The sequence below is a fragment of the Meles meles genome, chromosome 9 (assembly GCF_922984935.1).
Source record: "Meles meles chromosome 9, mMelMel3.1 paternal haplotype, whole genome shotgun sequence".
NCBI lineage: Eukaryota > Metazoa > Chordata > Mammalia > Carnivora > Mustelidae > Meles > Meles meles.
The window spans coordinates 116,878,356-116,947,104 of NC_060074.1; positions in this window are offsets into that span (position 1 = coordinate 116,878,356).

The following is a 68,749-nucleotide window of genomic DNA, read 5'->3' on the forward strand; positions in this document are numbered from 1 at the left end:
GAGAACAAGGGCGGCCTGAAGCGGACTTGGACACTCTGTGTGAAGTGCACGCCAAGTCCATTAGGCTTCCAAAAGGTAGCCTCGCTCTTCAGGTGAAGCCTCATAAGCGGCAGCGTGTTTGCAGCTCAGGCCAGAACTTAGAACCAAGGCGGACTCTACGCCAAGTTGCAAGCTCTACGTAAAGTGCAGGCCAAGGCCCTGCTGCTTCCAACACGTAGAAACGCTCCGAAGGCCAAGAGGCCTATGCGGCCGTGTGTTCCCATTGCAGGAAGGAAAGAACTTAGAACCAAGGCCGACTAGAAGGCAGTTGGAGCTTCTGAGTTAAGTTGCCCGTCCAGTCCCTTGGGCTGCAAAGCGTGTCATCGCGCTTCAGGTGAAGTCTCCTCAGTGGCAGTGTGTTCCGAAGCGAAGGGAAGACTTGAGAAGAAGGGCGTACTAGAAGCTTGTTGGATACTCCGAGTTAAGGGCACGCAAAGACGCTGCGGCTTCCAAAACGTGAACGTGACCTTCAAAGGGAGGATTCCCAAGGGGCAGTTTGCTCCCGGCTGTGGAAAGATGTTGGAACCTGGGGCACAACCTAGGCAAGTTGCACACTGCGAGATAAGTGCAGGCCCAGACCCTTAGGCTTCCACAACGTAAACTCGACCTGAAGTGAAGTTTCCTATGTGGCAGCGTGTTCCCTGCTGCGGAAAGATGTTAGAACAAGGCCGCACTGGGGGCAAGTTGGACACTCTCAGGGCAGGGCACCGCAGGTCCCCTTTTGCTTCCAAAACGTATCATCGCTCCTCAGGTGACGTCTCCTGGGGGAGGGGGGGCCCGTGATATAACAGGGGAGGAAAGTCCTTAAGAACAGGGGCGGACTAGAAGCCTGTTGGCTACACCGAGTTGAGTTCCAGGGAAGGCCCTTAGGCTTCCCAAACCTACAAACGCAGCGAAGACGAACACTACTAGAGGGCAGTGTTCTCCCAGTTGCGGAAATGTGTTAGAACAAAGGCGGACGCCAAGGCAGATTGGAGACTCTCAGTGAAGTGCTCGCCAATGCGCCTCTGCGTCCAAAACGCCAAGCGCCGCGTACGACGCAACCGCCTTCTGGCCGTGTTCTCGCAGGTGAGGAAAGAAGTGAGAACAAGGGCGGCCTGAAGCCGACTTGGACTCTCTGTGTGAAGTGCACGCCAAGTCCATTAGGCTTCCAAAAGGTAGCCTCGCTCTTCAGGTGAAGCCTCATAAGCGGCAGCGTGTTCGCAGCTCAGGCAAGAACTTAGAACCAAGGCGGACTCTACGCCAAGTTGCAAGCTCTACGTAAAGTGCAGGCTAAGGCCCTGCTGCTTCCAACACGTAGAAACGCTCCGAAGGCCAAGAGGCCAATGCGGCCGTGTGTTCCCATTGCAGGAAGGAAAGAACTTACAACCAAGGCCGACTAGAAGGCAGTTGGAGCTTCTGAGTGAAGTTGCCCGTCCAGTCCCTTGGGCTGCAAAGCATGTCATCGCGCTTCAGGTGAAGTCTCCTCAGTGGCAGTGTGTTCCCAAGAGAAGGGAAGACTTGAGAAGAAGGGCGTACTAGAAACTTGTTGGATACTCCGAGTTAAGGGCACGCAAAGACGCTGCGGCTTCCAAAACGTGAACGCGACCTTCAAAGGGAGGATTCCCAAGGGGCAGTTTGCTCCCGGCTGTGGAAAGATGTTGGAACCTGGGGCGCACCCTAGGCAAGTTGCACACTGCGAGTTAAGTGCAGGCCCAGACCCTTAGGCTTCCACAACGTAAACTCGACCTGAAGTGAAGTTTCCTATGTGGCAGCGTGTTCCCTGCTGCGGAAAGAAGTTAGAGCAAGGCCGCACTGGAGGCAAGTTGGACACTCTCAGGGCGGGCACCCCAGGTCCCCTTTTCATCCAAAACGTATCATCGCTCCTAAGGTGACGTCTCCTGGGGGGGGGGCCGTGAGATCCCAGGGGAGGAAAGACCTTAGAACAGGGGCGGACTAGAAGCCTGTTGGCTACACCGAGTTGAGTTCCAGGGAAGGCCCTTAGGCTTCCCAAACCTACAAACGCAGCGAAGACGAACACTACTAGAGGGCAGTGTTCTCCCAGTTGCGGAAAGGTGTTAGAACAAAGGCGGACGCCAAGGCAGGTTGGAGACTCTGAGTGAAGTGCTCGCCAATGCGCCTCTGCGTCCAAAACGCCAAGCGCCGCGTACGACGCAACCGCCTTCTGGCCGTGTTCTCGCAGGTGAGGAAAGAAGTGAGAACAAGGGCGGCCTGAAGCCGACTTGGACTCTCTGTGCGAAGTGCATGCCAAGTCCATTAGGCTTCCAAAAGGTAGCCTCGCTCTTCAGGTGAAGCCTCATAAGCGGCAGCGTGTTCGCAGCTCAGGCAAGAACTTAGAACCAAGGCGGACTCTACGCCAATTTGCAAGCTCTACGTAAAGTGCAGGCTAAGGCCCTGTTGCTTCCAACACGTAGAAACGCTCCGAAGGCCAAGAGGCCTATGCGGCCGTGTGTTCCCATTGCAGGAAGGAAAGAACTTAGAACCAAGGCCGACTAGAAGGCAGTTGGAGCTTCTGAGTTAAGTTGCCCGTCCAGTCCCTTGGGCTGCAAAGCGTGTCATCGCGCTTCAGGTGAAGTCTCCTCAGGGGCAGTGTGTTCCCAAGCGAAGGGAACACTTGAGAAGAAGGGCGTACTAGAAGCTTGTTGGATACTCCGAGTTAAGGGCACGCAAAGACGCTGCGGCTTCCAAAACGTGAACGCGACCTTCAAAGGGAGGATTCCCAAGGGGCAGTTTGCTCCCGGCTGTGGAAAGAAGTTGGAACCTGGGGCGCAGCCTAGGCAAGTTGCACACTGCGAGTTAAGTGCAGGCCCAGACCCTTAGGCTTCCACAACGTAAACTCGACCTGAAGTGAAGTTTCCTATGTGGCAGCGTGTTCCCTGCTGCGGAAAGAAGTTAGAGCAAGGCCGCACTGGAGGCAAGTTGGACACTCTCAGGGCAGGGCACCCCAGGTCCCCTTTTGCTTCCAAAACGTATCATCGCTCCTAAGGTGACGTTTCCTGCGGTGGGGGGGGCGTGAGATCCCAAGGGAGGAAAGACCTTAGAACAGGGGCGGACTAGAAGCCTGTTGGCTACACCGAGTTGAGTTCCAGGGAAGGCCCTTAGGCTTCCCAAACCTACAAACGCAGCGAAGACGAACACTACTAGAGGGCAGTGTTCTCCCAGTTGCGGAAAGGTGTTAGAACAAAGGCGGACGCCAAGGCTGGTTGGAGACTCTGAGGGAAGTGCTCGCCAATGCGCCTCTGCGTCCAAAACGCCAAGCGCCGCGTACGACGCAACCGCCTTCTGGCCGTGTTCTCGCAGGTGAGGAAAGAAGTGAGAACAAGGGCGGCCTGAAGCCGACTTGGACTCTCTGTGTGAAGTGCACGCCAAGTCCATTAGGCTTCCAAAAGGTAGCCTCGCTCTTCAGGTGAAGCCTCATAAGCGGCAGCGTGTTCGCAGCTCAGGCAAGAACTTAGAACCAAGGCGGACTCTACGCCAAGTTGCAAGCTCTACGTAAAGTGCAGGCTAAGGCCCTGCTGCTTCCAACACGTAGAAACGCTCCGAAGGCCAAGAGGCCTATGCGGCCGTGTGTTCCCATTGCAGGAAGGAAAGAACTTAGAACCAAGGCCGACTAGAAGGCAGTTGGAGCTTCTGAGTTAAGTTGCCCGTCCAGTCCCTTGGGCTGCAAAGCGTGTCATCGCGCTTCAGGTGAAGTCTCCTCAGGGGCAGTGTGTTCCCAAGCGAAGGGAAGACTTGAGAAGAAGGGCGTACTAGAAGCTTGTTGGAAACTCCGAGTTAAGGGCACGCAAAGACGCTGCGGCTTCCAAAACGTGAACGCGACCTTCAAAGGGAGGATTCCCAAGGGGCAGTTTGCTCCTGGCTGTGGAAAGAAGTTGGAACCTGGGGCGCAGCCTAGGCAAGTTGCACACTGCGAGTTAAGTGCAGGCCCAGACCCTTAGGCTTCCACAACGTAAACTCGACCTGAAGTGAAGTTTCCTATGTGGCAGCGTGTTCCCTGCTGCGGAAAGAAGTTAGAGCAAGGCCGCACTGGAGGCAAGTTGGACACTCTCAGGGCAGGGCATCCCAGGTCCCCTTTTGCTTCCAAAACGTATCATCGCTCCTAAGGTGACGTCTCCTGGGGGGGGGGGGCCGTGAGATCCCAGGGGAGGAAAGACCTTAGAACAGGGGCGGACTAGAAGCCTGTTGGCTACACCGAGTTGAGTTCCAGGGAAGGCCCTTAGGCTTCCCAAACCTACAAACGCAGCGAAGACGAACACTACTAGAGGGCAGTGTTCTCCCAGTTGCGGAAAGGTGTTAGAACAAAGGCGGACGCCAAGGCAGGTTGGAGACTCTGAGGGAAGTGCTCGCCAATGCGCCTCTGCGTCCAAAACGCCAAGCGCCGCGTACGACGCAACCGCCTTCTGGCCGTGTTCTCGCAGGTGTGGAAAGAAGTGAGAACAGGGGCGGCCTGAAGCCGACTTGGACTCTCTGTGTGAAGTGCACGCCAAGTCCATTAGGCTTCCAAAAGGTAGCCTCGCTCTTCAGGTGAAGCCTCATAAGCGGCAGCGTGTTCGCAGCTCAGGCAAGAACTTAGAACCAAGGCGGACTCTACGCCAAGTTGCAAGCTCTATGTAAAATGCAGGCTAAGGCCCTGCTGCTTCCAACACGTAGAAACGCTCCGAAGGCCAAGAGGCCTATGCGGCCGTGTGTTCCCATTGCAGGAAGGAAAGAACTTAGAACCAAGGCCGACTACAAGGCAGTTGGAGCTTCTGAGTTAAGTTGCCCGTCCAGTCCCTTGGGCTGCAAAGCGTGTCATCGCGCTTCAGGTGAAGTCTCCTCAGTGGCAGTGTGTTCCCAAGCGAAGGGAAGACTTGAGAAGAAGGGCATACTAGAAGCTTGTTGGATACTCCGAGTTAAGGGCACGCAAAGACGCTGCGGCTTCCAAAACGTGAACGCGACCTTCAAAGGGAGGATTCCCAAGGGGCAGTTTGCTCCCGGCTGTGGAAAGATGTTGGAACCTGGGGCGCACCCTAGGCAAGTTGCACACTGCGAGTTAAGTGCAGGCCCAGACCCTTAGGCTTCCACAACGTAAACTCGACCTGAAGTGAAGTTTCCTATGTGGCAGCGTGTTCCCTGCTGCGGAAAGAAATTAGAGCAAGGCCGCACTGGAGGCAAGTTGGACACTCTCAGGGCGGGCACCCCAGGTCCCCTTTTCATCCAAAACGTATCATCGCTCCTAAGGTGACGTCTCCTGGGGGGGGGGCCGTGAGATCCCAGGGGAGGAAAGACCTTAGAACAGGGGCGGACTAGAAGCCTGTTGGCTACACCGAGTTGAGTTCCAGGGAAGGCCCTTAGGCTTCCCAAACCTACAAACGCAGCGAAGACGAACACTACTAGAGGGCAGTGTTCTCCCAGTTGCGGAAAGGTGTTAGAACAAAGGCGGACGCCAAGGCAGGTTGGAGACTCTGAGTGAAGTGCTCGCCAATGCGCCTCTGCGTCCAAAACGCCAAGCGCCGCGTACGACGCAACCGCCTTCTGGCCGTGTTCTCGCAGGTGAGGAAAGAAGTGAGAACAAGGGCGGCCTGAAGCCGACTTGGACTCTCTGTGCGAAGTGCATGCCAAGTCCATTAGGCTGCCAAAAGGTAGCCTCGCTCTTCAGGTGAAGCCTCATAAGCGGCAGCGTGTTCGCAGCTCAGGCAAGAACTTAGAACCAAGGCGGACTCTACGCCAATTTGCAAGCTCTACGTAAAGTGCAGGCTAAGGCCCTGTTGCTTCCAACACGTAGAAACGCTCCGAAGGCCAAGAGGCCTATGCGGCCGTGTGTTCCCATTGCAGGATGGAAAGAACTTAGAACCAAGGCCGACTAGAAGGCAGTTGGAGCTTCTGAGTTAAGTTGCCCGTCCAGTCCCTTGGGCTGCAAAGCGTGTCATCGCGCTTCAGGTGAAGTCTCCTCAGGGGCAGTGTGTTCCCAAGCGAAGGGAACACTTGAGAAGAAGGGCGTACTAGAAGCTTGTTGGATACTCCGAGTTAAGGGCACGCAAAGACGCTGCGGCTTCCAAAACGTGAACGCGACCTTCAAAGGGAGGATTCCCAAGGGGCAGTTTGCTCCCGGCTGTGGAAAGAAGTTGGAACCTGGGGCGCAGCCTAGGCAAGTTGCACACTGCGAGTTAAGTGCAGGCCCAGACCCTTAGGCTTCCACAACGTAAACTCGACCTGAAGTGAAGTTTCCTATGTGGCAGCGTGTTCCCTGCTGCGGAAAGAAGTTAGAGCAAGGCCGCACTGGAGGCAAGTTGGACACTCTCAGGGCAGGGCATCCCAGGTCCCCTTTTGCTTCCAAAACGTATCATCGCTCCTAAGGTGACGTCTCCTGGGGGGGGGGCCGTGAGATCCCAGGGGAGGAAAGACCTTAGAACAGGGGCGGACTAGAAGCCTGTTGGCTACACCGAGTTGAGTTCCAGGGAAGGCCCTTAGGCTTCCCAAACCTACAAACGCAGCGAAGACGAACACTACTAGAGGGCAGTGTTCTCCCAGTTGCGGAAAGGTGTTAGAACAAAGGCGGACGCCAAGGCAGGTTGGAGACTCTGAGGGAAGTGCTCGCCAATGCGCCTCTGCGTCCAAAACGCCAAGCGCCGCGTACGACGCAACCGCCTTCTGGCCGTGTTCTCGCAGGTGAGGAAAGAAGTGAGAACAAGGGCGGCCTGAAGCCGACTTGGACTCTCTGTGTGAAGAGCACGCCAAGTCCATTAGGCTTCCAAAAGGTAGCCTCGCTCTTCAGGTGAGGCCTCATAAGCGGCAGCGTGTTCGCAGCTCAGGCAAGAACTTAGAACCAAGGCGGCCTCTACGCCAAGTTGCAAGCTCTACGTAAAGTGCAGGCTAAGGCCCTGCTGCTTCCAACACGTAGAAACGCTCCGAAGGCCAAGAGGCCTATGCGGCCGTGTGTTCCCATTGCAGGAAGGAAAGAACTTAGAACCAAGGCCGACTAGGAGGCAGTTGGAGCTTCTGAGTTAAGTTGCCCGTCCAGTTCCTTGGGCTGCAAAGCGTGTCATCGCGCTTCAGGTGAAGTCTCCTCAGTGGCAGTGTGTTCCCAAGCGAAGGGAAGACTTGAGAAGAAGGGCATACTAGAAGCTTGTTGGATACTCCGAGTTAAGGGCACGCAAAGACGCTGCGGCTTCCAAAACGTGAACGCGACCTTCAAAGGGAGGATTCCCAAGGGGCAGTTTGCTCCCGGCTGTGGAAAGAAGTTGGAACCTGGGGCGCACCCTAGGCAAGTTGCACACTGCGAGTTAAGTGCAGGCCCAGACCCTTAGGCTTCCACAACGTAAACTCGACCTGAAGTGAAGTTTCCTATGTGGCAGCGTGTTCCCTGCTGCGGAAAGAAGTTAGAACAAGGCCGCACTGGAGGCAAGTTGGACACTCTCAGGGCAGGGCACCCCAGGTCCCCTTTTGCTTCCAAAACGTATCATCGCTCCTCAGGTGACGTCTCCTGGGGGGGGGGGCTGTGAGATGCCAGGGGAGAAAAGACCTTAGAACAGGGGCGGACTAGAAGCCTGTTGGCTACACCGAGTTGAGTTCCAGGGAAGGCCCTTAGGCTTCCCAAACCAACAAACGCAGCGAAGACGAACACTACTAGAGGGCAGTGTTCTCCCAGTTGCGGAAAGGTGTTAGAACAAAGGCGGACGCCAAGGCAGGTTGGAGACTCTGAGTGAAGTGCTCGCCAATGCGCCTCTGCGTCCAAAACGCCAAGCGTCGCGTACGACGCAACCGCCTTCTGGCCGAGTTCTCGCAGGTGAGGAAAGAAGTGAGAACAAGGGCGGCCTGAAGCCGACTTGGACTCTCTGTGTGAAGTGCACGCCAAGTCCATTAGGCTTCCAAAAGGTAGCCTCGCTCTTCAGGTGAAGCCTCATAAGCGGCAGCGTGTTCGCACCTCAGGCAAGAACTTAGAACCAAGGCGGACTCTACGCCAAGTTGCAAGCTCTACGTAAAGTGCAGGCTAAGGCCCTGCTGCTTCCAACACGTAGAAACGCTCCGAAGGCCAAGAGGCCTATGCGGCCGTGTGTTCCCATTGCAGGAAGGAAAGACCTTAGAACCAAGGCCGACTAGAAGGCAGTTGGAGCTTCTGAGTTAAGTTGCCCGTCCAGTCCCTTGGGCTGCAAAGCGTGTCATCGCGCTTCAGGTGAAGTCTCCTCAGTGGCAGTGTGTTCCCAAGCGAAGGGAAGACTTGAGAAGATGGGCGTACTAGAAGCTTGTTGGATACTCCGAGTTAAGGGCACGCAAAGACGCTGCGGCTTCCAAAACGTGAACGCGACCTTCAAAGGGAGGATTCCCAAGGGGCAGTTTGCTCCCGGCTGTGGAAAGAAGTTGGAACCTGGGGCGCACCCTAGGCAAGTTGCACACTGCGAGATATGTGCAGGCCCAGACCCTTAGGCTTCCACAACGTAAACTCGACCTGAAGTGAAGTTTCCTATGTGGCAGCGTGTTCGCTGCTGCGTAAAGAAGTTAGAGCAAGGCCGCACTGGAGGCAAGTTGGACACTCTCAGGGCAGGGCACCCCAGGTCCCCTTTTGCTTCCAAAACGTATCATCGCTCCTCAGGTGACGTCTCCTGGGGGGTTCCCGTGAGATCCCAGGGGAGGAAAGACCTTAGAACAGGGGCGGACTAGAAGCCTGTTGGCTACACCGAGTTGAGTTCCAGGGAAGGCCCTTAGGCTTCCCAAACCTACAAACGCAGCGAAGACGAACACTACTAGAGGGCAGTGTTCTCCCAGTTGCGGAAAGGTGTTAGAACAAAGGCGGACGCCAAGGCAGGTTGGAGACTCTGAGGGAAGTGCTCGCCAATGCGTCTCTGCGTCCAAAACGCCAGGCGCCGCGTACGACGCAACCGCCTTCTGGCCGTGTTCTCGCAGGTGAGGAAAGAAGTGAGAACAAGGGCGGCCTGAAGCCGACTTGGACTCTCTGTGTGAAGGGCACGCCAAGTCCATTAGGCTTCCAAAAGTTAGCCTCGCTCTTCAGGTGAAGCCTCATAAGCGGCAGCGTGTTCGCAGCTCAGGCAAGAACTTAGAACCAAGGCGGACTCTACGCCAAGTTGCAAGCTCTACGTAAAGTGCAGGCTAAGGCCCTGCTGCTTCCAACACGTAGAAACGCTACGAAGGCCAAGAGGCCTATGCGGCCGTGTGTTCCCATTGCAGGAAGGAAAGAACTTAGAACCAAGGCCGACTACAAGGCAGTTGGAGCTTCTGAGTTAAGTTGCCCGTCCAGTCCCTTGGGCTGCAAAGCGTGTCATCGCGCTTCAGGTGAAGTCTCCTCAGTGGCAGTGTGTTCCCAAGCGAAGGGAAGACTTGAGAAGAAGGGCGTACTAGAAGCTTGTTGGATACTCCGAGTTAAGGGCACGCAAAGACGCTGCGGCTTCCAAAACGTGAACGCGACCTTCAAAGGGAGGATTCCCAAGGGGCAGTTTGCTCCCGGCTGTGGAAAGATGTTGGAACCTGGGGCGCACCCTAGGCAAGTTGCACACTGCGAGTTAAGTGCAGGCCCAGCCCCTTAGGCTTCCACAACGTAAACTCGACCTGAAGTGAAGTTTCCTATGTGGCAGCGTGTTCCCTGCTGCGGAAAGAAATTAGAGCAAGGCCGCACTGGAGGCAAGTTGGACACTCTCAGGGCGGGCACCCCAGGTCCCCTTTTCATCCAAAACGTATCATCGCTCCTAAGGTGACGTCTCCTGGGGGGGGGGCCGTGAGATCCCAGGGGAGGAAAGACCTTAGAACAGGGGCGGACTAGAAGCCTGTTGGCTACACCGAGTTGAGTTCCAGGGAAGGCCCTTAGGCTTCCCAAACCTACAAACGCAGCGAAGACGAACACTACTAGAGGGCAGTGTTCTCCCAGTTGCGGAAAGGTGTTAGAACAAAGGCGGACGCCAAGGCAGGTTGGAGACTCTGAGTGAAGTGCTCGCCAATGCGCCTCTGCGTCCAAAACGCCAAGCGCCGCGTACGACGCAACCGCCTTCTGGCCGTGTTCTCGCAGGTGAGGAAAGAAGTGAGAACAAGGGCGGCCTGAAGCCGACTTGGACTCTCTGTGCGAAGTGCATGCCAAGTCCATTAGGCTTCCAAAAGGTAGCCTCGCTCTTCAGGTGAAGCCTCATAAGCGGCAGCGTGTTCGCAGCTCAGGCAAGAACTTAGAACCAAGGCGGACTCTACGCCAATTTGCAAGCTCTACGTAAAGTGCAGGCTAAGGCCCTGTTGCTTCCAACACGTAGAAACGCTCCGAAGGCCAAGAGGCCTATGCGGCCGTGTGTTCCCATTGCAGGAAGGAAAGAACTTAGAACCAAGGCCGACTAGAAGGCAGTTGGAGCTTCTGAGTTAAGTTGCCCGTCCAGTCCCTTGGGCTGCAAAGCGTGTCATCGCGCTTCAGGTGAAGTCTCCTCAGGGGCAGTGTGTTCCCAAGCGAAGGGAACACTTGAGAAGAAGGGCGTACTAGAAGCTTGTTGGATACTCCGAGTTAAGGGCACGCAAAGACGCTGCGGCTTCCAAAACGTGAACGCGACCTTCAAAGGGAGGATTCCCAAGGGGCAGTTTGCTCCCGGCTGTGGAAAGAAGTTGGAACCTGGGGCGCAGCCTAGGCAAGTTGCACACTGCGAGTTAAGTGCAGGCCCAGACCCTTAGGCTTCCACAACGTAAACTCGACCTGAAGTGAAGTTTCCTATGTGGCAGCGTGTTCCCTGCTGCGGAAAGAAGTTAGAGCAAGGCCGCACTGGAGGCAAGTTGGACACTCTCAGGGCAGGGCACCCCAGGTCCCCTTTTGCTTCCAAAACGTATCATCGCTCCTAAGGTGACGTTTCCTGCGGTGGGGGGGGCGTGAGATCCCAAGGGAGGAAAGACCTTAGAACAGGGGCGGACTAGAAGCCTGTTGGCTACACCGAGTTGAGTTCCAGGGAAGGCCCTTAGGCTTCCCAAACCTACAAACGCAGCGAAGACGAACACTACTAGAGGGCAGTGTTCTCCCAGTTGCGGAAAGGTGTTAGAACAAAGGCGGACGCCAAGGCTGGTTGGAGACTCTGAGGGAAGTGCTCGCCAATGCGCCTCTGCGTCCAAAACGCCAAGCGCCGCGTACGACGCAACCGCCTTCTGGCCGTGTTCTCGCAGGTGAGGAAAGAAGTGAGAACAAGGGCGGCCTGAAGCCGACTTGGACTCTCTGTGTGAAGTGCACGCCAAGTCCATTAGGCTTCCAAAAGGTAGCCTCGCTCTTCAGGTGAAGCCTCATAAGCGGCAGCGTGTTCGCAGCTCAGGCAAGAACTTAGAACCAAGGCGGACTCTACGCCAAGTTGCAAGCTCTACGTAAAGTGCAGGCTAAGGCCCTGCTGCTTCCAACACGTAGAAACGCTCCGAAGGCCAAGAGGCCTATGCGGCCGTGTGTTCCCATTGCAGGAAGGAAAGAACTTAGAACCAAGGCCGACTAGAAGGCAGTTGGAGCTTCTGAGTTAAGTTGCCCGTCCAGTCCCTTGGGCTGCAAAGCGTGTCATCGCGCTTCAGGTGAAGTCTCCTCAGGGGCAGTGTGTTCCCAAGCGAAGGGAAGACTTGAGAAGAAGGGCGTACTAGAAGCTTGTTGGAAACTCCGAGTTAAGGGCACGCAAAGACGCTGCGGCTTCCAAAACGTGAACGCGACCTTCAAAGGGAGGATTCCCAAGGGGCAGTTTGCTCCTGGCTGTGGAAAGAAGTTGGAACCTGGGGCGCAGCCTAGGCAAGTTGCACACTGCGAGTTAAGTGCAGGCCCAGACCCTTAGGCTTCCACAACGTAAACTCGACCTGAAGTGAAGTTTCCTATGTGGCAGCGTGTTCCCTGCTGCGGAAAGAAGTTAGAGCAAGGCCGCACTGGAGGCAAGTTGGACACTCTCAGGGCAGGGCATCCCAGGTCCCCTTTTGCTTCCAAAACGTATCATCGCTCCTAAGGTGACGTCTCCTGGGGGGGGGGGGCCGTGAGATCCCAGGGGAGGAAAGACCTTAGAACAGGGGCGGACTAGAAGCCTGTTGGCTACACCGAGTTGAGTTCCAGGGAAGGCCCTTAGGCTTCCCAAACCTACAAACGCAGCGAAGACGAACACTACTAGAGGGCAGTGTTCTCCCAGTTGCGGAAAGGTGTTAGAACAAAGGCGGACGCCAAGGCAGGTTGGAGACTCTGAGGGAAGTGCTCGCCAATGCGCCTCTGCGTCCAAAACGCCAAGCGCCGCGTACGACGCAACCGCCTTCTGGCCGTGTTCTCGCAGGTGTGGAAAGAAGTGAGAACAGGGGCAGCCTGAAGCCGACTTGGACTCTCTGTGTGAAGTGCACGCCAAGTCCATTAGGCTTCCAAAAGGTAGCCTCGCTCTTCAGGTGAAGCCTCATAAGCGGCAGCGTGTTCGCAGCTCAGGCAAGAACTTAGAACCAAGGCGGACTCTACGCCAAGTTGCAAGCTCTATGTAAAATGCAGGCTAAGGCCCTGCTGCTTCCAACACGTAGAAACGCTCCGAAGGCCAAGAGGCCTATGCGGCCGTGTGTTCCCATTGCAGGAAGGAAAGAACTTAGAACCAAGGCCGACTACAAGGCAGTTGGAGCTTCTGAGTTAAGTTGCCCGTCCAGTCCCTTGGGCTGCAAAGCGTGTCATCGCGCTTCAGGTGAAGTCTCCTCAGTGGCAGTGTGTTCCCAAGCGAAGGGAAGACTTGAGAAGAAGGGCATACTAGAAGCTTGTTGGATACTCCGAGTTAAGGGCACGCAAAGACGCTGCGGCTTCCAAAACGTGAACGCGACCTTCAAAGGGAGGATTCCCAAGGGGCAGTTTGCTCCCGGCTGTGGAAAGATGTTGGAACCTGGGGCGCACCCTAGGCAAGTTGCACACTGCGAGTTAAGTGCAGGCCCAGACCCTTAGGCTTCCACAACGTAAACTCGACCTGAAGTGAAGTTTCCTATGTGGCAGCGTGTTCCCTGCTGCGGAAAGAAATTAGAGCAAGGCCGCACTGGAGGCAAGTTGGACACTCTCAGGGCGGGCACCCCAGGTCCCCTTTTCATCCAAAACGTATCATCGCTCCTAAGGTGACGTCTCCTGGGGGGGGGGCCGTGAGATCCCAGGGGAGGAAAGACCTTAGAACAGGGGCGGACTAGAAGCCTGTTGGCTACACCGAGTTGAGTTCCAGGGAAGGCCCTTAGGCTTCCCAAACCTACAAACGCAGCGAAGACGAACACTACTAGAGGGCAGTGTTCTCCCAGTTGCGGAAAGGTGTTAGAACAAAGGCGGACGCCAAGGCAGGTTGGAGACTCTGAGTGAAGTGCTCGCCAATGCGCCTCTGCGTCCAAAACGCCAAGCGCCGCGTACGACGCAACCGCCTTCTGGCCGTGTTCTCGCAGGTGAGGAAAGAAGTGAGAACAAGGGCGGCCTGAAGCCGACTTGGACTCTCTGTGCGAAGTGCATGCCAAGTCCATTAGGCTGCCAAAAGGTAGCCTCGCTCTTCAGGTGAAGCCTCATAAGCGGCAGCGTGTTCGCAGCTCAGGCAAGAACTTAGAACCAAGGCGGACTCTACGCCAATTTGCAAGCTCTACGTAAAGTGCAGGCTAAGGCCCTGTTGCTTCCAACACGTAGAAACGCTCCGAAGGCCAAGAGGCCTATGCGGCCGTGTGTTCCCATTGCAGGATGGAAAGAACTTAGAACCAAGGCCGACTAGAAGGCAGTTGGAGCTTCTGAGTTAAGTTGCCCGTCCAGTCCCTTGGGCTGCAAAGCGTGTCATCGCGCTTCAGGTGAAGTCTCCTCAGGGGCAGTGTGTTCCCAAGCGAAGGGAACACTTGAGAAGAAGGGCGTACTAGAAGCTTGTTGGATACTCCGAGTTAAGGGCACGCAAAGACGCTGCGGCTTCCAAAACGTGAACGCGACCTTCAAAGGGAGGATTCCCAAGGGGCAGTTTGCTCCCGGCTGTGGAAAGAAGTTGGAACCTGGGGCGCAGCCTAGGCAAGTTGCACACTGCGAGTTAAGTGCAGGCCCAGACCCTTAGGCTTCCACAACGTAAACTCGACCTGAAGTGAAGTTTCCTATGTGGCAGCGTGTTCCCTGCTGCGGAAAGAAGTTAGAGCAAGGCCGCACTGGAGGCAAGTTGGACACTCTCAGGGCAGGGCATCCCAGGTCCCCTTTTGCTTCCAAAACGTATCATCGCTCCTAAGGTGACGTCTCCTGGGGGGGGGGCCGTGAGATCCCAGGGGAGGAAAGACCTTAGAACAGGGGCGGACTAGAAGCCTGTTGGCTACACCGAGTTGAGTTCCAGGGAAGGCCCTTAGGCTTCCCAAACCTACAAACGCAGCGAAGACGAACACTACTAGAGGGCAGTGTTCTCCCAGTTGCGGAAAGGTGTTAGAACAAAGGCGGACGCCAAGGCAGGTTGGAGACTCTGAGGGAAGTGCTCGCCAATGCGCCTCTGCGTCCAAAACGCCAAGCGCCGCGTACGACGCAACCGCCTTCTGGCCGTGTTCTCGCAGGTGAGGAAAGAAGTGAGAACAAGGGCGGCCTGAAGCCGACTTGGACTCTCTGTGTGAAGAGCACGCCAAGTCCATTAGGCTTCCAAAAGGTAGCCTCGCTCTTCAGGTGAGGCCTCATAAGCGGCAGCGTGTTCGCAGCTCAGGCAAGAACTTAGAACCAAGGCGGCCTCTACGCCAAGTTGCAAGCTCTACGTAAAGTGCAGGCTAAGGCCCTGCTGCTTCCAACACGTAGAAACGCTCCGAAGGCCAAGAGGCCTATGCGGCCGTGTGTTCCCATTGCAGGAAGGAAAGAACTTAGAACCAAGGCCGACTAGGAGGCAGTTGGAGCTTCTGAGTTAAGTTGCCCGTCCAGTTCCTTGGGCTGCAAAGCGTGTCATCGCGCTTCAGGTGAAGTCTCCTCAGTGGCAGTGTGTTCCCAAGCGAAGGGAAGACTTGAGAAGAAGGGCATACTAGAAGCTTGTTGGATACTCCGAGTTAAGGGCACGCAAAGACGCTGCGGCTTCCAAAACGTGAACGCGACCTTCAAAGGGAGGATTCCCAAGGGGCAGTTTGCTCCCGGCTGTGGAAAGAAGTTGGAACCTGGGGCGCACCCTAGGCAAGTTGCACACTGCGAGTTAAGTGCAGGCCCAGACCCTTAGGCTTCCACAACGTAAACTCGACCTGAAGTGAAGTTTCCTATGTGGCAGCGTGTTCCCTGCTGCGGAAAGAAGTTAGAACAAGGCCGCACTGGAGGCAAGTTGGACACTCTCAGGGCAGGGCACCCCAGGTCCCCTTTTGCTTCCAAAACGTATCATCGCTCCTCAGGTGACGTCTCCTGGGGGGGGGGGGCTGTGAGATGCCAGGGGAGAAAAGACCTTAGAACAGGGGCGGACTAGAAGCCTGTTGGCTACACCGAGTTGAGTTCCAGGGAAGGCCCTTAGGCTTCCCAAACCAACAAACGCAGCGAAGACGAACACTACTAGAGGGCAGTGTTCTCCCAGTTGCGGAAAGGTGTTAGAACAAAGGCGGACGCCAAGGCAGGTTGGAGACTCTGAGTGAAGTGCTCGCCAATGCGCCTCTGCGTCCAAAACGCCAAGCGTCGCGTACGACGCAACCGCCTTCTGGCCGAGTTCTCGCAGGTGAGGAAAGAAGTGAGAACAAGGGCGGCCTGAAGCCGACTTGGACTCTCTGTGTGAAGTGCACGACAAGTCCATTAGGCTTCCAAAAGGTAGCCTCGCTCTTCAGGTGAAGCCTCATAAGCGGCAGCGTGTTCGCACCTCAGGCAAGAACTTAGAACCAAGGCGGACTCTACGCCAAGTTGCAAGCTCTACGTAAAGTGCAGGCTAAGGCCCTGCTGCTTCCAACACGTAGAAACGCTCCGAAGGCCAAGAGGCCTATGCGGCCGTGTGTTCCCATTGCAGGAAGGAAAGACCTTAGAACCAAGGCCGACTAGAAGGCAGTTGGAGCTTCTGAGTTAAGTTGCCCGTCCAGTCCCTTGGGCTGCAAAGCGTGTCATCGCGCTTCAGGTGAAGTCTCCTCAGTGGCAGTGTGTTCCCAAGCGAAGGGAAGACTTGAGAAGATGGGCGTACTAGAAGCTTGTTGGATACTCCGAGTTAAGGGCACGCAAAGACGCTGCGGCTTCCAAAACGTGAACGCGACCTTCAAAGGGAGGATTCCCAAGGGGCAGTTTGCTCCCGGCTGTGGAAAGAAGTTGGAACCTGGGGCGCACCCTAGGCAAGTTGCACACTGCGAGATATGTGCAGGCCCAGACCCTTAGGCTTCCACAACGTAAACTCGACCTGAAGTGAAGTTTCCTATGTGGCAGCGTGTTCGCTGCTGCGTAAAGAAGTTAGAGCAAGGCCGCACTGGAGGCAAGTTGGACACTCTCAGGGCAGGGCACCCCAGGTCCCCTTTTGCTTCCAAAACGTATCATCGCTCCTAAGGTGACGTCTCCTGGGGGGTTCCCGTGAGATCCCAGGGGAGGAAAGACCTTAGAACAGGGGCGGACTAGAAGCCTGTTGGCTACACCGAGTTGAGTTCCAGGGAAGGCCCTTAGGCTTCCCAAACCTACAAACGCAGCGAAGACGAACACTACTAGAGGGCAGTGTTCTCCAAGTTGCGGAAAGGTGTTAGAACAAAGGCGGACGCCAAGGCAGGTTGGAGACTCTGAGGGAAGTGCTCGCCAATGCGCCTCTGCGTCCAAAACGCCAAGCGCCGCGTACGACGCAACCGCCTTCTGGCCGTGTTCTCGCAGGTGAGGAAAGAAGTGAGAACAAGGGCGGCCTGAAGCCGACTTGGACTCTCTGTGTGAAGTGCACGCCAAGTCCATTAGGCTTCCAAAAGGTAGCCTCGCTCTTCAGGTGAAGCCTCATAAGCGGCAGCGTGTTCGCAGCTCAGGCAAGAACTTAGAACCAAGGCGGACTCTACGCCAAGTTGCAAGCTCTACGTAAAATGCAGGCTAAGGCCCTGCTGCTTCCAACACGTAGAAACGCTCCGAAGGCCAAGAGGCCTTTGCGGCCGTGTGTTCCCATTGCAGGAAGGAAAGAACTTAGAACCAAGGCCGACTAGAAGGCAGTTGGAGCTTCTGAGTTAAGTTGCCCGTCCAGTCCCTTGGGCTGCAAAGCGTGTCATCGCGCTTCAGGTGAAGTCTCCTCAGTGGCAGTGTGTTCCCAAGCGAAGGGAAGACTTGAGAAGAAGGGCGTACTAGAAGCTTGTTGGATACTCCGAGTTAAGGGCACGCAAAGACGCTGCGGCTTCCAAAACGTGAACGCGACCTTCAAAGGGAGGATTCCCAAAGAGCAGTTTGCTCCCGGCTGTGGAAAGAAGTTGGAACCTGGGGCGCACCCTAGGCAAGTTGCACACTGCGAGTTAAGTGCAGGCCCAGACCCTTAGGCTTCCACAACGTAAACTCGACCTGAAGTGAAGTTTCCTATGTGGCAGCGTGTTCCCTGCTGCGGAAAGAAGTTAGAGCAAGGCCGCACTGGAGGCAAGTTGGACACTCTCAGGGCAGGGCACCCCAGGTCCCCTTTTGCTTCCAAAACGTATCATCGCTCCTAAGGTTACGTCTCCTGGGGGGGGGGGGCGTGAGATCCCAGGGGAGGAAAGACCTTAGAACAGGGGCGGACTAGAAGCCTGTTGGCTACACCGAGTTGAGTTCCAGGGAAGGCCCTTAGGCTTCCCAAAACTACAAACGCAGCGAAGACGAACACTACTAGAGGGCAGTGTTCTCCCAGTTGCGGAAAGGTGTTAGAACAAAGGCGGACGCCAAGGCAGGTTGGAGACTCTGAGTGAAGTGCTCGCCAATGCGCCTCTGCGTCCAAAACGCCAAGCGCCACGTACGACGCAACCGCCTTCGGGCCGTGTCCTCGCAGGTGAGGAAAGAAGTGAGAACAAGGGCGGCCTGAAGCCGACTTGGACTCTCTGTGTGAAGTGCATGCCAAGTCCATTAGGCTTCCAAAAGGTAGCCTCGCTCTTCAGGTGAAGCCTCATAAGCGGCAGCGTGTTCGCAGCTCAGGCAAGAACTTAGAACCAAGGCGGACTCTACGCCAAGTTGCAAGCTCTACGTAAAGTGCAGGCTAAGGCCCTGCTGCTTCCAACACGTAGAAACGCTCCGAAGGCCAAGAGGCCTATGCGGCCGTGGGTTCCCTTTGCAGGAAGGAAAGAACTTAGAACCAAGGCCGACTAGAAGGCAGTTGGAGCTTCTGAGTTAAGTTGCCCGTCCAGTCCCTTGGGCTGCAAAGCGTGTCATCGCGCTTCAGGTGAAGTCTCCTCAGGGGCAGTGTGTTCCCAAGCGAAGGGAAGACTTGAGAAGAAGGGCGTACTAGAAGCTTGTTGGATACTCCGAGTTAAGGGCACGCAAAGACGCTGCGGCTTCCAAAACGTGAACGCGACCTTCAAAGTGAGGATTCCCGAGGGGCAGTTTGCTCCCGGCTGTGGAAAGAAGTTGGAACCTGGGGCGCACCCTAGGCAAGTTGCACACTGCGAGTTAAGTGCAGGCCCAGACCCTTAGGCTTCCACAACGTAAACTCGACCTGAAGTGAAGTTTCCTATGTGGCAGCGTGTTCCCTGCTGCGGAAAGAAGTTAGAGCAAGGCCGCACTAGAGGCAAGTTGGACACTCTCAGGACAGGGCACCCCAGGTCCCCTTTTGCTTCCAAAACGTATCATCGCTCCTAAGGTGACGTCTCCTGGGGTGGGGGCGTGAGATCCCAGGGGAGGAGAGACCTTAGAACAGGGGCGGACTAGAAGCCTGTTGGCTACACCGAGTTGAGTTCCAGGGAAGGCCCTTAGGCTTCCCAACCTACAAACGCAGCGAAGACGAACACTACTAGAGGGCAGTGTTGTCCCAGTTGCGGAAAGGTGTTAGAACAAAGGCGGACGCCAAGGCAGGTTGGAGACTCTGAGTGAAGTGCTCGCCAGTGCGCCTCTGCGTCCAAAACGTCAAGCGCCGCGTACGACGCAACCGCCTTCTGGCCGTGTTCTCGCAGGTGAGGAAAGAAGTGAGAACAAGGGCGGCCTGAAGCCGACTTGGACTCTCTGTGTGAAGTGCACGCCAAGTCCATTAGGCTTCCAAAAGGTAGCCTCGCTCTTCAGGTGAAACCTCATAAGCGGCAGCGTGTTCGCAGCTCAGGCAAGAACTTAGAACCAAGGCGGACTCTACGCCAAGTTGCAAGCTCTACGTAAAGTGCAGGCTAAGGCCCTGCTGCTTCCAACACGTAGAAACGCTCCGAAGGCCAAGAGGCCTATGCGGCCGTGTGTTCCCATTGCAGGAAGGAAAGAACTTAGAACCAAGGCCGACTAGAAGGCAGTTGGAGCTTCTGAGTTAAGTTGCCCGTCCAGTCCCTTGGGCTGCAAAGCGTGTCATCGCGCTTCAGGTGAAGTCTCCTCAGTGGCAGTGTGTTCCCAAGCGAAGGGAAGACTTGAGAAGAAGGGCGTACTAGAAGCTTGTTGGATACTCCGAGTTAAGGGCACGCAAAGACGCTGCGGCTTCCAAAACGTGAACGCGACCTTCAAAGGGAGGATTCCCAAGGGGCAGTTTGCTCCCGGCTGTGGAAAGAAGTTGGAACCTGGGGCGCAGCCTAGGCAAGTTGCACACTGCGAGTTAAGTGCAGGCCCAGACCCTTAGGCTTCCACAACGTAAACTCGACCTGAAGTGAAGTTTCCTATGTGGCAGCGTGTTCCCTGCTGCGGAAAGAAGTTAGAGCAAGGCCGCACTGGAGGCAAGTTGGACACTCTCAGGGCAGGGCACCCCAGGTCCCCTTTTGCTTCCAAAACGTATCATCGCTCCTAAGGTGACGTTTCCTGCGGTGGGGGGGGCGTGAGATCCCAAGGGAGGAAAGACCTTAGAACAGGGGCGGACTAGAAGCCTGTTGGCTACACCGAGTTGAGTTCCAGGGAAGGCCCTTAGGCTTCCCAAACCTACAAACGCAGCGAAGACGAACACTACTAGAGGGCAGTGTTCTCCCAGTTGCGGAAAGGTGTTAGAACAAAGGCGGACGCCAAGGCTGGTTGGAGACTCTGAGGGAAGTGCTCGCCAATGCGCCTCTGCGTCCAAAACGCCAAGCGCCGCGTACGACGCAACCGCCTTCTGGCCGTGTTCTCGCAGGTGAGGAAAGAAGTGAGAACAAGGGCGGCCTGAAGCCGACTTGGACTCTCTGTGTGAAGTGCACGCCAAGTCCATTAGGCTTCCAAAAGGTAGCCTCGCTCTTCAGGTGAAGCCTCATAAGCGGCAGCGTGTTCGCAGCTCAGGCAAGAACTTAGAACCAAGGCGGACTCTACGCCAAGTTGCAAGCTCTACGTAAAGTGCAGGCTAAGGCCCTGCTGCTTCCAACACGTAGAAACGCTCCGAAGGCCAAGAGGCCTATGCGGCCGTGTGTTCCCATTGCAGGAAGGAAAGAACTTAGAACCAAGGCCGACTAGAAGGCAGTTGGAGCTTCTGAGTTAAGTTGCCCGTCCAGTCCCTTGGGCTGCAAAGCGTGTCATCGCGCTTCAGGTGAAGTCTCCTCAGGGGCAGTGTGTTCCCAAGCGAAGGGAAGACTTGAGAAGAAGGGCGTACTAGAAGCTTGTTGGAAACTCCGAGTTAAGGGCACGCAAAGACGCTGCGGCTTCCAAAACGTGAACGCGACCTTCAAAGGGAGGATTCCCAAGGGGCAGTTTGCTCCTGGCTGTGGAAAAAAGTTGGAACCTGGGGCGCAGCCTAGGCAAGTTGCACACTGCGAGTTAAGTGCAGGCCCAGACCCTTAGGCTTCCACAACGTAAACTCGACCTGAAGTGAAGTTTCCTATGTGGCAGCGTGTTCCCTGCTGCGGAAAGAAGTTAGAGCAAGGCCGCACTGGAGGCAAGTTGGACACTCTCAGGGCAGGGCATCCCAGGTCCCCTTTTGCTTCCAAAACGTATCATCGCTCCTAAGGTGACGTCTCCTGGGGGGGGGGCCGTGAGATCCCAGGGGAGGAAAGACCTTAGAACAGGGGCGGACTAGAAGCCTGTTGGCTACACCGAGTTGAGTTCCAGGGAAGGCCCTTAGGCTTCCCAAACCTACAAACGCAGCGAAGACGAACACTACTAGAGGGCAGTGTTCTCCCAGTTGCGGAAAGGTGTTAGAACAAAGGCGGACGCCAAGGCAGGTTGGAGACTCTGAGGGAAGTGCTCGCCAATGCGCCTCTGCGTCCAAAACGCCAAGCGCCGCGTACGACGCAACCGCCTTCTGGCCGTGTTCTCGCAGGTGTGGAAAGAAGTGAGAACAGGGGCGGCCTGAAGCCGACTTGGACTCTCTGTGTGAAGTGCACGCCAAGTCCATTAGGCTTCCAAAAGGTAGCCTCGCTCTTCAGGTGAAGCCTCATAAGCGGCAGCGTGTTCGCAGCTCAGGCAAGAACTTAGAACCAAGGCGGACTCTACGCCAAGTTGCAAGCTCTATGTAAAATGCAGGCTAAGGCCCTGCTGCTTCCAACACGTAGAAACGCTCCGAAGGCCAAGAGGCCTATGCGGCCGTGTGTTCCCATTGCAGGAAGGAAAGAACTTAGAACCAAGGCCGACTACAAGGCAGTTGGAGCTTCTGAGTTAAGTTGCCCGTCCAGTCCCTTGGGCTGCAAAGCGTGTCATCGCGCTTCAGGTGAAGTCTCCTCAGTGGCAGTGTGTTCCCAAGCGAAGGGAAGACTTGAGAAGAAGGGCATACTAGAAGCTTGTTGGATACTCCGAGTTAAGGGCACGCAAAGACGCTGCGGCTTCCAAAACGTGAACGCGACCTTCAAAGGGAGGATTCCCAAGGGGCAGTTTGCTCCCGGCTGTGGAAAGAAGTTGGAACCTGGGGCGCACCCTAGGCAAGTTGCACACTGCGAGTTAAGTGCAGGCCCAGACCCTTAGGCTTCCACAACGTAAACTCGACCTGAAGTGAAGTTTCCTATGTGGCAGCGTGTTCCCTGCTGCGGAAAGAAGTTAGAACAAGGCCGCACTGGAGGCAAGTTGGACACTCTCAGGGCAGGGCACCCCAGGTCCCCTTTTGCTTCCAAAACGTATCATCGCTCCTCAGGTGACGTCTCCTGGGGGGGGGGCTGTGAGATGCCAGGGGAGAAAAGACCTTAGAACAGGGGCAGACTAGAAGCCTGTTGGCTACACCGAGTTGAGTTCCAGGGAAGGCCCTTAGGCTTCCCAAACCTACAAACGCAGCGAAGACGAACACTACTAGAGGGCAGTGTTCTCCCAGTTGCGGAAAGGTGTTAGAACAAAGGCGGACGCCAAGGCAGGTTGGAGACTCTGAGTGAAGTGCTCGCCAATGCGCCTCTGCGTCCAAAACGCCAAGCGTCGCGTACGACGCAACCGCCTTCTGGCCGAGTTCTCGCAGGTGAGGAAAGAAGTGAGAACAAGGGCGGCCTGAAGCCGACTTGGACTCTCTGTGTGAAGTGCACGCCAAGTCCATTAGGCTTCCAAAAGGTAGCCTCGCTCTTCAGGTGAAGCCTCATAAGCGGCATCGTGTTCGCACCTCAGGCAAGAACTTAGAACCAAGGCGGACTCTACGCCAAGTTGCAAGCTCTACGTAAAGTGCAGGCTAAGGCCCTGCTGCTTCCAACACGTAGAAACGCTCCGAAGGCCAAGAGGCCTATGCGGCCGTGTGTTCCCATTGCAGGAAGGAAAGACCTTAGAACCAAGGCCGACTAGAAGGCAGTTGGAGCTTCTGAGTTAAGTTGCCCGTCCAGTCCCTTGGGCTGCAAAGCGTGTCATCGCGCTTCAGGTGAAGTCTCCTCAGTGGCAGTGTGTTCCCAAGCGAAGGGAAGACTTGAGAAGATGGGCGTACTAGAAGCTTGTTGGATACTCCGAGTTAAGGGCACGCAAAGACGCTGCGGCTTCCAAAACGTGAACGCGACCTTCAAAGGGAGGATTCCCAAGGGGCAGTTTGCTCCCGGCTGTGGAAAGAAGTTGGAACCTGGGGCGCACCCTAGGCAAGTTGCACACTGCGAGATATGTGCAGGCCCAGACCCTTAGGCTTCCACAACGTAAACTCGACCTGAAGTGAAGTTTCCTATGTGGCAGCGTGTTCGCTGCTGCGTAAAGAAGTTAGAGCAAGGCCGCACTGGAGGCAAGTTGGACACTCTCAGGGCAGGGCACCCCAGGTCCCCTTTTGCTTCCAAAACGTATCATCGCTCCTAAGGTGACGTCTCCTGGGGGGTTCCCGTGAGATCCCAGGGGAGGAAAGGCCTTAGAACAGGGGCGGACTAGAAGCCTGTTGGCTACACCGAGTTGAGTTCCAGGGAAGGCCCTTAGGCTTCCCAAACCTACAAACGCAGCGAAGACGAACACTACTAGAGGGCAGTGTTCTCCAAGTTGCGGAAAGGTGTTAGAACAAAGGCGGACGCCAAGGCAGGTTGGAGACTCTGAGGGAAGTGCTCGCCAATGCGCCTCTGCGTCCAAAACGCCAAGCGCCGCGTACGACGCAACCGCCTTCTGGCCGTGTTCTCGCAGGTGAGGAAAGAAGTGAGAACAAGGGCGGCCTGAAGCCGACTTGGACTCTCTGTGTGAAGTGCACGCCAAGTCCATTAGGCTTCCAAAAGGTAGCCTCGCTCTTCAGGTGAAGCCTCATAAGCGGCAGCGTGTTCGCAGCTCAGGCAAGAACTTAGAACCAAGGCGGACTCTACGCCAAGTTGCAAGCTCTACGTAAAATGCAGGCTAAGGCCCTGCTGCTTCCAACACGTAGAAACGCTCCGAAGGCCAAGAGGCCTATGCGGCCGTGTGTTCCCATTGCAGGAAGGAAAGAACTTAGAACCAAGGCCGACTAGAAGGCAGTTGGAGCTTCTGAGTTAAGTTGCCCGTCCATTCCCTTGGGCTGCAAAGCGTGTCATCGCGCTTCAGGTGAAGTCTCCTCAGTGGCAGTGTGTTCCCAAGCGAAGGGAAGACTTGAGAAGAAGGGCGTACTAGAAGCTTGTTGGATAATCCGAGTTAAGGGCACGCAAGGACGCTGCGGCTTCCAAAACGTGAACGCGACCTTCAAAGGGAGGATTCCCAAGGGGCAGTTGGCTCCCGGCTGTGGAAAGAAGTTGGAACCTGGGGCGCACCCTAGGCAAGTTGCACACTGCGAGTTAAGTGCAGGCCCAGACCCTTAGGCTTCCACAACGTAAACTCGACCTGAAGTGAAGTTTCCTATGTGGCAGCGTGTTCCCTGCTGCGGAAAGAAGTTAGAACAAGGCCGCACTGGAGGCAAGTTGGACACTCTCAGGGCAGGGCACCCCAGGTCCCCTTTTGCTTCCAAAACGTATCATCGCTCCTCAGGTGACGTCTCCTGGGGGGGGGGCCGTGAGATCCCAGGGGAGGAAAGACCTTAGAACAGGGGCGGACTAGAAGCCTGTTGGCTACACCGAGTTGAGTTCCAGGGAAGGCCCTTAGGCTTCCCAAACCTACAAACGCAGCGAAGACGAACACTACTAGAGGGCAGTGTTCTCCCAGTTGCGGAAATGGGTTAGAACAAAGGCGGACGCCAAGGCAGGTTGGAGACTCTGAGTGAAGTGCTCGCCAATGCGCCTCTGCGTCCAAAACGCCAAGCGCCGCGTACGACGCAACCGCCTTCTGGCCGTGTTCTCGCAGGTGAGGAAAGAAGTGAGAACAAGGGCGGCCTGAAGCCGACTTGGACTCTCTGTGTGAAGTGCACGCCAAGTCCATTAGGCTTCCAAAAGGTAGCCTCGCTCTTCAGGTGAAGCCTCATAAGCGGCAGCGTGTTCGCAGCTCAGGCAAGAACTTAGAACCAAGGCGGACACTACGCCAAGTTGCAAGCTCTACGTAAAGTGCAGGCTAAGGCCCTGCTGCTTCCATCACGTAGAAACGCTCCGAAGGCCAAGAGGCCTATGCGGCCGTGTGTTCCCATTGCAGGAAGGAAAGAACTTAGAACCAAGGCCGACTAGAAGGCAGTTGGAGCTTCTGAGTCAAGTTGCCCGTCCAGTCCCTTGGGCTGCAAAGCGTGTCATCGCGCTTCAGGGGAAGTCTCCTCAGTGGCAGTGTGTTCCCAAGCGAAGGGAAGACTTGAGAAGAAGGGCGTACTAGAAGCTTGTTGGATACTCCGAGTTAAGGGCACGCAAAGACGCTGCGGCTTCCAAAACGTGAACGCGACCTTCAAAGGGAGGATTCCCAAGGGGCAGTTTGCTCCCGGCTGTGGAAAGAAGTTGGAACCTGGGGCGCACCCTAGGCAAGTTGCACACTGCGAGTTAAGTGCAGGCCTAGACCCTTAGGCTTCCACAACGTAAACTCGACCTGAAGTGAAGTTTCCTATGTGGCAGCGTGTTCCCTGCTGCGGAAAGAAGTTAGAGCAAGGCCGCACTGGAGGCAAGTTGGACACTCTCAGGGCAGGGCACCCCAGGTCCCCTTTTGCTTCCAAAACGTATCATCGCTCCTAAGGTGACGTCTCCTGGGGGGCGGGCCGTGAGATCACAGGGGAGGAAAGACCTTAGAACAGGGGCGGACTAGAAGCCTGTTGGCTACACCGAGTTTAGTTCCAGGGAAGGCCCTTAGGCTTCCCAAACCTACAAACGCAGCGAAGGCGAACACTACTAGAGGGCAGTGTTCTCCCAGTTGCGGAAAGTTGTTAGAACAAAGGCGGACGCCAAGGCAGGTTGGAGACTCTGAGTGAAGTGCTCGCCAATGCGCCTCTGCGTCCAAAACGCCAAGCGCCGCGTACGACGCAACCGCCTTCTGGCCGTGTTCTCGCAGGTGAGGAAAGAAGTGAGAACAAGGGCGGCCTGAAGCCGACTTGGACTCTCTGTGTGAAGTGCACGCCAAGTCCTTTAGGCTTCCAAAAGGTAGCCTCGCTCTTCAGGTGAAGCCTCATAAGCGGCAGCGTGTTCGCAGCTCAGGCAAGAACTTAGAACCAAGGCGGACTCTACGCCAAGTTGCAAGCTCTACGTAAAGTGCAGGCAAAGGCCCTGCTGCTTCCAACACGTAGAAACGCTCCGAAGGCCAAGAGGCCTATGCGGCCGTGGGTTCCCTTTGCAGGAAGGAAAGAACTTTGAACCAAGGCCGACTAGAAGGCAGTTGGAGCTTCTGAGTTAAGTTGCCCGTCCAGTCCCTTGGGCTACAAAGCGTGTCATCGCGCTTCAGGTGAAGTCTCCTCAGTGGCAGTGTGTTCCCAAGCGAAGGGAAGACTTGAGAAGAAGGGCGTACTAGAAGCTTGTTGGATACTCCGAGATAAGGGCACGCAAAGACGCTGCGGCTTCCAAAACGTGAACGCGACCTTCAAAGGGAGGATTCCCAAGGGGCAGTTTGCTCCCGGCTGTGGAAAGAAGTTGGAACCTGGGGCGCACCCTAGGCAAGTTGCACACTGCGAGTTATGTGCAGGCCCAGACCCTTAGGCTTCCACAACGTAAACTCGACCTGAAGTGATGTTTCCTATGTTGCAGCGTGTTCCCTGCTGCGGAAAGAAGTTAGAACAAGGCCGCACTGGAGGCAAGTTGGACACTCTCAGGGCAGGGCACCCCAGGTCCCCTTTTGCTTCCAAAACGTATCATCGCTCCTCAGGTGACGTCTCCTGGGGGGGGGGGGGGCCCGTGAGATCCCAAGGGAGGAAAGACCTTAGAACAGTGGCGGACTAGAAGCCTGTTGGCTACACCGAGTTGAGTTCCAGGGAAGGCCCTTAGGCTTCCCAAACCTACAAACGCAGCGAAGACGAACACTACTAGAGGGCAGTGTTCTCCCAGTTGCGGAAATGTGTTAGAACAAAGGCGGACGCCAAGGCAGGTTGGAGACTCTGAGTGAAGTGCTCGCCAATGCGCCTCTGCGTCCAAAACGCCAAGCGCCGCGTACGACGCAACCGCCTTCTGGCCGTGTTCTCGCAGGTGAGGAAAGAAGTGAGAACAAGGGCGGCCTGAAGCCGACTTGGACTCTCTGTGTGAAGTGCACGCCAAGTCCATTAGGCTTCCAAAAGGTAGCCTCGCTCTTCAGGTGAAGCCTCATAAGCGGCAGCGTGTTCGCAGCTCAGGCAAGAACTTAGAACCAAGGCGGACTCTACGCCAAGTTGCAAGCTCTACGTAAAGTGCAGGCTAAGGCCCTGCTGCTTCCAACACGTAGAAACGCTCCGAAGGCCAAGAGGCCTATGCGGCCGTGTGTTCCCATTGCAGGAAGGAAAGAACTTAGAACCAAGGCCGACTAGAAGGCAGTTGGAGCTTCTGAGTTAAGTTGCCCGTCCAGTCCCTTGGGCTGCAAAGCGTGTCATCGCGCTTCAGGTGAAGTCTCCTCAGTGGCAGTGTGTTCCCAAGCGAAGGGAAGACTTGAGAAGAAGGGCGTACTAGAAGCTTGTTGGATACTCCGAGTTAAGGGCACGCAAAGACGCTGCGGCTTCCAAAACGTGAACACGACCTTCAAAGGGAGGATTCCCAAGGGGCAGTTTGCTCCCGGCTGTGGAAAGTAGTTGGAACCTGGGGCGCACCCTAGGCAAGTTGCACACTGCGAGTTAAGGGCAGGCCCAGACCCTTAGGCTTCCACAACGTAAACTCGACCTGAAGTGAAGTTTCCTATGTGGCAGCGTGTTCCCTGCTGCGGAAAGAAGTTAGAGCAAGGCCGCACTGGAGGCAAGTTGGACACTCTCAGGGCAGGGCACCCCAGGTCCCCTTTTGCTTCCAAAACGTATCATCGCTCCTCAGGTGACGTCTCCTGGGGGGTGGGGCGTGAGATCCCAGGGGAGGAAAGACCTTAGAACAGGGGCGGACTAGAAGCCTGTTGGCTACACCGAGTTGAGATCCAGGGAAGGCCCTTAGGCTTCCCAAACCTACAAACGCAGCAAAGACGAACACTACTAGAGGGCAGTGTTCTCCCAGTTGCGGAAAGGTGTTAGAACAAAGGCGGACGCCAAGGCAGGTTGGAGACTCTGAGTGAAGTGCTCGCCAATGCGCCTCTGCGTCCAAAACGCGAAGCGCCGCGTACGACGCAACCGCCTTCTGGCCGTGTTCTCGCAGGTGAGGAAAGAAGTGAGAACAAGGGCGGCCTGAAGCCGACTTGGACTCTCTGTGTGAAGTGCACGCCAAGTCCATTAGGCTTCCAAAAGGTAGCCTCGCTCTTCAGGTGAAGCCTCATAAGCGGCAGCGTGTTCGCAGCTCAGGAAGAACTTAGAACCAAGGCGGACTCTACGCCAAGTTGTAAGCTCTACGTAAAGTGCAGGCTAAGGCCCTGCTGCTTCCAACACGTAGAAACGCTCCGAAGGCCAAGAGGCCTGTGCGGCCGTGTGTTCCCATTGCAGGAAGGAAAGAACTTAGAACCAAGGCCGACTAGAAGGCAGTTGGAGCTTCTGAGTTAAGTTGCCCGTCCAGTCCCTTGGGCTGCAAAGCGTGTCATCGCGCTTCAGGTGAAGTCTCCTCTGTGGCAGTGTGTTCCCAAGCGAAGGGAAGACTTGAGAAGAAGGGCGTACTAGAAGCTTGTTGGATACTCCGAGTTAAGGGCACGCAAAGACGCTGCGGCTTCCAAAACGTGAACGCGACCTTCAAAGGGAGGATTCCCAAGGGGCAGTTTGCTCCCGGCTGTGGAAAGAAGTTGGAACCTGGGGCGCACCCTAGGCAAGTTGCACACTGCGAGTTAAGTGCAGGCCCAGACCCTTAGGCTTCCACAACGGAAACTCGACCTGAAGTGAAGTTTCCTATGTGGCAGCGTGTTCCCCGCTGCGGAAAGTAATTCGAGCAAGGCCGCACTGGAGGCAAGTTGGACACTCTCAGGGCAGGGCACCCCAGGTCCCCTTTTGCTTCCAAAACGTATCATCGCTCCGAAGGTGACGTCTCCTGGGGGCGGGGGGCGTGAGATCCTAGGGGAGGAAAGACCTTAGAACAGGGGCGGACTAGAAGCCTGTTGGCTACACCGAGTTGAGTTCCAGGGAAGGCCCTTAGGCTTCCCAAACCTACAAACGCAGCGAAGACGAACACTACTAGAGGGCAGTGTTCTCCCAGTTGCGGAAAGGTGTTAGAACAAAGGCGGACGCCAAGGCAGGTTGGAGACTCTGAGGGAAGTGCTCGCCAATGCGCCTCTGCGTCCAAAACGCCAAGCGCCGCGTACGACGCAACCGCCTTCTGACCGTGTTCTCGCAGGTGAGGAAAGAAGTGAGAACAAGGGCGGCCTGAAGCCGACTTGGACTCTCTGTGTGAAGTGCACGCCGAGTCCATTAGGCTTCCAAAAGGTAGCCTCGCTCTTCAGGTGAAGCCTCATAAGCGGCAGCGTGTTCGCAGCTCAGGCAAGAACTTAGAACCAAGGCGGACTCTACGCCAAGTTGCAAGCTCTACGTAAAGTGCAGGCCAAGGCCCTGCTGCTTCCAACACGTAGAAACGCTCCGAAGGCCAAGAGGCCTGTGCGGCCGTGTGTTCCCATTGCAGGAAGGAAAGAACTAAGAACCAAGGCCGACTAGAAGGCCGTTGGAGCTTCTGAGTTAAGTTGCCCGTCCAGTCCCTTGGGCTGCAAAGCGTGTCATCGCGCTTCAGGTGAAGTCTTCTCAGTGGCAGTGTGTTCCCAAGCGAAGGGAAGACTTGAGAAGAAGGGCGTACTAGAAGCTTGTTGGATACTCCGAGTTAAGGGCACGCAAAGACGCTGCGGCTTCCAAAACGTGAACGCGCCCTTCAAAGGGAGGATTCCCAAGGGGCAGTTTGCTCCCGGCTGTGGAAAGAAGTTGGAACCTGGGGCGCACCCTAGGCAAGTTGCACACTGCGAGTTAAGTGCAGGCCCAGACCCTTAGGCTTCCACAACGTAAACTCGACCTAAAGTGAAGTTTCCTATGTGGCAGCGTGTTCCCTGCTGCGGAAAGATGTTCGAGCAAGGCCGCACTGGAGGCAAGTTGGACACTCTCAGGGCAGGGCACCCCAGGTCCCCTTTTGCTTCCAAAACGTATCATCGCTCCTCAGGTGACGTCTCCTGGGGGGGTGGGGCGTGAGATCCCAGGGGAGGAAAGACCTTAGAACAGGGGCGGACTAGAAGCCTGTTGGCTACACCGAGTTGAGTTCCAGGGAAGGCCCTTAGGCTTCACAAACCTACAAACGCAGCGAAGACGAACACTACTAGAGGGCAGTGTTCTCCCAGTTGCGGAAAGGTGTTAGAACAAAGGCGGACGCCAAGGCAGGTTGGAGACTCTGAGTGAAGTGCTCGCCAATGCGCCTCTGCGTCCAAAACGCCAAGCGCTGCGTACGACGCAACCGCCTTCTGGCCGTATTCTCGCAGGTGAGGAAAGAAGTGAGAACAAGGGCGGCCTGAAGCCGACTTGGACTCTCTCTGTGAAGTGCACGCCAGGACCATTAGGCTTCCAAAAGGTAGCCTCGCTCTTCAGGTGAAGCCTCATAAGCGGCAGCTTGTTCGCAGCTCAGGCAAGAACTTAGAACCAAGGCGGACTCTACGCCATGTTGCAAGCTCTACGTAAAGTGCAGGCTAAGGCCCTGCTGCTTCCAACACGTAGAAACGCTCCGAAGGCCAAGAGGCCTGTGCGGCCGTGTGTTCCCATTGCAGGAAGGAAAGAACTTAGAACCAAGGCCGACTAGAAGGCAGTTGGAGCTTCTGAGTTAAGTTGCCCGTCCAGTCCCTTGGGCTGCAAAGCGTGTCATCGCGCTTCAGGTGAAGTCTCCTCAGTGGCAGTGTGTTCCCAAGCGAAGGGAAGACTTGAGAAGAAGGGCGTACTAGAAGCTTCTTGGATACCCCGAGTTAAGGGCACGCAAAGACGCTGCGGCTTCCAAAACGTGAACGCGACCTTCAAAGGGAGGATTCCCAAGGGGCAGTTTGCTCCCGGCTGTGGAAAGAAGTTGGAACCTGGGGCGCACCCTAGGCAAGTTGCACACTGCGAGTTAAGTGCAGGCCCAGACCCTTAGGCTTCCACAACGTAAACTCGACCTGAAGTGAAGTTTCCTATGTGGCAGCGTGTTCCCTGCTGCGGAAAGAAGTGAGAGCAAGGCCGCACTGGAGGCAAGTTGGACACTCTCAGGGCAGGGCACCTCAGGTCCCCTTTTGCTTCCAAAACGTATCATCGCTCCTCAGGTGACGTCTCCTGGGGGGGTGGGGCGTGAGATCCCAGGGGAGGAAAGACCTTAGAACAGGGGCGGACTAGAAGCCTGTTGGCTACTCCGAGTTGAGTTCCAGGGAAGGCCCTTAGGCTTCCCAAACCTACAAACGCAGCAAAGACGAACACTACTAGAGGGCAGTGTTCTCCCAGTTGCGGAAAAGTGTTAGAACAAAGGCGGACGCCAAGGCAGGTTGGAGACTCTGAGTGAAGTGCTCGCCAATGCGCCTCTGCGTCCAAAACGCCAAGCGCCGCGTACGACGCAACCGCCTTCTGGCCGTGTTCTCGTAGGTGAGGAAAGAAGTGAGAACAAGGGCGGCCTGAAGCCGACTTGGACTCTCTGTGTGAAGTGCACGCCAAGTCCATTAGGCTTCCAAAAGGTAGCCTCGCTCTTCAGGTGAAGCCTCATAAGCGGCAGCGTGTTCGCAGCTCAGGCAAGAACTTAGAACCAAGGCGGACTCTACGCCAAGTTGCAAGCTCTACGTAAAGTGCAGGCTAAGGCCCTGCTGCTTCCAACACGTAGAAACGCTCCGAAGGCCAAGAGGCCTGTGCGGCCGTGTGTTCCCATTGCAGGAAGGAAAGAACTTAGAACCAAGGCCGACTAGAAGGCAGTTGGAGCTTCTGAGTGAAGTTGCCCGTCCAGTCCCTTGGGCTGCAAAGCGTGTCATCGCGCTTCAGGTGAAGTCTCCTCAGTGGCAGTGTGTTCCCAAGCGAAGGGAAGACTTGAGAAGAAGGGCGTACTAGAAGCTTGTTGGATACTCCGAGTTAAGGGCACGCAAAGACGCTGCGGCTTCCAAAACGTGAACGCGACCTTCAAAGGGAGGATTCCCAAGGGGCAGTTTGCTCCCGGCTGTGGAAAGAAGTTGGAACCTGGGGCGCACCCTAGGCAAGTTGCACACTGCGAGTTAAGTGCAGGAGCAGACCCTTAGGCTTCCACAACGTAAACTCGACCTGAAGTGAAGTTTCCTATGTGGCAGCGTGTTCCCTGCTGCGGAAAGAAGTTAGAGCAAGGCCGCACTGGAGGCAAGTTGGACACTCTCAGGGCAGGGCACCTCAGGTCCCCTTTTGCTTCCAAAACGTATCATCGCTCCTCAGGTGACGTCTCCTGGGCGGGTGGGGCGTGAGATCCCAGGGGAGGAAAGACCTTAGAACAGGGGCGGACTAGAAGCCTGTTGGCTACACCGAGTTGAGTTCCAGGGAAGGTCCTTAGGCTTCCCAAACCTACAAACGCAGCAAAGACGAACACTACTAGAGGGCAGTGTTCTCCCAGTTGCGGAAAGGTGTTAGAACAAAGGCGGACGCCAAGGCAGGTTGGAGACTCTGAGGGAAGTGCTCGCCGATGCGCCTCTGCGTCCAAAACGCCAAGCGCCACGTACGACGCAACCGCCTTCTGGCCGTGTTCTCGCAGGTGAGGAAAGAAGTGAGAACAAGAGCGGCCTGAAGCCGACTTGGACTCTCTGTGTGAAGTGCACGCCAAGTCCATTAGGCTTCCAAAAGGTAGCCTCGCTCTTCAGGTGAAGCCTCATAAGCGGCAGCGTGTTCGCAGCTCAGGCAAGAACTTAGAACCAAGGCGGACTCTACGCCAAGTTGCAAGCTCTACGTAAAGTGCAGGCTAAGGCCCTGCTGCTTCCAACACGTAGAAACGCTCCGAAGGCCAAGAGGCCTATGCGGCCGTGTGTTCCCATTGCAGGAAGGAAAGAACTTAGAACCAAGGCCGACTAGAAGGCAGTTGGAGCTTCTGAGTTAAGTTGCCCGTCCAGTCCCTTGGGCTGCAAAGTGCGTCATTGCGCTTCAGGTGAAGTCTCCTCAGTGGCAGTGTGTTCCCAAGCGAAGGGAAGACTTGAGAAGAAGGGCGTACTAGAAGCTTCTTGGATACTCCGAGTTAAGGGCACGCAAAGACGCTGCGGCTTCCAAAACGTGAACGCGACCTTCAAAGGGAGGATTCCCAAGGGGCAGTTTGCTCCCGGCTGTGGAAAGAAGTTGGAACCTGGGGCGCACCCTAGGCAAGTTGCACACTGCGAGTTAAGTGCAGGCCCAGACCCTTAGGCTTCCACAACGTAAACTCGACCTGAAGTGAAGTTTCCTATGTGGCAGCGTGTTCCCTGCTGCGGAAAGAAGTTAGAACAAGGCCGCACTGGAGGCAAGTTGGACACTCTCAGGGCAGGGCACCCCAGGTCCCCTTTTGCTTCCAAAACGTATCTTCGCTCCTCAGGTGACGTCTCCTGGGGGGGGGGGGCCGTGAGATCCCAGGGGAGGAAAGACCTTAGAACAGGGGCGGACTAGAAGCCTGTTGGCTACACCGAGTTGAGTTCCACGGAAGGCCCGTAGGCTTCCCAAACCTACAAACGCAGCGAAGACGAACACTACTAGAGGGCAGTGTTCTCCCAGTTGCGGAAAGGTGTTAGAACAAAGGCGGACGCCAAGGCAGGTTGGAGACTCTGAGTGAAGTGCTCGCCAATGCGCCTCTGCGTCCAAAACGCCAAGCGCCGCGTACGACGCAACCGCCTTCTGGCCGTGTTCTCGCAGGTGAGGAAAAAAAGTGAGAACAAGGGCGGCCTGAAGCCGACTTGGACTCTCTGTGTGAAGTGCACGCCAAGTCCATTAGGCTTCCAAAAGGTAGCCTCGCTCTTCAGGTGAAGCCTCATAAGCGGCATCGTGTTCGCAGCTCAGGCAAGAACGTAGAACCAAGGCGGACTCTACGCCAAGTTGCAAGCTCTACGTAAAGTGCAGGCTAAGGCCCTGCTGCTTCCAACACGTAGAAACGCTCCGAAGGCCAAGAGGCCTATGCGGCCGTGTGTTCCCATTGCAGGAAGGAAAGAACTTAGAACCAAGGCCGACTAGAAGGCAGTTGGAGCTTCTGAGTTAAGTTGCCCGTCCAGTCCCTTGGGCTGCAAAGTGTGTCATCGCGCTTCAGGTGAAGTCTCCTCAGTGGCAGTGTGTTCCCAAGCGAAGGGAAGACTTGAGAAGAAGGGCGTACTAGAAGCTTGTTGGATACTCCGAGTTAAGGGCACGCAAAGACGCTGCGGCTTCCAAAACGTGAACGCGACCTTCAAAGGGAGGATTCCCAAGGGGCAGTTTGCTCCCGGCTGTGGAAAGAAGTTGGAACCTGGGGCGCACCCTAGGCAAGTTGCACACTGCGAGTTAAGTGCAGGCCCAGACCCTTAGGCTTCCACAACGTAAACTCGACCTGAAGTGAAGTTTCCTATGTGGCAGCGTGTTCCCTGCTGCGGAAAGAAGTTAGAGCAAGGCCGCACTGGAGGCAAGTTGGACACTCTCAGGGCAGGGCACCCCAGGTCCCCTTTTGCTTCCAAAACGTATCATCGCTCCTAAGGTGACGTCTCCTGGGGGGGGGGGGGCCGTGAGATCCCAGGGGAGGAAAGACCTTAGAACAGGGGCGGACTAGAAGCCTGTTGGCTACACCGAGTTGAGTTCCAGGGAAGGCCCTTAGGCTTCCCAAACATACAGACGCAGCGAAGACGAACACTACTAGAGGGCAGTGTTCTCCCAGTTGTGGAAAGGTGTTAGAACAAAGGCGGACGCCACGGCAGGTTGGAGACTCTGAGTGAAGTGCTCGCCAATGCGCCTCTGCGTCCAAAACGCCAAGCGCCGCGTACGACGCAACCGCCTTCTGGCCGTGTTCTCGCAGGTGAGGAAAGAAGTGAGAACAAGGGCGGCCTGAAGCCGACTTGGACTCTCTGTGTGAAGTGCACGCCAAGTCCATTAGGCTTCCAAAAGGTAGCCTCGCTCTTCAGGTGAAGCCTCATAAGCGGCAGCGTGTTCGCAGCTCAGGCAAGAACTTAGAACCAAGGCGGACTCTACGACAAGTTGCAAGCTCTACGTAAAGTGCAGGCTAAGGCCCTGCTGCTTCCAACACGTAGAAACGCTCCGAAGGCCAAGAGGCCTCTGCGGCCGTGTGTTCCCATTGCAGGAAGGAAAGAACTTAGAACCAAGGCCGACTAGAAGGCAGTTGGAGCTTCTGAGTTAAGTTGCCCGTCCAGTCCCTTGGGCTGCAAAGCGTGTCATCGCGCTTCAGGTGAAGTCTCCTCAGGGGCAGTGTGTTCCCAAGCGAAGGGAAGACTTGAGAAGAAGGGCGTACTAGAAACTTCTTGGATACTCCGAGTTAAGGGCACGCAAAGACGCTGCGGCTTCCAAAATGTGAACGCGACCTTCAAAGGGAGGATTCCCAAGGGGCAGTTTGCTCCCGGCTGTGGAAAGAAGTTGGAACCTGGGGCGCACCCTAGGCAAGTTGCACACTGCGAGTTAAGTGCAGGCCCAGACCCTTAGGCTTCCACAACGTAAACTCGACCTGAAGTGAAGTTTCCTATGTGGCAGCGTGTTCCCTGCTGCGGAAAGAAGTTAGAGCAAGGCCGCACTGGAGGCAAGTTGGACACTCTCAGGGCAGGGCACCCCAGGTCCCCTTTTGTTTCCAAAACGTATCATCGCTCCTCAGGTGACGTCTCCTGGGGGGGGGCGTGAGATCCCAGGGGAGGAAAGACCTTAGAACAGGGTTGGACTAGAAGCCTGTTGGCTACACCGAGTTGAGTTCCAGGGAAGGCCCTTAGGCTTCCCAAACCTACAAACGCAGCGAAGACGAACACTACTAGAGGGCAGTGTTCTCCCAGTTGCGGAAAGGTGTTAGAACAAAGGCATACGCCAAGGCAGGTTGGAGACTCTGAGTGAAGTGCTCGCCAATGAGCCTCTGCGTCCAAAACGCCAAGCGCCGCGTACGACGCAACCGCTTTCTGGCCGTGTTCTCGCAGGTGAGGAAAGAAGTGAGAACGAGGGCGGCCTGAAGCCGACTTGGACTCTCTGTGTGAAGCGCACGCCGAGTCCATTAGGCTTCCAAAAGTTAGCCTCGCTCTTCAGGTGAAGCCTCATAAGCGGCAGCGTGTTCGCAGCTCAGGCAAGAACTTAGAACCAAGGCGGACTCTACGCCAAGTTGCAAGCTCTACGTAAAGTGCAGGCTAAGGCCCTGCTGCTTCCAACACGTAGAAACGCTCCGAAGGCCAAGAGGCCTATGCGGCCGTGTGTTCCCATTGCAGGAAGGAAAGAACTTAGAACCAAGGCCGACTAGAAGGCAGTTGGAGCTTCTGAGTTAAGTTGCCCATCCAGTCCCTTGGGCTTCAAAGCATGTCATCGCGCTTCAGGTGAAGTCTCCTCAGTGGCAGTGTGTTCCCAAGCGAAGGGAAGACTTGAGAAGAAGGGCGTACTAGAAGCTTGTTGGATACTCCGAGTTAAGGGCATGCAAAGACGCTGCGGCTTCCAAAACGTGAACGCGACCTTCAAAGGGAGGATTCCCAAGGGGCAGTTGGCTCCCGGCTGTGGAAAGAAGTTGGAACCTGGGGCGCACCCTAGGCAAGTTGCACACTGCGAGTTAAGTGCAGGCCCAGACCCTTAGGCTTCCACAACGTAAACTCGACCTGAAGTGAAGTTTCCTATGTGGCAGCGTGTTCCCTGCTGCGGAAAGAAGTTAGAGCAAGGCCGCACTGGAGGCAAGTTGGACACTCTCAGGGCAGGGCACCCCAGGTCCCCTTTTGCTTCCAAAACGTATCATCGCTCCTAAGGTGACGTCTCCTGGGGGGGGGGCGTGAGATCCCAGGGGAGGAAAGACCTTAGAACAGGGGCGGACTAGAAGCCTGTTGGCTACACCGAGTTGAGTTCCTGGGAAGGCCCTTAGGCTTCCCAAACCTACAAACGCAGCGAAGACGAACACTACTAGAGGGCAGTGTTCTCCCAGTTGCGGAAAGGTGTTAGAACAAAGGCGGACGCCAAGGCAGGTTGGAGACTCTGAGTGAAGTGCTCGCCAATGCGCCTCTGCGTCCAAAACGCCAAGCGCCGCGTACGAGGCAACCGCCTTCTGGCCGTGTTCTCGCAGGTGAGGAAAGAAGTGAGAACAAGGGCGGCCTGAAGCCGACTTGGACTCTCTGTGTGAAGTGCACGCCAAGTCCATTAGGCTTCCAAAAGTTAGCCTCATTCTTCAGGTGAAGCCTCATAAGCGGCATCGTGTTCGCAGCTCAGGCAAGAACTTAGAACCAAGGCGGACTCTACGCCAAGTTGCAAGCTCTACGTAAAGTGCAGGCTAAGGCCCTGCTGCTTCCAACACGTAGAAACGCTCCGAAGGCCAAGAGGCCTATGCGGCCGTGTGTTCCCATTGCAGGAAGGAAAGAACTTAGAACCAAGGCCGACTAGAAGGCAGTTGGAGCTTCTGAGTTAAGTTGCCCGTCCAGTCCCTTGGGCTGCAAAGCGTGTCATCGCGCTTCAGGTGAAGTCTCCTCAGTGGCAGTGTGTTCCCAAGCGAAGGGAAGACTTGAGAAGAAGGGCGTACTAGAAGCTTCTTGGATACTCCGAGTTAAGGGCACGCAAAGACGCTGCGGCTTCCAAAACGTGAACGCGACCTTCAAAGGCAGGATTCCCAAGGGGCAGTTTGCTCCCGGCTGTGGAAAGAAGTTGGAACCTGGGGCCCACCCTAGGCAAGTTGCACACTGCGAGTTAAGTGCAGGCCCAGACCCTTAGGCTTCCACAACGTAAACTCGATCTGAAGTGAAGTTTCCTATGTGGCAGCGTGTTCCCTGCTGCGGAAAGAAGTTATAACAAGGCCGCACTGGAGGCAAGTTGGACACTCTCAGGGCAGGGCACCCCAGGTCCCCTTTTGCTTCCAAAACGTATCTTCGCTCCTCAGGTGACGTCTCCTGGGGGGGGGGGCCGTGAGATCCCAGGGGAGGAAAGACCTTAGAACAGGGGCGGACTAGAAGCCTGTTGGCTACACCGAGTTGAGTTCCAGGGAAGGCCCTTAGGCTTCCCAAACCTACAAACGCAGCGAAGACGAACACTACTAGAGGGCAGTGTTCTCCCAGTTGCGGAAAGGTGTTAGAACAAAGGCGGACGCCAAGGCAGGTTGGAGACTCTGAGTGAAGTGCTCGCCAATGCGCCTCTGCGTCCAAAACGCCAAGCGCCGCGTACGACGCAACCGCCTTCTGGCCGTGTTCTCGCAGGTGAGGAAAGAAGTGAGAACAAGGGCGGCCTGAAGCCGACTTGGACTCTCTGTGTGAAGTGCACGCCAAGTCCATTAGGCTTCCAAAAGGTAGCCTCGCTCTTCAGGTGAAGCCTCATAAGCGGCAGCGTGTTCGCAGCTCAGGCAAGAACTTAGAACCAAGGCGGACTCTACGCCAAGTTGCAAGCTCTACGTAAAGTGCAGGCTAAGGCCCTGCTGCTTCCAACACGTAGAAACGCTCCGAAGGCCAAGAGGCCTATGCGGCCGTGTGTTCCCATTGCAGGAAGGAAAGAACTTAGAAACAAGGCCGACTAGAAGGCAGTTGGAGCTTCTGAGTGAAGTTGCCCGTCCAGTCCCTTGGGCTGCAAAGTGTGTCATCGCGCTTCAGGTGAAGTCTCCTCAGTGGCAGTGTGTTCCCAAGCGAAGGGAAGACTTGAGAAGAAGGGCGTACTAGAAGCTTGTTGGATACTCCGAGTTAAGGGCACGCAAAGACGCTGCGGCTTCCAAAACGTGAACGCGACCTTCAAAGGGAGGATTCCCAAGGGGCAGTTTGCTCCCGGCTGTGGAAAGAAGTTGGAACCTGGGGCGCACCCTAGGCAAGTTGCACACTGCGAGTTAAGTGCAGGCCCAGACCCTTAGGCTTCCACAACGGAAACTCGACCTGAAGTGAAGTTTCCTATGTGGCAGCGTGTTCCCTGCTGCGGAAAGAAGTTAGAACAAGGCCGCACTGGAGGCAAGTTGGACACTCTCAGGGCAGGGCACCCCAGGTCCCCTTTTGCTTCCAAAACGTATCATCGCTCCTAAGGTGACGTCTCCTGGGGGGGGGGCGTGAGATCCCAGGGGAGGAAAGACCTTAGAACAGGGGCGGACTAGAAGCCTGTTGGCTACACCGAGTTGAGTTCCAGGGCAGGCCCTTAGGCTTCCCAAACCTACAAAGGCAGCGAAGACGAACACTACTAGAGGGCAGTGTTCTCCCATTGCGGAAAGGTGTTAAAACAAAGGCGGACGCCAAGGCAGGTTGGAAACTCTGAGTGAAGTGCTCGCCAATGCGCCTCGGCGTCCAAAACGCCAAGCGCCGCGTACGACGCAACCGCCTTCTGGCCGTGTTCTCGCAGGTGAGGAAAGAAGTGAGAACAAGGGCGGCCTGAAGCCGACTTGGACTCTCTGTGTGAAGTGCACGCCAAATCCATTAGGCTTCCAAAAGGTAGCCTCGCTCTTCAGGTGAAGCCTCATAAGCGGCAGCGTGTTCGCAGCTCAGGCAAGAACTTAGAACCAAGGCGGACTCTACGCCAAGTTGCAAGCTCTACGTAAAGTGCAGGCTAAGGCCCTGCTGCTTCCAACACATAAAAACGCTCCGAAGGCCAAGAGGCCTCTGCGGCCGTGTGTTCCCATTGCAGGATGGAAAGAACTTAGAACCAAGGCCGACTAGAAGGCAGTTGGAGCTTCTGAGTTAAGTTGCCCGTCCAGTCCCTTGGGCTGCAAAGCGTGTCATCGCGCTTCAGGTGAAGTCTCCTCAGTGGCAGTGTGTTCCCAAGCGAAGGGAAGACTTGAGAAGAAGGGCGTACTAGAAGCTTGTTGGATACTCCGAGTTAAGGGCACGCAAAGACGCTGCGGCTTCCAAAACGTGAACGCGACCTTCAAAGGGAGGATTCCCAAGGGGCAGTTTGCTCCCGGCTGTGGAAAGAAGTTGGAATCTGGGGCGCACCCTAGGCAAGTTGCACACTGCGAGTTAAGTGCAGGCCCAGACCCTTAGGCTTCCACAACGTAAACTCGACCTGAAGTGAAGTTTCCTATGTGGCAGCGTGTTCCCTGCTGCGGAAAGAAGTTAGAACAAGGCCGCACTGGAGGCAAGTTGGACACTCTCAGGGCAGGGCACCCCAGGTCCCCTTTTGCTTCCAAAACGTATCATCGCTCCTCAGGTGACGTCTCCTGGGGGGGGGGGCGTGAGATCCCAGGGGAGGAAAGACCTTAGAACAGGGGCGGACTAGAAGCCTGTTGGCTACACCGAGTTGAGTTCCAGGGAAGGCCCTTAGGCTTCCCAAACCTACAAACGAAGCGAAGACGAACACTACTAGAGGGCAGTGTTCTCCCAGTTGCGGAAAGGTGTTAGAACAAAGGCGGACGCCAAGGCAGGTTGGAGACTCTGAGTGAAGTGCTCGCCAATGCGCCTCTGTGTCCAAAACGCCAAGCGCCGCGTACGACGCAACCGCCTTCGGGACGTGTTCTAGCAGGTGAGGAAAGAAGTGAGAACAAGGGCGGCCTGAAGCCGACTTGGACTCTCTGTGTGAAGCGCACGCCAAGCCCATTAGGCTTCCAAAAGGTAGCCTCGCTCTTCAAGTGAAGCCTCATAAGCGGCAGCGTGTTCGCAGCTCAGGCAAGAACTTAGAACCAAGGCGGACTCTACGCCAAGTTGCAAGCTCTACGTAAAGTGCAGGCTAAGGCCCTGCTGCTTCCAACACGTAGAAACGCTCCGAAGGCCAAGAGGCCTATGCGGCCGTGTGTTCCCATTGCAGGAAGGAAAGAACTTAGAACCAAGGCCGACTAGAAGGCAGTTGGAGCTTCTGAGTGAAGTTGCCCGTCCAGTCCCTTGGGCTGCAAAGTGTGTCATCGCGCTTCAGGTGAAGTCTCCTCAGTGGCAGTGTGTTCCCAAGCGAAGGGAAGACTTGAGAAGAAGGGCGTACTGGAAGCTTGTTGGATACTCCGAGTTAAGGGCACGCAAAGACGCTGCGGCTTCCAAAACGTGAACGCGACCTTCAAAGGGAGGATTCCCAAGGGGCAGTTTGCTCCCGGCTGTGGAAAGAAGTTGGAACCTGGGGCGCACCCTAGGCAAGTTGCACACTGCGAGTTAAGTGCAGGCCCAGACCCTTAGGCTTCCACAACGTAAACTCGACCTGAAGTGAAGTTTCCTATGTGGCAGCGTGTTCCCTGCTGCGGAAAGAAGTTAGAGCAAGGCCGCACTGGAGGCAAGTTGGACACTCTAAGGACAGGGCACCCCAGGTCCCCTTTTGCTTCCAAAACGTATCATCGCTCCTCAGGTGACGTCTCCTTGGGGGGGGAGCCGTGAGATCCCAGGGGAGGAAAGACCTTAGAACAGGGGCGGACTAGAAGCCTGCTGGCTACACCGAGTTGAGTTCCAGGGAAGGCCCTTAGGCTTCCCAAACCTACAAACGCAGCGAAGACGAACACTACTAGATGGCAGTGTTCTCCCAGTTGCGGAAAGGTGTTAGAACAAAGGCGGACGCCAAGGCAGGTTGGAGACTCTGAGTGAAGTGCTCGCCAATGCGCCTCTGTGTCCAAAACGCCAAGCGCCGCGTACGACGCAACCGCCTTCGGGCCGTGTTCTCGCAGGTGAGGAAAGAAGTGAGAACAAGGGCGGCCTGAAGCCGACTTGGACTCTCTGTGTGAAGCGCACGCCAAGCCCATTAGGCTTCCAAAAGGTAGCCTCGCTCTTCAGGTGAAGCCTCATAAGCGGCAGCGTGTTCGCAGGTCAGGCAAGAACTTAGAACCAAGGCGGACTCTACGCCAAGTTGCAAGCTCTACGTAAAGTGCAGGCTAAGGCCCTGCTGCTTCCAACACGTAGAAACGCTCCGAAGGCCAAGAGGCCTATGCGGCCGTGTGTTCCCATTGCAGGAAGGAAAGAACTTAGAACCAAGGCCGACTAGAAGGCAGTTGGAGCTTCTGAGTGAAGTTGCCCGTCCAGTCCCTTGGGCTGCAAAGCGTGTCATCGCGCTTCAGGTGAAGTCTCCTCAGTGGCAGTGTGTTCCCAAGCGAAGGGAAGACTTCAGAAGAAGGGCGTACTAGAAGCTTGTTGGATACTCCGAGTTAAGGGCACGCAAAGACGCTGCGGCTTCCAAAATGTGAACGCGACCTTCAAAGGGAGGATTCCCAAGGGGCAGTTTGCTCCCGGCTGTGGAAAGAAGTTGGAACCTGGGGCGCACCCTAGGCAAGTTGCACACTGCGAGTTAAGTGCAGGCCCAGACCCGTAGGCTTCCACAACGGAAACTCGACCTGAAGTGAAGTTTCCTATGTGGCAGCGTGTTCCCTGCTGCGGAAAGAAGTTAGAGCAAGGCCGCACTGGAGGCAAGTTGGACACTCTCAGGGCAGGGCACCCCAGGTCCCCTTTTGCTTCCAAAACGTATCATCGCTCCTCAGGTGACGTCTCCTGGGGGGGGGCGTGAGATCCCAGGGGAGGAAAGACCTTAGAACAGGGTTGGACTAGAAGCCTGTTGGCTACACCGAGTTGAGTTCCAGGGAAGGCCCTTAGGCTTCCCAAACCTACAAACGCAGCGAAGACGAACACTACTAGAGGGCAGTGTTCTCCCAGTTGCGGAAAGGTGTTAGAACAAAGGCGGACGCCAAGGCAGGTTGGAGACTCTGAGTGAAGTGCTCGCCAATGAGCCTCTGCGTCCAAAACGCCAAGCGCCGCGTACGACGCAACCGCCTTCTGGCCGTGTTCTCGCAGGTGAGGAAAGAAGTGAGAACAAGGGCGGCCTGAAGCCGACTTGGACTCTCTGTGTGAAGCGCACGCCGAGTCCATTAGGCTTCCAAAAGGTAGCCTCGCTCTTCAGGTGAAGCCTCATAAGCGGCAGCGTGTTCGCAGCTCAGGCAAGAACTTAGAACCAAGGCGGACTCTACGCCAAGTTGCAAGCTCTACGTAAAGTGCAGGCTAAGGCCCTGCTGCTTCCAACACGTAGAAACGCTCCGAAGGCCAAGAGGCCTATGCGGCCGTGTGTTCCCATTGCAGGAAGGAAAGAACTTAGAACCAAGGCCGACTAGAAGGCAGTTGGAGCTTCTGAGTTAAGTTGCCCGTCCAGTCCCTTGGGCTGCAAAGCGTGTCATCGCGCTTCAGGTGAAGTCTCCTCAGTGGCAGTGTGTTCCCAAGCGAAGGGAAGACTTGAGAAGAAGGGCGTACTAGAAGCTTGTTGGATACTCCGAGTTAAGGGCACGCAAAGACGCTGCGGCTTCCAAAACGTGAACGCGACCTTCAAAGGGAGGATTCCCAAGGGGCAGTTTGCTCCCGGCTGTGGAAAGAAGTTGGAACCTGGGGCGCACCCTAGGCAAGTTGCACACTGCGAGTTAAGTGCAGGCCCAGACCCTTAGGCTTCCACAACGTAAACTCGACCTGAAGTGAAGTTTCCTATGTGGCAGCGTGTTCCCTGCTGCGGAAAGAAGTTAGAGCAAGGCCGCACTGGAGGCAAGTTGGACACTCTCAGGGCAGGGCACCCCAGGTCCCCTTTTGCTTCCAAAACGTATCATCGCTCCTCAGGTGACGTCTCCTGGGGGGGGGCGTGAGATCCCAGGGGAGGAAAGACCTTAGAACAGGGTTGGACTAGAAGCCTGTTGGCTACACCGAGTTGAGTTCCAGGGAAGGCCCTTAGGCTTCCCAAACCTACAAACGCAGCGAAGACGAACACTACTAGAGGGCAGTGTTCTCCCAGTTGCGGAAAGGTGTTAGAACAAAGGCGGACGCCAAGGCAGGTTGGAGACTCTGAGTGAAGTGCTCGCCAATGAGCCTCTGCGTCCAAAACGCCAAGCGCCGCGTACGACGCAACCGCCTTCTGGCCGTGTTCTCGCAGGTGAGGAAAGAAGTGAGAACAAGGGCGGCCTGAAGCCGACTTGGACTCTCTGTGTGAAGCGCAGGCCGAGTCCATTAGGCTTCCAAAAGGTAGCCTCGCTCTTCAGGTGAAGCCTCATAAGCGGCAGCGTGTTCGCAGGTCAGGCAAGAACTTAGAACCAAGGCGGACTCTACGCCAAGTTGCAAGCTCTACGTAAAGTGCAGGCTAAGGCCCTGCTGCTTCCATCACGTAGAAACGCTCCGAAGGCCAAGAAGCCTATGCGGCCGTGTGTTCCCATTGCAGGAAGGAAAGAACTTAGAACCAAGGCCGACTAGAAGGCAGTTGGAGCTTCTGAGTTAAGTTGCCCGTCCAGTCCCTTGGGCTGCAAAGCGTGTCATCGCGCTTCAGGTGAAGTCTCCTCAGTGGCAGTGTGTTCCCAAGCGAAGGGAAGACTTGAGAAGAAGGGCGTACTGGAAGCTTCTTGGATACTCCGAGTTAAGGGCACGCAAGGAGGCTGCGGCTTCCAAAACGTGAACGCGACCTTCAAAGGGAGGATTCCCAAGGGGCAGTTTGCTCCCGGCTGTGGAAAGAAGTTGGAACCTGGGGCGCACCCTAGGCAAGTTGCACACTGCGAGTTAAGTGCAGGCCCAGACCCTTAGGCTTCCACAACGTAAACTCGACCTGAAGTGAAGTTTCCTATGTGGCAGCGTGTTCCCTGCTGCGGAAAGAAGTTAGAGCAAGGCCGCACTGGAGGCAAGTTGGACACTCTCAGGGCAGGGCACCCCAGGTCCCCTTTTGCTTCCAAAACGTATCATCGCTCCTAAGGTGACGTCTCCTGGGGGGGGGGGGCGTGAGATCCCAGGGGAGGAAAGACCTTAGAACAGGGGCGGACTAGAAGCCTGTTGGCTACACCGAGTTGAGTTCCTGGGAAGGCCCTTAGGCTTCCCAAACCTACAAACGCAGCGAAGACGACCACTACTAGAGGGCAGTGTTCTCCCAGTTGCGGAAAGGTGTTAGAACAAAGGCGGACGCCAAGGCAGGTTGGAGACTCTGAGTGAAGTGCTCGCCAATGCGCCTCTGCGTCCAAAACGCCAAGCGCCGCGTACGACGCAACCGCCTTCTGGCCGTGTTCTCGCAGGTGAGGAAAGAAGTGAGAACAAGGGCGGCCTGAAGCCGACTTGGACTCTCTGTGTGAAGTGCACGCCAAGTCCATTAGGCTTCCAAAAGGTAGCCTCGCTCTTCAGGTGAAGCCTCATAAGCGCCAGCGTGTTCGCAGCTCAGGCAAGAACTTAGAACCAAGGCGGACTCTACGCCAAGTTGCAAGCTCTACGTAAAGTGCAGGCTAAGGCCCTGCTGCTTCCAACACGTAGAAACGCTCCGAAGGCCAAGAAGCCTATGCGGCCGTGTGTTCCCATTGCAGGAAGGAAAGAACTTAGAACCAAGGCCGACTAGAAGGCAGTTGGAGCTTCTGAGTTAAGTTGCCCGTCCAGTCCCTTGGGCTGCAAAGCGTGTCATCGCGCTTCAGGTGAAGTCTCCTCAGTGGCAGTGTGTTCCCAAGCGAAGGGAAGACTTGAGAAGAAGGGCGTACTGGAAGCTTCTTGGATACTCCGAGTTAAGGGCACGCAAAGAGGCTGCGGCTTCCAAAACGTGAACGCGACCTTCAAAGGGAGGATTCCCAAGGGGCAGTTGGCTCCCGGCTGTGGAAAGAAGTTGGAACCTGGGGCGCACCCTAGGCAAGTTGCACACTGCGAGTTAAGTGCAGGCCCAGACCCTTAGGCTTCCACAACATAAACTCGACCTGAAGTGAAGTTTCCTATGTGGCAGCGTGTTCCCTGCTGCGGAAAGAAGTTAGAGCAAGGCCGCACTGGAGGCAAGTTGGACACTCTCAGGGCAGGGCACCCCAGGTCCCCTTTTGCTTCCAAAACGTATCATCGCTCCTAAGGTGACGTCTCCTGGGGGGGGGGCGTGAGATCCCAGGGGAGGAAAGACCTTAGAACAGGGGCGGACTAGAAGCCTGTTGGCTACACCGAGTTGAGTTCCAGGGAAGGCCCTTAGGCTTCCCAAACCTACAAACGCAGCGAAGACGAACACTACTAGAGGGCAGTGTTCTCCCAGTTGCGGAAAGGTGTTAGAACAAAGGCGGACGCCAAGGCAGGTTGGAGACTCTGAGTGAAGTGCTCGCCAATGCGCCTCTGTGTCCAAAACGCCAAGCGCCAGGGATGACGCAACCGCCTTCGGGCCGTGTTCTCGCAGGTGAGGAAAGAAGTGAGAACAAGGGCGGCCTGAAGCCGACTTGGACTCTCTGTGTGAAGCGCACGCCAAGCCCATTAGGCTTCCAAAAGGTAGCCTCGCTCTTCAGGTGAAGCCTCATAAGCGGCAGCGTGTTCGCAGGTCAGGCAAGAACTTAGAACCAAGGCGGACTCTACGCCAAGTTGCAAGCTCTACGTAAAGTGCAGGCTAAGGCCCTGCTGCTTCCAACACGTAGAAACGCTCCGAAGGCCAAGAGGCCTATGCGGCCGTGTGTTCCCATTGCAGGAAGGAAAGAACTTAGAACCAAGGCCGACTAGAAGGCAGTTGGAGCTTCTGAGTGAAGTTGCCCGTCCAGTCCCTTGGGCTGCAAAGTGTGTCATCGCGCTTCAGGTGAAGTCTCCTCAGTGGCAGTGTGTTCCCAAGCGAAGGGAAGACTTGAGAAGAAGGGCGTACTGGAAGCTTGTTGGATACTCCGAGTTAAGGGCACGCAAAGACGCTGCGGCTTCCAAAACGTGAACGCGACCTTCAAAGGGAGGATTCCCAAGGGGCAGTTTGCTCCCGGCTGTGGAAAGAAGTTGGAACCTGGGGCGCACCCTAGGCAAGTTGCACACTGCGAGTTAAGTGCAGGCCCAGACCCGTAGGCTTCCACAACGGAAACTCGACCTGAAGTGAAGTTTCCTATGTGGCAGCGTGTTCCCTGCTGCGGAAAGAAGTTAGAGCAAGGCCGCACTGGAGGCAAGTTGGACACTCTCAGGGCAGGGCACCCCAGGTCCCCTTTTGCTTCCAAAACGTATCATCGCTCCTAAGGTGACGTCTCCTGGGGGGGGGGCGTGAGATCCCAGGGGAGCAAAGACCTTAGAACAGGGGCGGATTAGAAGCCTGTTGGCTACACCGAGTTGAGTTCCAGGGAAGGCCCTTAGGCTTCCCAAACCTACAAACGCAGCGAAGACGAACACTACTAGAGGGCAGTGTTCTCCCAGTTGCGGAAAGGTGTTAGAACAAAGGCGGACGCCAAGGCAGGTTGGAGACTCTGAGGGAAGTGCTCGCCAATGCGCCTCTGCGTCCAAAACGCCAAGCGCCGCGTACGACGCAACCGCCTTCTGGCCGTGTTCTCGCAGGTGAGGAAAGAAGTGAGAACAAGGGCGGCCTGAAGCCGACTTGGACTCTCTGTGTGAAGTGCACGCCAAGTCCATTAGGCTTCCAAAAGGTAGCCTCGCTCTTCAGGTGAAGCCTCATAAGCGGCATCGTGTTCGCAGCTCAGGCAAGAACTTAGAACCAAGGCGGACTCTACGCCAAGTTGCAAGCTCTACGTAAAGTGCAGGCTAAGGCCCTGCTGCTTCCAACACGTAGAAACGCTCCGAAGGCCAAGAGGCCTATGCGGCCGTGGGTTCCCATTGCAGGAAGGAAAGAACTTAGAACCAAGGCCGACTAGAAGGCAGTTGGAGCTTCTGAGTGAAGTTGCCCGTCCAGTCCCTTGGGCTGCAAAGCGTGTCATCGCGCTTCAGGTGAAGTCTCCTCAGTGGCAGTGTGTTCCCAAGCGAAGGGAAGACTTGAGAAGAAGGGCGTACTAGAAGCTTGTTGGATACTCCGAGTTAAGGGCACGCAAAGACGCTGCGGCTTCCAAAATGTGAACGCGACCTTTTAAGGGAGGATTCCCAAGGGGCAGTTTGCTCCCGGCTGTAGAAAGAAGTTGGAACCTGGGGCGCACCCTAGGCAAGTTGCACACTGCGAGTTAAGTGCAGGCCCAGACCCTTAGGCTTCCACAACGTAAACTCGACCTGAAGTGAAGTTTCCTATGTGGCAGCGTGTTCCCTGCTGCGGAAAGAAGTTAGAGCAAGGCCACACTGGAGGCAAGTTGGACACTCTCAGGGCAGGGCACCCCAGGTCCCCTTTTGCTTCCAAAACGTATCATCGCTCCTCATGTGACGTCTCCTGGGGGGGGGCGTGAGATCCCAGGGGAGGAAAGACCTTAGAACAGGGTTGGACTAGAAGCCTGATGGCTAAACCGAGTTGAGTTCCAGGGAAGGCCCTTAGGCTTCCCAAACCTACAAACGCAGCGAAGACGAACACTACTAGAGGGCAGTGTTCTCCCAGTTGCGGAAAGGTGTTAGAACAAAGGCGGACGCCAAGGCAGGTTGGAGACTCTGAGTGAAGTGCTCGCCAATGAGCCTCTGCGTCCAAAACGCCAAGCGCCGCGTACGACGCAACCGCCTTCTGGCCGTGTTCTCGCAGGTGAGGAAAGAAGTGAGAACAAGGGCGGCCTGAAGCCGACTTGGACTCTCTGTGTGAAGCGCACGCCGAGTCTATTAGGCTTCCAAAAGTTAGCCTCGCTCTTCAGGTGAAGCCTCATAAGCGGCAGCGTGTTCGCAGCTCAGGCAAGAACTTAGAACCAAGGCGGACTCTACGCCAAGTTGCAAGCTCTACGTAAAGTGCAGGCTAAGGCCCTGCTGCTTCCAACACGTAGAAACGCTCCGAAGGCCAAGAGGCCTATGCGGCCGTGTGTTCCCATTGCAGGAAGGAAAGAACTTAGAACCAAGGCCGACTAGAAGGCAGTTGGAGCTTCTGAGTTAAGTTGCCCGTCCAGTCCCTTGGGCTTCAAAGCGTGTCATCGCGCTTCAGGTGAAGTCTCCTCAGTGGCAGTGTGTTCCCAAGCGAAGGGAAGACTTGAGAAGAAGGGCGTACTAGAAGCTTGTTGGATACTCCGAGTTAAGGGCACGCAAAGACGCTGCGGCTTCCAAAACGTGAACGCGACCTTCAAAGGGAGGATTCCCAAGGGACAGTTGGCTCCCGGCTGTGGAAAGAAGTTGGAACCTGGGGCGCACCCTAGGCAAGTTGCACACTGCGAGTTAAGTGCAGGCCCAGACCCTTAGGCTTCCACAACGTAAACTCGACCTGAAGTGAAGTTTCCTATGTGGCAGCGTGTTCCCTGCTGCGGAAAGAAGTTAGAGCAAGGCCGCACTGGAGGCAAGTTGGACACTCTCAGGGCAGGGCACCCCAGGTCCCCTTTTGCTTCCAAAACGTATCATCGCTCCTAAGGTGACGTCTCCTGGGGGGGGGCGTGAGATCCCAGGGGAGGAAAGACCTTAGAACAGGGGCGGACTAGAAGCCTGTTGGCTACACCGAGTTGAGTTCCAGGGAAGGCCCTTAGGCTTCCCAAACCTACAAACGCAGCGAAGACGAACACTACTAGAGGGCAGTGTTCTCCCAGTTGCGGAAAGGTGTTAGAACAAAGGCGGACGCCAAGGCAGGTTGGAGACTCTGAGTGAAGTGCTCGCCAATGCGCCTCTGTGTCCAAAACGCCAAGCGCCGCGTACGACGCAACCGCCTTCGGGCCGTGTTCTCGCAGGTGAGGAAAGAAGTGAGAACAAGGGCGGCCTGAAGCCGACTTGGACTCTCTGTGTGAAGCGCACGCCAAGCCCATTAGGCTTCCAAAAGGTAGCCTCGCTCTTCAGGTGAAGCCTCATAAGCGGCAGCGTGTTCGCAGCTCAGGCAAGAACTTAGAACCAAGGCGGACTCTACGCCAAGTTGCAAGCTCTACGTAAAGTGCAGGTTAAGGCCCTGCTGCTTCCAAAACGTAGAAACGCTCCGAAGGCCAAGAGGCCTATGCGGCCGTGTGTTCCCATTGCAGGAAGGAAAGAACTTAGAACCAAGGCCGACTAGAAGGCAGTTGGAGCTTCTGAGTTAAGTTGCCCGTCCAGTCCCTTGGGCTGCAAAGCGTGTCATCGCGCTTCAGGTGAAGTCTCCTCAGTGGCAGTGTGTTCCCAAGCGAAGGGAAGACTTGAGAAGAAGGGCGTACTGGAAGCTTCTTGGATACTCCGAGTTAAGGGCACGCAAAGAGGCTGCGGCTTCCAAAACGTGAACGCGACCTTCAAAGGGAGGATTCCCAAGGGGCAGTTGGCTCCCGGCTGTGGAAAGAAGTTGGAACCTGGGGCGCACCCTAGGCAAGTTGCACACTGCGAGTTAAGTGCAGGCCCAGACCCTTAGGCTTCCACAACGTAAACTCGACCTGAAGTGAAGTTTCCTATGTGGCAGCGTGTTCCCTGCTGCGGAAAGAAGTTAGAGCAAGGCCGCACTGGAGGCAAGTTGGACACTCTCAGGGCAGGGCACACCAGGTCCCCTTTTGCTTCCAAAACGTATCATCGCTCCTAAGGTGACGTCTCCTGGGGGGGGGGGGGCGTGAGATCCCAGGGGAGGAAAGACCTTAGAACAGGGGCGGACTAGAAGCCTGTTGGCTACACCGAGTTGAGTTCCTGGGAAGGCCCTTAGGCTTCCCAAACCTACAAACGCAGCGAAGACGACCACTACTAGAGGGCAGTGTTCTCCCAGTTGCGGAAAGGTGTTAGAACAAAGGCGGACGCCAAGGCAGGTTGGAGACTCTGAGAGAAGTGCTCGCCAATGCGCCTCTGCGTCCAAAACGCCAAGCGCCGCGTACGACGCAACCGCCTTCTGGCCGTGTTCTCGCAGGTGAGGAAAGAAGTGAGAACAAGGGCGGCCTGAAGCCGACTTGGACTCTCTGTGTGAAGTGCACGCCAAGTCCATTAGGCTTCCAAAAGGTAGCCTCGCTCTTCAGGTGAAGCCTCATAAGCGGCAGCGTGTTCGCAGCTCAGGCAAGAACTTAGAACCAAGGCGGACTCTACGCCAAGTTGCAAGCTCTACGTAAAGTGCAGGCTAAGGCCCTGCTGCTTCCATCACGTAGAAACGCTCCGAAGGCCAAGAAGCCTATGCGGCCGTGTGTTCCCATTGCAGGAAGGAAAGAACTTAGAACCAAGGCCGACTAGAAGGCAGTTGGAGCTTCTAAGTTAAGTTGCCCGCCCAGTCCCTTGGGGTGCAAAGCGTGTCATCGCGCTTCAGATGAAGTCTCCTCATTGGCAGTGTGTTCCCAAGCGAAGGGAAGACTTGAGAAGAAGGGCGTACTAGAAGCTTGTTGGATACTCCGAGTTAAGGGCACGCAAAGACGCTGCGGCTTCCAAAACGTAAACGCGACCTTCAAAGGGAGGATTCCCAAGGGGCAGTTTGCTCCCGGCTGTGGAAAGAAGTTGGAACCTGGGGCGCACCCTAGGCAAGTTGCACACTGCGAGTTAAGTGCAGGCCCAGACCCTTAGGCTTCCACAACGTAAACTCGACCTGAAGTGAAGTTTCCTATGTGGCAGCGTGTTTCCTGCTGCGGAAAAAAGTTAGAGCAAGGCCGCACTGGAGGCAAGTTGGACACTCTAAGGACAGGGCACCCCAGGTCCCCTTTTGCTTCCAAAACGTATCATCGCTCCTCAGGTGACGTCTCCTGGGGGGGGAGCCGTGAGATCCCAGGGGAGGAAAGACCTTAGAACAGGGGCGGACTAGAAGCCTGCTGGCTACACCGAGTTGAGTTCCAGGGAAGGCCCTTAGGCTTCCCAAACCTACAAACGCAGCGAAGACGAACACTACTAGAGGGCAGTGTTCTCCCAGTTGCGGAAAGGTGTTAGAACAAAGGCGGACGCCAAGGCAGGTTGGAGACTCTGAGTGAAGTGCTCGCCAATGCGCCTCTGTGTCCAAAACGCCAAGCGCCGCGTACGACGCAACCGCCTTCGGGCCGTGTTCTCGCAGGTGAGGAAAGAAGTGAGAACAAGGGCGGCCTGAAGCCGACTTGGAATCTCTGTGTGAAGCGCACGCCAAGCCCATTAGGCTTCCAAAAGGTAGCCTCGCTCTTCAGGTGAAGCCTCATAAGCGGCAGCGTGTTCGCAGCTCAGGCAAGAACTTAGAACCAAGGCGGACTCTACGCCAAGTTGCAAGCTCTACGTAAAGTGCAGGCTAAGGCCCTGCTGCTTCCAACACGTAGAAACGCTCCGAAGGCCAAGAGGCCTATGCGGCCGTGTGTTCCCATTGCAGGAAGGAAAGAACTTAGAACCAAGGCCGACTAGAAGGCAGTTGGAGCTTCTGAGTGAAGTTGCCCGTCCAGTCCCTTGGGCTGCAAAGTGTGTCATCGCGCTTCAGGTGAAGTCTCCTCAGTGGCAGTGTGTTCCCAAGCGAAGGGAAGACTTGAGAAGAAGGGCGTACTGGAAGCTTGTTGGATACTCCGAGTTAAGGGCACGCAAAGACGCTGCGGCTTCCAAAACGTGAACGCGACCTTCAAAGGGAGGATTCCCAAGGGGCAGTTTGCTCCCGGCTGTGGAAAGAAGTTGGAACCTGGGGCGCACCCTAGGCAAGTTGCACACTGCGAGTTAAGTGCAGGCCCAGACCCTTAGGCTTCCACAACGGAATCTTGACCTGAAGTGAAGTTTCCTATGTGGCAGCGTGTTCCCTGCTGCGGAAAGAAGTTAGAGCAAGGCCGCACTGGAGGCAAGTTGGACACTCTCAGGGCAGGGCACCCCAGGTCCCCTTTTGCTTCCAAAACGTATCATCGCTCCTAAGGTGACGTCTCCTGGGGGGGGGGCGTGAGATCCCAGGGGAGGAAAGACCTTAGAACAGGGGCGGACTAGAAGCCTGTTGGCTACACCGAGTTGAGTTCCAGGGAAGGCCCTTAGGCTTCCCAAACCTACAAACGCAGCGAAGACGAACACTACTAGAGGGCAGTGTTCTCCCAGTTGCGGAAAGGTGTTAGAACAAAGGCGGACGCCAAGGCAGGTTGGAGACTCTGAGTGAAGTGCTCGCCAATGCGCCTCTGCGTCCAAAACGCCAAGCGCCGCGTACGACGCAACCGCCTTCTGGCCGTGTTCTCGCAGGTGAGGAAAGAAGTGAGAACAAGGGCGGCCTGAAGCCGACTTGGACTCTCTGTGTGAAGTGCACGCCAAGTCCATTAGGCTTCCAAAAGGTAGCCTCGCTCTTCAGGTGAAGCCTCATAAGCGGCAGCGTGTTCGCAGCTCAGGCAAGAACTTAGAACCAAGGCGGACTCTACGCCAAGTTGCAAGCTCTACGTAAAGTGCAGGCTAAGGCCCTGCTGCTTCCAACACGTAGAAACGCTACGAAGGCCAAGAGGCCTATGCGGCCGTGTGTTCCCATTGCAGGAAGGAAAGAACTTAGAACCAAGGCCGACTAGAAGGCAGTTGGAGCTTCTGAGTGAAGTTGCCCGTCCAGTCCCTTGGGCTGCAAAGCGTGTCATCGCGCTTCAGGTGAAGTCTCCTCAGTGGCAGTGTGTTCCCAAGCGAAGGGAAGACTTGAGAAGAAGGGCGTACTAGAAGCTTGTTGGATACTCTGAGTTAAGGGCACGCAAAGACGCTGCGGCTTCCAAAATGTGAACGCGACCTTCAAAGGGAGGATTCCCAAGGGGCAGTTTGCTCCCGGCTGTGGAAAGAAGTTGGAACCTGGCGCGCACCCTAGGCAAGTTGCACACTGCGAGTTAAGTGCAGGCCCAGACCCTTAGGCTTCCACAACGTAAACTCGACCTGAAGTGAAGTTTCCTATGTGGCAGCGTGTTCCCTGCTGCGGAAAGAAGTTAGAGCAAGGCCGCACTGGAGGCAAGTTGGACACTCTCAGGGCAGGGCACCCCAGGTCCCCTTTTGCTTCCAAAACGTATCATCGCTCCTCAGGTGACGTCTCCTGGGGGGGGGCGTGAGATCCCAGGGGAGGAAAGACCTTAGAACAGGGTTGGACTAGAAGCCTGTTGGCTACACCGAGTTGAGTTCCAGGGAAGGCCCTTAGGCTTCCCAAACCTACAAACGCAGCGAAGACGAACACTACTATAGGGCAGTGTTCTCCCAGTTGCGGAAAGGTGTTAGAACAAAGGCGGACGCCAAGGCAGGTTGGAGACTCTGAGTGAAGTGCTCGCCAATGAGCCTCTGCGTCCAAAACGCCAAGCGCCGCGTACGACGCAACCGCCTTCTGGCCGTGTTCTCGCAGGTGAGGAAAGAAGTGAGAACAAGGGCGGCCTGAAGCCGACTTGGACTCTCTGTGTGAAGCGCAGGCCGAGTCCATTAGGCTTCCAAAAGTTAGCCTCGCTCTTCAGGTGAAGCCTCATAAGCGGCAGCGTGTTCGCAGGTCAGGCAAGAACTTAGAACCAAGGCGGACTCTACGCCAAGTTGCAAGCTCTACGTAAAGTGCAGGCTAAGGCCCTGCTGCTTCCAACACGTAGAAACGCTCCGAAGGCCAAGAGGCCTATGCGGCCGTGTGTTCCCATTGCAGGAAGGAAAGAACTTAGAACCAAGGCCGACTAGAAGGCAGTTGGAGCTTCTGAGTTAAGTTGCCCGTCCAGTCCCTTGGGCTTCAAAGCGTGTCATCGCGCTTCAGGTGAAGTCTCCTCAGTGGCAGTGTGTTCCCAAGCGAAGGGAAGACTTGAGAAGAAGGGCGTACTAGAAGCTTGTTGGATACTCCGAGTTAAGGGCACGCAAAGACGCTGCGGGTTCCAAAACGTGAACGCGACCTTCAAAGGGAGGATTCCCAAGGGGCAGTTTGCTCCCGGCTGTGGAAAGAAGTTGGAACTTGGGGCGCACCCTAGGCAAGTTGCACACTGCGAGTTAAGTGCAGGCCCAGACCCTTAGGCTTCCACAACGTAAACTCGACCTGAAGTGAAGTTTCCTATGTGGCAGCGTGTTCCCTGCTGCGGAAAGAAGTTAGAACAAGGCCGCACTGGAGGCAAGTTGGACACTCTCAGGGCAGGGTACCCCAGGTCCCCTTTTGCTTCCAATACGTATCATCGCTCCTAAGGTGACGTCTCCTGGGGGGGGGGGCGTGAGATCCCAGGGGAGGAAAGACCTTAGAACAGGGGCGGACTAGAAGCCTGTTGGCTACACCGAGTTGAGTTCCTGGGAAGGCCCTTAGGCTTCCCAAACCTACAAACGCAGCGAAGACGACCACTACTAGAGGGCAGTGTTCTCCCAGTTGCGGAAAGGTGTTAGAACAAAGGCGGACGCCAAGGCAGGTTGGAGACTCTGAGTGAAGTGCTCGCCAATGCGCCTCTGCGTCCAAAACGCCAAGCGCCGCGTAGGACGCAACCGCCTTCTGGCCGTGTTCTCGCAGGTGAGGAAAGAAGTGAGAACAAGGGCGGCCTGAAGCCGACTTGGACTCTCTGTGTGAAGTGCACGCCAAGTCCATTAGGCTTCCAAAAGGTAGCCTCGCTCTTCAGGTGAAGCCTCATAAGCGCCAGCGTGTTCGCAGCTCAGGCAAGAACTTAGAACCAAGGCGGACTCTACGCCAAGTTGCAAGCTCTACGTAAAGTGCAGGCTAAGGCCCTGCTGCTTCCATCACGTAGAAACGCTCCGAAGGCCAAGAAGCCTATGCGGCCGTGTGTTCCCATTGCAGGAAGGAAAGAACTTAGAACCAAGGCCGACTAGAAGGCAGTTGGAGCTTCTAAGTTAAGTTGCCCGCCCAATCCCTTGGGCTGCAAAGCGTGTCATCGCGCTTCAGATGAAGTCTCCTCAGTGGCAGTGTGTTCCCAAGCGAAGGGAAGACTTGAGAAGAAGGGCGTACTAGAAGCTTGTTGGATACTCCGAGTTAAGGGCACGCAAAGACGCTGCGGCTTCCAAAACGTGAACGCGACCTTCAAAGGGAGGATTCCCAAGGGGCAGTTTGCTCCCGGCTGTGGAAAGAAGTTGGAACCTGGGGCGCAGCCTAGGCAAGTTGCACACTGCGAGTTAAGTGCAGGCCCAGACCCTTCGGCTTCCACAACGTAAACTCGACCTGAAGTGAAGTTTCCTATGTGGCAGCGTGTTCCCTGCTGCGGAAAGAAGTTAGAGCAAGGCCGCACTGGAGGCAAGTTGGACACTCTAAGGACAGGGCACCCCAGGTCCCCTTTTGCTTCCAAAACGTATCATCGCTCCTCAGGTGACGTCTCCTGGGGGGGGAGCCGTGAGATCCCAGGGGAGGAAAGACCTTAGAACAGGGGCGGACTAGAAGCCTGCTGGCTACACCGAGTTGAGTTCCAGGGAAGGCCCTTAGGCTTCCCAAACCTACAAACGCAGCGAAGACGAACACTACTAGAGGGCAGTGTTCTCCCAGTTGCGGAAAGGTGTTAGAACAAAGGCGGACGCCAAGGCAGGTTGGAGACTCTGAGTGAAGTGCTCGCCAATGCGCCTCTGTGTCCAAAACGCCAAGCGCCGCGTACGACGCAACCGCCTTCGGGCCGTGTTCTCGCAGGTGAGGAAAGAAGTGAGAACAAGGGCGGCCTGAAGCCGACTTGGACTCTCTGTGTGAAGCGCACGCCAAGCCCATTAGGCTTCCAAAAGGTAGCCTCGCTCTTCAGGTGAAGCCTCATAAGCGGCAGCGTGTTCGCAGCTCAGGCAAGAACTTAGAACCAAGGCGGACTCTACGCCAAGTTGCAAGCTCTACGTAAAGTGCAGGCTAAGGCCCTGCTGCTTCCAACACGTAGAAACGCTCCGAAGGCCAAGAGGCCTATGCGGCCGTGTGTTCCCATTGCAGGAAGGAAAGAACTTAGAACCAAGGCCGACTAGAAGGCAGTTGGAGCTTCTGAGTGAAGTTGCCCGTCCAGTCCCTTGGGCTGCAAAGTGTGTCATCGCGCTTCAGGTGAAGTCTCCTCAGTGGCAGTGTGTTCCCAAGCGAAGGGAAGACTTGAGAAGAAGGGCGTACTGGAAGCTTGTTGGATACTCCGAGTTAAGGGCACGCAAAGACGCTGCGGCTTCCAAAACGTGAACGCGACTTTCAAAGGGAGGATTCCCAAGGGGCAGTTTGCTCCCGGCTGTGGAAAGAAGTTGGAACCTGGGGCGCACCCTAGGCAAGTTGCACACTGCGAGTTAAGTGCAGGCCCAGACCCTTAGGCTTCCACAACGTAAACTCGACCTGAAGTGAAGTTTCCTATGTGGCAGCGTGTTCCCTGCTGCGTAAAGAAGTTAGAACAAGGCCGCACTGGAGGCAAGTTGGACACTCTCAGGGCAGGGTACCCCAGGTCCCCTTTTGCTTCCAAAACGTATCTTCGCTCCTCAGGTGACGTCTCCTGGGGGGGGGGGCCTTGAGATCCCAGGGGAGGAAAGACCTTAGAACAGGGGCGGACTAGAAGCCTGTTGGCTACACCGAGTTGAGTTCCAGGGAAGGCCCTTAGGCTTCCCAAACCTACAAACGCAGCGAAGACGAACACTACTAGAGGGCAGTGTTCTCCCAGTTGCGGAAAGGTGTTAGAACAAAGGCGGACGCCAAGGCAGGTTGGAGACTCTGAGTGAAGTGCTCGCCAATGCGCCTCTGCGTCCAAAACGCCAAGCGCCGCGTAGGACGCAACCGCCTTCTGGCCGTGTTCTCGCAGGTGAGGAAAGAAGTGAGAACAAGGGCGGCCTGAAGCCGACTTGGACTCTCTGTGTGAAGTGCACGCCAAGTCCATTAGGCTTCCAAAAGGTAGCCTCGCTCTTCAGGTGAAGCCTCATAAGTGGCAGCGTGTTCGCAGCTCAGGCAAGAACTTAGAACCAAGGCGGACTCTACGCCAAGTTGCAAGCTCTACGGAAAGTGCAGGCTAAGGCCCTGCTGCTTCCAACACGTAGAAACGCTCCGAAGGCCAAGAGGCCTATGCGGCCGTGTGTTCCCATTGCAGGAAGGAAAGAACTTAGAACCAAGGCCGACTAGAAGGCAGTTGGAGCTTCTGAGTGAAGTTGCCCGTCCAGTCCCTTGGGCTGCAAAGCGTGTCATCACGCTTCAGGTGAAGTCTCCTCAGTGGCAGTGTGTTCCCAAGCGAAGGGAATACTTGAGAAGAAGGGCGTACTAGAAGCTTGTTGGATACTCCGAGTTAAGGGCACGCAAAGACGCTGCGGCTTCCAAAATGTGAACGCGACCTTCAAAGGGAGGATTCCCAAGGGGCAGTTTGCTCCCGGCTGTGGAAAGAAGTTGGAACCTGGGGCGCACCCTAGGCAAGTTGCACACTGCGAGTTAAGTGCAGGCCCAGACCCTTAGGCTTCCACAACGTAAACTCGACCTGAAGTGAAGTTTCCTATGTGGCAGCGTGTTCCCTGCTGCGGAAAGAAGTTAGAGCAAGGCCGCACTGGAGGCAAGTTGGACACTCTCAGGGCAGGGCACCCCAGGTCCCCTTTTGCTTCCAAAACGTATCATCGCTCCTCAGGTGACGTCTCCTGGGGGGGGGCGTGAGATCCCAGGGGAGGAAAGACCTTAGAACAGGGTTGGACTAGAAGCCTGTTGGCTACACCGAGTTGAGTTCCAGGGAAGGCCCTTAGGCTTCCCAAACCTACAAACGCAGCGAAGACGAACACTACTAGAGGGCAGTGTTCTCCCAGTTGCGGAAATGTGTTAGAACAAAGGCGGACGCCAAGGCAGGTTGGAGACTCTGAGTGAAGTGCTCGCCAATGAGCCTCTGCGTCCAAAACGCCAAGCGCCGCGTACGACGCAACAGCCTTCTGGCCGTGTTCTCGCAGGTGAGGAAAGAAGTGAGAACAAGGGCGGCCTGAAGCCGACTTGGACTCTCTGTGTGAAGCGCACGCCGAGTCCATTAGGCTTCCAAAAGTTAGCCTCGCTCTTCAGGTGAAGCCTCATAAGCGGCAGCGTGTTCGCAGCTCAGGCAAGAACTTAGAACCAAGGCGGACTCTACGCCAAGTTGCAAGCTCTACGTAAAGTGCAGGCTAAGGCCCTGCTGCTTCCAACACGTAGAAACGCTCCGAAGGCCAAGAGGCCTATGCGGCCGTGTGTTCCCATTGCAGGAAGGAAAGAACTTAGAACCAAGGCCGACTAGAAGGCAGTTGGAGCTTCTGAGTTAAGTTGCCCGTCCAGTCCCTTGGGCTTCAAAGCGTGTCATCGCGCTTCAGGTGAAGTCTCCTCAGTGGCAGTGTGTTCCCAAGCGAAGGGAAGACTTGAGAAGAAGGGCGTACTAGAAGCTTGTTGGATACTCCGAGTTAAGGGCACGCAAAGACGCTGCGGCTTCCAAAACGTGAACGCGACCTTCAAAGGGAGGATTCCCAAGGGGCAGTTTGCTCCCGGCTGTGGAAAGAAGTTGGAACCTGGGGCGCACCCTAGGCAAGTTGCACACTGCGAGTTAAGTGCAGGCCCAGACCCTTAGGCTTCCACAACGGAAACTCGACCTGAAGTGAAGTTTCCTATGTGGCAGCGTGTTCCCTGTTGCGGAAAGAAGTTAGAGCAAGGCCGCACTGGTGGCAAGTTGGACACTCTCAGGGCAGGGCACCCCAGGTCCCCTTTTGCTTCCAAAACGTATCATCGCTCCTCAGGTGACGTCTCCTGGGCGGGGGCGTGAGATCCCAGGGGAGGAAAGACCTTAGAACAGGGTTGGACTAGAAGCCTGTTGGCTACACCGAGTTGAGTTCCAGGGAAGGCCCTTAGGCTTCCCAAACCTACAAACGCAGCGAAGACGAACACTACTAGAGGGCAGTGTTCTCCCAGTTGCGGAAAGGTGTTAGAACAAAGGCGTACGCCAAGGCAGGTTGGAGACTCTGAGTGAAGTGCTCGCCAATGAGCCTCTGCGTCGAAAACGCCAAGCGCCGCGTACGACGCAACCGCCTTCTGGCCGTGTTCTCGCAGGTGAGGAAAGAAGTGAGAACAAGGGCGGCCTGAAGCCGACTTGGACTCTCTGTGTGAAGCGCACGCCGAGTCCATTAGGCTTCCAAAAGTTAGCCTCGCTCTTCAGGTGAAGCCTCATAAGCGGCAGCGTGTTCGCAGCTCAGGCAAGAACTTAGAACCAAGGCGGACTCTACGCCAAGTTGCAAGCTCTACGTAAAGTGCAGGCTAAGGCCCTGCTGCTTCCAACACGTAGAAACGCTCCGAAGGCCAAGAGGCCTATGCGGCCGTGTGTTCCCATTGCAGGAAGGAAAGAACTTAGAACCAAGGCCGACTAGAAGGCAGTTGGAGCTTCTGAGTTAAGTTGCCCGTCCAGTCCCTTGGGCTGCAAAGCGTGTCATCGCGCTTCAGGTGAAGTCTCCTCAGTGGCAGTGTGTTCCCAAGCGACGGGAAGACTTGAGAAGAAGGGCGTGCTAGAAGCTTGTTGGATACTCCGAGTTAAGGGCACGCAAAGACGCTGCGGCTTCCAAAACGTGAACGCGAACTTCAAAGGGAGGATTCCCAAGGGGCAGTTTGCTCCCGGCTGTGGAAAGAAGTTGGAACCTGGGGCGCACCCTAGGCAAGTTGCACACTGCGAGTTAAGTGCAGGCCCAGACCCTTAGGCTTCCACAACGTAAACTCGACCTGAAGTGAAGTTTCCTATGTGGCAGCGTGTTCCCTGCTGCGGAAAGAAGTTAGAGCAAGGCCGCACTGGAGGCAAGTTGGACACTCTCAGGGCAGGGCACCCCAGGTCCCCTTTTGCTTCCAAAACGTATCATCGCTCCTATGGTGACGTCTCCTGGGGGGGGGGCGTGAGATCCCAGGGGAGGAAAGACCTTAGAACAGGAGCGGACTAGAAGCCTGTTGGCTACACCGAGTTGAGTTCCAGGGAAGGCCCTTAGGCTTCCCAAACCTACAGACGCAGCGAAGACGAACACTACTAGAGGTCAGTGTTCTCCCAGTTGTGGAAAGCTGTTAGAACAAAGGCGGACGCTAAGGCAGGTTGGAGACTCTGAGTGAAGTGCTCGCCAATGCGCCTCTGCGTCCAAAACGCCAAGCGCCGCGTACGACGCAACCGCCTTCGGGCCGTGTTCTCGCAGGTGAGGAAAGAAGTGAGAACAGGGGCGGCCTGAAGCCGACTTGGACTCTCTGTGTGAAGCGCACGCCGAGTCCATTAGGCTTCCAAAAGTTAGCCTCGCTCTTCAGGTGAAGCCTCATAAGCGGCAGCGTGTTCGCAGCTCAGGCAAGAACTTAGAACCAAGGCGGACTCTACGCCAAGTTGCAAGCTCTACGTAAAGTGCAGGCTAAGGCCCTGCTGCTTCCAACACGTAGAAACGCTCCGAAGGCCAAGAGGCCTATGCGGCCGTGTGTTCCCATTGCAGGAAGGAAAGAACTTAGAACCAAGGCCGACTAGAAGGCAGTTGGAGCTTCTGAGTTAAGTTGCCCGTCCAGTCCCTTGGGCTTCAAAGCGTGTCATCGCGCTTCAGGTGAAGTCTCCTCAGTGGCAGTGTGTTCCCAAGCGAAGGGAAGACTTGAGAAGAAGGGCGTACTGGAAGCTTGTTGGATACTCCGAGTTAAGGGCACGCAAAGACGCTGCGGCTTCCAAAACGTGAACGCGACCTTCAAAGGGAGGATTCCCAAGGGGCAGTTTGCTCCCGGCTGTGGAAAGAAGTTGGAACCTGGGGCGCACCCTAGGCAAGTTGCACACTGCGAGTTAAGTGCAGGCCCAGACCCTTAGGCTTCCACAACGTAAACTCGACCTGAAGTGAAGTTTCCTATGTGGCAGCGTGTTCCCTGCTGCGGAAAGAAGTTAGAGCAAGGCCGCACTGGTGGCAAGTTGGACACTCTCAGGGCAGGGCACCCCAGGTCCCCTTTTGCTTCCAAAACGTATCATCGTTCCTAAGGTGACGTCTCCTGGGGGGGGGGGCGTGAGATCCCAGGGGAGGAAAGACCTTAGAACAGGAGCGGACTAGAAGCCTGTTGGCTACACCGAGTTGAGTTCCAGGGAAGGCCCTTAGGCTTCCCAAACCTACAGACGCAGCGAAGACGAACACTACTAGAGGTCAGTGTTCTCCCAGTTGTGGAAAGGTGTTAGAACAAAGGCGGACGCCAAGGCAGGTTGGAGACTCTGAGTGAAGTGCTCGCCAATGCGCCTCTGCGTCCAAAACGCCAAGCGCCGCGTACGACGCAACCGCCTTCGGGCCGTGTTCTCGCAGGTGAGGAAAGATGTGAGAACAGGGGCGGCCTGAAGCCGACTTGGACTCTCTGTGTGAAGCGCACGCCGAGTCCATTAGGCTTCCAAAAGTTAGCCTCGCTCTTCAGGTGAAGCCTCATAAGCGGCAGCGTGTTCGCAGCTCAGGCAAGAACTTAGAACCAAGGCGGACTCTACGCCAAGTTGCAAGCTCTACGTAAAGTGCAGGCTAAGGCCCTGCTGCTTCCAACACGTAGAAACGCTCCGAAGGCCAAGAGGCCTATGCGGCCGTGTGTTCCCATTGCAGGAAGGAAAGAACTTAGAACCAAGGCCGACTAGAAGGCAGTTGGAGCTTCTGAGTTAAGTTGCCCGTCCAGTCCCTTGGGCTGCAAAGCGTGTCATCGCGCTTCAGGTGAAGTCTCCTCAGTGGCAGTGTGTTCCCAAGCGAAGGGAAGACTTGAGAAGAAGAACTAGAAGCTTGTTGGATACTCCGAGTTAAGGGCACGCAAAGACGCTGCGGCTTCCAAAACGAGAACGCGACCTTCAAAGGGAGGATTCCCAAGGGGCAGTTGGCTCCCGGCTGTGGAAAGAAGTTGGAACCTGGGGCGCACCCTAGGCAAGTTGCACACTGCGAGTTAAGTGCAGGCCCAGACCCTTAGGCTTCCACAACGTAAACTCGACCTGAAGTGAAGTTTCCTATATGGCAGCGTGTTCCCTGCTGCGGAAAGAAGTTAGAGCAAGGCCGCACTGGAGGCAAGTTGGACACTCTCAGGGCAGGGCACCCCAGGTCCCCTTTTGCTTCCAAAACGTATCATCGCTCCTAAGGTGACGTCTCCTGGGGGGGGGGGGGGCGTGAGATCCCAGGGGAGGAAAGACCTTAGAACAGGGGCGGACTAGAAGCCTGTTGGCTACACCGAGTTGAGTTCCAGGGAAGGCCCTTAGGCTTCCCAAACCTACAAACGCAGTGAAGACGAACACTACTAGAGGGCAGTGTTCTCCCAGTTGCGGAAAGGTGTTAGAACAAAGGCGGACGCCAAGGCAGGTTGGAAACTCTGAGTGAAGTGCTCGCCAATGCGCCTCTGCGTCCAAAACGCCAAGCGCCGCGTACGACGCAACCGCCTTCTGGCCGTGTTCTCGCAGGTGAGGAAAGAAGTGAGAACAAGGGCGGCCTGAAGCCGACTTGGACTCTCTGTGTGAAGTGCACGCCAAGTCCATTAGGCTTCCAAAAGGTAGCCTCGCTCTTCAGGTGAAGCCTCATAAGCGGCAGCGTGTTCGCAGCTCAGGCAAGAACTTAGAACCAAGGCGGACTCTACGCCAAGTTGCAAGCTCTACGTAAAGTGCAGGCTAAGGCCCTGCTGCTTCCAACACATAGAAACGCTCCGAAGGCCAAGAGGCCTATGCGGCCGTGTGTTCCCATTGAAGGAAGGAAAGAACTTAGAACCAAGGCCGACTAGAAGGCAGTTGGAGCTTCTGAGTTAAGTTGCCCGTCCAGTCCCTTGGGCTGCAAAGCGTGTCATCGCGCTTCAGGTGAAGTCTCCTCAGTGGCAGTGTGTTCCCCAGCGAAGGGAAGACTTGAGAAGAAGGGCGTACTAGAAGCTTGTTGGATACTCCGAGTTAAGGGCACGCAAAGACGCTGCGGCTTCCAAAACGTGAACGCGACCTTCAAAGGGAGGATTCCCAAGGGGCAGTTTGCTCCCGGCTGTGGAAAGAAGTTGGAACCTGGGGCGCACCCTAGGCAAGTTGCACACTGCGACTTAAGTGCAGGCCCAGACCCTTAGGCTTCCACAACGTAAACTCGACCTGAAGTGAAGTTTCCTATGTGGCAGCGTGTTCCCTGCTGCGGAAAGAAGTTAGAACAAGGCCGCACTGGAGGCAAGTTGGACACTCTCAGGGCAGGGCACCCCAGGTCCCCTTTTGCTTCCAAAACGTATCATCGCTCCTCAGGTGACGTCTCCTGGGGGGGTGGGCCGTGAGATCCCAGGGGAGGAAAGACCTTAGAACAGGGGCGGACTAGAAGCCTGTTGGCTACACCGAGTTGAGTTCCAGGGAAGGCCCTTAGGCTTCCCAAACCTACAAACGCAGCGAAGACGAACACTACTAGAGGGCAGTGTTCTCCCAGTTGCGGAAAGGTGTTAGAACAAAGGCGGACGCCAAGGCAGGTTGGAGACTCTGAGGGAAGTGCTCGCCAATGCGCCTCTGCGTCCAAAACGCCAAGCGCCGCGTAAGACGCAACCGCCTTCGGGCCGTGTTCTCGCAGGTGAGGAAAGAAGTGAGAACAAGGGCGGCCTGAAGCCGACTTGGACTCTCTGTGTGAAGCGCACGCCAAGCCCATTAGGCTTCCAAAAGGTAGCCTCGCTCTTCAGGTGAAGCCTCATAAGCGGCAGCGTGTTCGCAGCTCAGGCAAGAACTTAGAACCAAGGCGGACTCTACGCCAAGTTGCAAGCTCTACGTAAAGTGCAGGCTAAGGCCCTGCTGCTTCCAACACGTAGAAACGCTCCGAAGGCCAAGAGGCCTATGCGGCCGTGTGTTCCCATTGCAGGAAGGAAAGAACTTAGAACCAAGGCCGACTAGAAGGCAGTTGGAGCTTCTAAGTTAAGTTGCCCGTCCAGTCCCTTGGGCTGCAAAGCGTGTCATCGCGCTTCAGGTGAAGTCTCCTCAGTGGCAGTGTGTTCCCAAGCGAAGGGAAGACTTGAGAAGAAGGGCGTACTGGAAGCTTGTTGGATACTCCGAGTTAAGGGCACGCAAAGACGCTGCGGCTTCCAAAACGTGAACGCGACCTTCAAAGGGAGGATTCCCAAGGGGCAGTTTGCTCCCGGCTGTGGAAAGAAGTTGGAACCTGGGGCGCACCCTAGGCAAGTTGCACACTGCGAGTTAGGTGCAGACCCAGACCCTTAGGCTTCCACAACGGAAACTCGACCTGAAGTGAAGTTTCCTATGTGGCAGCGTGTTCCCTGATGCGGAAAGAAGTTAGAACAAGGCCGCACGGGAGGCAAGTTGGACACTCTCAGGGCAGGGCACCCCAGGTCCCCTTTTGCTTCCAAAACGTATCATCGCTCCTAAGGTGACGTCTCCTGGGGGGGGGCGTGAGATCCAGGGGAGGAAAGACCCTAGAACAGGGGCGGACTAGAAGCCTGTTGGCTACACCGAGTTCAGTTCCAGGGAAGGACCTTAGGCTTCCCAAACCTACAAAGGCAGCGACGACGAACACTACTAGAGGGCAGTGTTCTCCCAGTTGCGGAAAGTTGTTAGAACAAAGGCGGACGCCAAGGCAGGTTGGAGACTCTGAGTGAAGTGCTCGCCAATGCGCCTCTGCGTCCAAAACGCCAAGCACCGCGTACGACGCAACCGCCTTCTGGCCGTGTTCTCGCAGGTGAGGAAAGAAGTGAGAACAAGGGCGGCCTGAAGCCGACTTGGACTCTCTGTGTGAAGTGCACGCCAAGTCCATTAGGCTTCCAAAAGGTAGCCTCGCTCTTCAGGTGAAGCCTCATAAGCGGCAGCGTGTTCGCAGCTCAGGCAAGAACTTAGAACCAACGCGGACTCGACGCCAAGTTGCAAGCTCTACGTAAAGTGCAGGCTAAGGCCCTGCTGCTTCCAACACGTAGAAACGATCCGAAGGCCAAGAGGCCTATGCGGCCGTGTGTTCCCATTGCAGGAAGGAAAGAACTTAGAACCAAGGCCGACTAGAAGGCAGTTGGAGCTTCTGAGTTAAGGTGCCCGTCCAGTCCCTTGGGCTGCAAAGCGTGTCATCGCGCTTCAGGTGAAGTCTCCTCAGTGGCAGTGTGTTCCCAAGCGAAGGGAAGACTTGAGAAGAAGGGCGTACTGGAAGCTTGTTGGATACTCCGAGTTAAGGGCACGCAAAGACGCTGCGGCTTCCAAAACGTGAACGCGACCTTCAAAGGGAGGATTCCCAAGGGGCAGTTTGCTCCCGGCTGTGGAAACTAGTTGGAACCTGGGGCGCACCCTAGGCAAGTTGCACACTGCGAGTTAAGTGCAGGCCCAGACCCTTAGGCTTCCACAACGTAAACTCGACCTGAAGTGAAGTTTCCTATGTGGCAGCGTGTTCCCTGCTGCGGAAAGAAGTTAGAACAAGGCCGCACTGGAGGCAAGTTGGACACTCTCAGGGCAGGGCACCCCAGGTCCCCTTTTGCTTCCAAAACGTATCATAGCTCCTCAGGTGACGTCTCCTGGGGGGGGGGGGCCCGTGAGATCCCAGGGGAGGAAAGACCTTAAGAAGAGGGGCGGACTAGAAGCCTGTTGGCTACACCGAGTTGAGTTCCAGGGAAGGCCCTTAGGCTTCCCAAACCTACAAACGCAGCGAAGACGAACACTACTAGAGGGCAGTGTTCTCCCAGTTGCAGAAAGGTGTTAGAACAAAGGCGGACGCCAAGGCAGCTTGGAGACTCTGAGTGAAGTGCTCGCCAATGCGCCTCTGCGTCCAAAACGCCAAGAGCCGCGTACGACGCAACCGCCTTCTGGCCGTGTTCTCGCAGGTGAGGAAAGAAGTGAGAACAAGCGGGCCTGAAGCCGACTTGGACTCTCTGTGTGAAGTGCACGCCAAGTCCATTAGGCTTCCAAAAGGTAGCCTCGCTCTTCAGGTGAAGCCTCATAAGCGGCAGCGTGGTCGCAGCTCAGGCAAGAACTTAGAACCAAGGCGGACTCTACGCCAAGTTGCAAGCTCTACGTAAAGTGCAGGCTAAGGCCCTGCTGCTTCCAACACGTAGAAACGCTCCGAAGGCAAGAGGCCTATGCGGCCGTGTGTTCCCATTGCAGGAAGGAAAGAACTTAGAACCAAGGCCGACTAGAAGGCAGTTGGAGCTTCTGAGTTAAGTTGCCCGTCCAGTCCCTTGGGCTGAAAAGCGTGTCATCGCGCTTCAGGTGAAGTCTCCTCAGTGGCAGTGTGTTCCCAAGCGAAGGGAAGACTTGAGAAGAAGGGCGTACTAGAAGCTTGTTGGATACTCCGAGTTAAGGGCACGCAAAGACGCTGCGGCTTCCAAAACGTGAACGCGACCTTCAAAGGGAGGATTCCCAAGGGGCAGTTTGCTCCCGGCTGTGGAAAGAAGTTGGAACCTGGGGCGCACCCTAGGCAAGTTGCACACTGCGACTTAAGTGCAGGCCCAGACCCTTAGGCTTCCACAACGTAAACTCAACCTGAAGTGAAGTTTCCTATGTGGGAGCGTGTTCCCTGCTGCGGAAAGAAGTTAGAACAAGGCCGCACTGGAGGCAAGTTGGACACTCTCAGGGCAGGGCACCCCAGGTCCCCTTTTGCTTCCAAAACGTATCATCGCTCCTCAGGTGACGTCTCCTGGGGGACGGGGGGCCGTGAGATCCCAGGGGAGGAAAGACCTTAAGAAGAGTGGCGGACTAGAAGCTTGTTGGCTACACCGAGTTGAGTTCCAGGGAAGGCCCTTAGGCTTCCCAAAACTACAAACGCAGCGAAGACGAACACTACTAGAGAGCAGTGTTCTCCCAGTTGCGGAAAGGGGTTAGAACAAAGGCGGACGCCAAGGCAGGTTGGAGACTCTGAGTGAAGTGCTCGCCAATGCGCCTCTGCGTCCAAAACGCCAAGCGCCGCGTACGACGCAACCGCCTTCTGGCCGTGTTCTCGCAGGTGAGGAAAGAAGTGAGAACAAGGGCGGCCTGAAGCCGACTTGGACCCTCTGTGTAAAGTGCACGCCAAGTCCATTAGGCTTCCAAAAGGTAGCCTCGCTCTTCAGGTGAAGCCTCATAAGCGGCAGCGTGTTCGCAGCTCAGGCAAGAACTTAGAACCAAGGCGGACTCTACGCCAAGTTGCAAGCTCTACGTAAAGTGCAGGCTAAGGCCCTGCTGCTTCCAAAACGTAGAAACGCTCCGAAGGCCAAGAGGCCTATGCGGCCGTGTGTTCCCATTGCAGGAAGGAAAGAACTTAGAACCAAGGCCGACTAGAAGGCAGTTGGAGCTTCTGAGTGAAGTTGCCCGTCCAGTCCCTTGGGCTGCAAAGCGTGTCATCGCGCGTCAGGTGAAGTCTCCTCAGTGGCAGTGTGTTCCCAAGCAAAGGGAAGACTTGAGAAGAAGGGCGTACTAGAAGCTTGTTGGATACTCCGAGATAAGGGCACGCAAAGACGCTGCGGCTTCCAAAACGTGAACGCGACCTTCAAAGGAAGGATTCCCAAGGGGCGTTTGCTCCCGGCTGTGGAAAGAAGTTGGAACCTGGGGCGCACCCTAGGCAAGTTGCACACTGCGAGTTAAGTGCAGGCCCAGTCCCTTAGGCTTCCACAACGTAAACTCGACCTGAAGTGAAGTTTCCTATGTGGCAGCGTGTTCCCTGCTGCGGAAAGAAGTTAGAACAAGGCCGCACTGGAGGCAAGTTGGACACTCTCAGGGCAGGGCACCCCAGGTCCCCTTTTGCATCCAAAACGTATCATCGCTCCTCAGGTGACGTCTCCTGGGGGGGGGGGGGCTTGGGATCCCAGGGGAGGAAAGACCTTAAGAACAGGGGCGGACTTGAAGCCTGTTGGCTACACCGAGTTGAGTTCCAGGGAAGGCCCTTAGGCTTCCCAAACCTACAAACGCAGCGAAGACGAACACTACTAGAGGGCAGTGTTCTCCCAGTTGCGGAAAGGTGTTAGAACAAGGCGGACGCCAAGGCAGGTTGGAGACTCTGAGGGAAGTGCTCGCCAATGCGCCTCTGCGTCCAAAACGCCAAGCGCCGCGTACGACGCAACCGCCTTCTGGCCGTGTTCTCGCAGGTGAGGAAAGAAGTGAGAACAAGGGCGGCCTGAAGCCGACTTGGACTCTCTGTGTGAAGTGCACGCCAAGTCCATTAGGATTCCAAAAGGAAGCCTCGCTCTTCAGGTGAAGCCTCATAAGCGGCAGCGTGGTCGCAGCTCAGGCAAGAACTTAGAACCAAGGCGGACTCTACGCCAAGTTGCAAGCTCTACGTAAAGTGCAGGCTAAGGCCCTGCTGCTTCCAACACGTAGAAACGCTCCGAAGGCCAAGAGGCCTATGCGGCCGTGTGTTCCCATTGCAGGAAGGAAAGAACTTAGAACCAAGGCCGACTAGAAGGCAGTTGGAGCTTCTGAGTTAAGTTGCCCGTCCAGTCCCTTGGGCTGCAAAGCGTGTCATCGCGCTTCAGGTGAAGTCTCCTCAGTGGCAGTGTGTTCCCCAGCGAAGGGAAGACTTGAGAAGAAGGGCGTACTAGAAGCTTGTTGGATACTCCGAGTTAAGGGCACGCAAAGACGCTGCGGCTTCCAAAACGTGAACGCGACCTTCAAAGGGAGGATTCCCAAGGGGCAGTTTGCTCCCGGCTGTGGAAAGAAGTTGGAACCTGGGGCGCACCCTAGGCAAGTTGCACACTGCGAGTTAAGTGCAGGCCCAGACCCTTAGGCTTCCACAACGGAAACTCGACCTGAAGTGAAGTTTCCTATG